Consider the following 60948-nt stretch of genomic DNA (forward strand, 5'->3'; position numbering starts at 1 on the left):
CCGTGCCTCAGTGACCAAATAGCTTCCATTATTTTAATTTTAATTTCTAGTCCATCTTTTACAGTTATGTCTTTGGTAGGTTGAGCCCTAGTTTCTTTCTGTGTGAAGACTGATGCAAAGAATGAGTTAAGCAGCTCTGCTTTCTCTTTACTATCTGTTACTTCCTTGCCATCTTCTCTCTAGTGGACCAACTGTTTCCTTGACTTTTTTCTTGTTATTTATATGTTGAAAGAACTTTTTTATTATCTTTCACTTTTGTTGCAAGTCTGTTCATTCTGAGCCTTCGTTTTCCTAACCTCATCTTTGCAGATTCAAGCTATCTGCTGATATTCTGCCTTAGTTATGTGTTCCTTTTTTCATTTTTATACTTATCCTTTCTGTCTTTCAGTTTATCTTTATGAGATCTTTGTGCAGCCATGCTGGTTTCTTCTTGGATTTCTTGTTTTTCTTTTTCAGTGGTATTGTGTTGTACTGAGCTTTTATATTTTTCAATGCTTCTTGAGTTGTTTTCCCCTTTAGGATTTTTATCCATGAAATTTTGCTTAGGGCCTCTCTGAGTTTGTTAACATGAGATCTTTTAATATTTAAGACACTGGTTGGGTTGGGTTGGGTTGGGTTGGGTTGGGTTGGATTATATTCTATTGCTTGTGTTTGCATTATATTGAATTCGAGTATGATGTGGTCACTTTCCCCCAAGGTTCCAGCAACTTCAATTCCCTCTATTACTTCTTCTCTACTAGTAAGAATTAGTTCCAATATAGTTTCCTCTAGTTACCACCTCTACCTTTTGGATGACAAAGTTGTCAACTAAATTGGTTAGGAATCTGTTTGATTTCCCACTTGCTGCAGAATTTGTGTCCCAGTTGACATCAGAGAAGCTGAAATATCCCATTAATGGCAGAATTCCTACATACATTTGTTAATTGATTAGCCAAGAGTTCATCTATTTCTTCTGCTTGGTTGGGTGGCTTGTTGTATACATCTATAGCAATGTCATATTCCTCCCTTTTGTATTGATCCATATCGATTCTAGGAGGTTTTCATCCTTGATTTTGTATATTTCTGTAGAGATGTAGTGATCTTTTACATATAATGCAACTCCTCCTCCTCCTTTGTTAGATCTGTGCCTCCACCCACCCCCCATTGCCATCCAAACACTGCTGGCCAAGCTATGCCTCTCCCCCTTCACCATCCAAATGCTGCTGGAAAAAATGACACCACGATTTTCCCCCTCCCATACTGCTACAGCTTTCTAGCACTGCTGCTACTAATGCCCCGTCTGCTCTTGCCATTGGGCATGCACCAAAAGCTCACCAGAAACCAGAAGCACCAAAAGTGCATTGAATTATCCCACAGGAGGAATTGGCTGTGAAGACTTTGGTTGTGATGCATCATCTATAACTAGGGAGTTTCAGAGAAACAACGGAATATCAGTAGTGCTGGGGGATCACTGGTGGAAGACCAGCCATAGACAAAGGCCTGTAGTTGATCAGTTGGTCTAGGAAAGTTGGAGTAAAATGGGCAAGGTCACGTGGCCATAATGTTTTGTCCCATTCTGGATTGCTGGAAAACTGAACCACCACCAGATTCTGTGCTGATTATTCTTAGTTTTAGCCCACAGATGTTTGCTAACAGTCAGGTTCCCATTGAATAACAAAAGAGCAAAATATAGAAATAGATTTTTTAGTTTGTATTATTAATATTTTCTCTTTATTAACTGTTCCCTGGTGTTTAGCTCTGGCCTAATAATGATTATATAGCATTTGGGGAAATAAATGCAGGCCAGCAATCCAGCACTAGAGGCCAAAATGGAGAAAACCTCCACAGCCACCATGTATTTGCCTTTGGTGCTCAGGTAGGATGGAAGAAAAGAGATCCACACACTGCAGAAGATAAGCATGCTGAAAGTGAGACATTTGGCCTCATTGAAACTGCTGGGGAGGTTTCTGGAGAAAAACGCTACTGTGAAACTAGCAGCTGCCAGAAAGCCCATGTAGCCCAGGACGCAGTAGAACATGGTAGATGAGCCTTCATTGCACTGCAGTATGATTTCCTCTATTTCTGAATGGGTGTCAATGTCAGGAAAAGGAGGAAATGTGAACAGCCACACCATGCAAATGCCTGTTTGAATCAAGGAACCAGAAAGAACGATGAAGGTGGCCAGTCCACTTCCCACCCAGTTCTTCATCCTTGACCCAGGCTTGGTAGCCATGAAAGCCAGAACCACAATGATGGTTTTTGCCAGCACAGAAGACACAGCCACTGAGAAGATGATGCCAAAGCTAATTTGTCGCAGGAAACATATCACATTACCTGGTGCAACAAGGAACTGCAGTGAGCAAAGGAAGCAGAGGAGGAGGGATATGAGTAGAAGATAGGTAAGATTTCTATTATTGGCCTTGACAATGGGAGTATTGTGGTACTTCAAAAATGTTCTAAGCACCACAATTGTGCAGAGAGAAAAGAAAAGTACCAAAATAATCATGCTTATTCCCATTGGTTCTTCATAGGACAAGAATGTTATTTTCTTAAGAATACATGAAGTTTGGTTCTTATTTGGATATTGATCTTCTGGGCATTTCAAACAGTCATCCATGTCTAGAATTAAAATATATAAATTTATGTATGTTATATGCTTATACAGTACTTAGTATCATTTACTATGTTTTTTATGGAAGCAGTAGTCTCTTTGATTGCCTAGATTTGACTTTCTATTCTTATATTTGGTACCTAAGGGAGCACAGGAGAACATGAGATTTCTCTGCTAATGGAAGGAATATTAATTACTTATGAATTCATGACATTACTTGGGCCATCTCTATATATTTCTCTGGTTTTATTTCTACATTGATCTTCAGTAAGGTTTTCTAAAAAGCATTATTCAAAATAATATCAATAAAAATAAATGTTTTAGGATTCTCTTTGTATCAGATAATTTAGATTTAATATTTTTCATATTTCTGAAGGAAAGATGTTTCCTATTCTCCTTTCAAGCAAAAATCCTGATGCTTTCTGAATCAAGTGGAATAGATTTTGTGCAAGTTAGGATGATAATTTTTAAAATCGAATATACAGTATAATCCTAAACTAAGAGAAATGGAATGCTTTACAAGTAATTCTCATTTAGCAACTGCTTCAAATAGTAATGATTCATAATTATGGTGAGAACAATAAGTAACGTTGTGATAAAGGCCCTATTTACAACCTTTACTGCGTTTTTCTCTCAGTCATATGTTTACATGCCATTACAGCATTTGGTATGTATTACCCTGTACTTGATCCATTGTTTATCCTTTCCTCCATTGGAAAGTAGAGTGATTGTCTGAATTAGTTTATTGAAACCCCATTCTTGCATATTTTGCTGTCAGACATTGACAAGACTACCCAATTTCATATTAAAGGCTATTGCTTTCTTTGTGACTCATTGCTCACAATTATCAGTGCACTAGTCAAACAGACAGCACTAGTGTCCTCTTCTCAAAATGTTCTCCTTTTTGTGCCTGCAATTCTCCTTCAATCACTTCATCTCTAATAAATATAAATACAAATATCAATTTTCTTCTTGCTAATTGGCCAAGCTTTAGGATGAGTATTCCAAAGAGTGGGGAAATGCAAGAAAAGCACTTTTTGTTTAGTGACTGCCTTATTGAACAATTATTTGCAGTTATGACAGTAATGAAAAAGTACCTTTGTGATCATTTATCACATTTAATACCTTTAAAAATCTGCAGAGAAAAGGAAAGATGAAATAACTTCATAAAGCACTTTTGTGATTTTGCTTAGGATCTGCTTCACTTAGTGACTGGCCACTAAACAAAAATGACCTGAATTGTATATAATATAATTCGGCTCCTGTACTTATATCTTCATGGATTTTCTTGGATTGTCCTGCAGAACAATCGATTAATAATGCCTCTTACCCTTCTGGCTTGCCATTTTCTCTTTGGGACATCGAAGACAATCATAGCAGCAAAACGGCTTCGCCTCTTGTTTTTTCTTAAAATAACCAGGGAGGCAGCTCTTAGTACACATGGAAGTAGGTAGGGTCTGCCCAGTAAATAAAAGAAGGAAAATGTAAGCATTTAATCATGTATATGGGAGAAAAGTAGAAAAATTATGATTGACCAATACTGTAGAAATAAATAAAGCTAGTGTAATGATTTGATTTTTTTCGTGTGTGTGTGTGTAAACTTTTTCTGTCAATGCACCTGTCTACCCCAATATGGGAGGGAGCATACTGCTTCCCTTTTGCCCAATATGGGAGGGAAGCAGCATGCTCCCTCCCATATTGGGGAGGACCAGGTGCTTCGACAGAAAAACACTTAATCTCTCCCCTGGCTCAGCTGATAAACGGAGGAAAACTTGTGGCTCAGAGGTTAGTACAACTGCCTAATATGCAGGCAGCCCAAGTTTGAATCTGAGTAAGGGTATGGCTAGCTGATCAGAACTAAATAGCTTGAAATAGATCTATACTAGTCTCCCTTTATTTCTTTATCAGCAAATATAAATTTGATACTATATATAAAGATATATATATCTTGCTGGCATTTCTTTCCAGTATTTGATTTTATTTGTATATTAAATGATATTGAGCTACTCTTTGGATATCATCCCGATAATTCAAACAAATCAACTACTTACTTGATTGAAAGTGCTGGGCCAGTTGATGGCTTTTTCATTAATGGTGAACATTTGGTCTTCAGCAGCCCAAGGATCCAGCTTCCCAACTTTCACTCGATGCAAAGACTGGTTGGAGAATATGACCCAGTTCTCCATATCCAGTTGTGTAATCAGTTCTCTATTTTCATCAAAGGAAATTTTATCTCCAACACTGTTGTTAAATGAGCCTTTTTTCAAAAAGAAATGAAGCTGAATATGAAAAAAAGCAAGAAAAAAGCATACTTAATATATAAAAGTATATGACACCATAGTAATCTTTTTAGTTGAAACATTTAAATATGTGGCAGATTGTCTCTACTTAAAGGTGCTAGCATTCCTCTTAAGGGTGATTGCCTGTGATCCTTGATCTAAAATCTTTCGCTTATAGTCTAACTTTCAAAAATTAACAATAATCCAGGCCCTAAAATGATAGAAAAGTTAATACATAAAGATTTAATTTATTGAGGAAATATGTTGTTTAACAAATAAATATAACTGAGCTTGCCTTGCAATAACCTTATAAAGCTTGTCATCTGCTTTTATTAGAGACAAACTGATTAGAGAGTACCATATCCTTTTAATATATAAGAAAATTTAATATAAATTATCTACTGAAAGGAATAGTATGAGGTTGAACAGCTTGAACTGACTTTTAAAAATAAAATAATTATCTTTCTTTAATGCTATAAAGTCTGCCATTGATGCATTTGATACATTGATAAATAAAGAAATACATAAAATCGAATACATCCATTTTTATTGCTACTATAAGATGCCATGATGGAGAATGGAAGACAAAGTGTGTTATAAACATATTTCTTCTAAATTGAAAATGACCCTTAAATTTAGATTGAATCTTTGTGGAATATATGGATGATTAGAAGGAGGAATGGAGGACAAAAGTAGACTGAGAGCAGTTTAAATCAAATTGAGAGCACATGAAAGAACATAGATTCTGCAAAATCCTGCTGATGTATTATGAGCAAGTGGCTGTTCTTTTGTTATGACTGACATTGAAAAATAGAAAGATTACTAATTACTGCACTCTACCTCTGTCTCTTACACACACACATTCTATGTTCTGATTTTCTTTCTTTGAGTTCATGTACATGCTATTACGCTCTCATTTCAGCATGGTCCTTTGTTCCTACAGTAGGGAAGGGATTCAAATATACTTGGATTGATCTAAATTACATAGTTGAATCCTTTACCTCCAGGCAAATAATTCCTGCTGCTCTATCATTCGTGGTGTCCATGGTGATTGAATCCTATTCTGTATTCATGGATTTTTCTTTATCTAGAAAGGTAGTGCTTTGTGGTCTTAGAATTATTTTCAGCTTGAAAAACCAAATAGAAATTTCTACTTCTTCCACCCTCCTATACAGAATAAAATGCATGCATTGTATTCACTATTTTCAACCTATATGCCTATTGACTGAAATGCGTAACTTAAAACTTAATTTAAGAAGCCAGCTGTTGTCACTTTGAAAGGAATAAAGCTTATTATATGAAATAGTTCCTCTGTGTCTGTGTGTCTGTGTATTGGATGTGGGAAGGGGGGAGAAAATGTAAAGCATATATCCTAACTACCTAAGGAAAATAACTAGAGAGTAAGTGAGCCAGAAAACATACAAAAAATTCATAGAGATTATACAAATCCCATAAAAAGTGAGAAAAACATTTAAAAAATAAACCTGGAAGTTGTTAATAAGTTTCCATCTAATTCTGAGTGCTCTTTATGATCAGAAGGCTGTGAGATGCTGGGGAGTCAGTTCAAGTCAAATCCCATTTCCAACAAAATTGATTATTCATGAAATTACCTGCCATGGCTGGAGATCCTGTAGACTCAGATTTCTGCCATTCAGTTTTCGCCTGTGTTGTTGGCCAAATATCATAGCATGTAAAGCATGTGCCACAGCATATACTGCATTGTATATACTGTAACTATGACTGGTCATCCTCATTTCAAAATAGGCCCCAGGGAGCGTCTCCAGTTTCTCCCTCCCTGTACAGACATCCTCTGATTCCTCAGTCTCTGATGGATTTGGAAACACACAGCCAAATGCTTGCTCCCACACATTTTTGACAAAACCATCCTCTTTTGAGGCGAAATGGTTTCTTGTCTGAAGAAAGTGTTGGAAGCCTTTAATTTCACTTGAGTGAGCTGCAAAGGTCAGAGCACCATGTAGGCTTTGGATATCCCAGCTTTTTTGATAAAAGAACGATGCAAGACCCATTTGGGAAGCCACAATCCACACCTTACCTTTCAGTTTTATAGAAACTATTTCCATTTCAGGTAAGCGTAACAACCATCTTATATTTAAAAGATAATTATCTTTGATTATAATAGCTTTGGCTTTGCTGTTAACAAGAAGTTGAAACATTTCAACAAGCCATTTCAGATTATCAAAAAAATTATTGATATAAACTGGTCTGAATTTTTCCAAGAAGGCAATGCAGATACCATGGATAGGAAACGTTGAGATTAGGTGCTCAAATATTCTTCCTCCGAGTCCTTTTGTAAGTATCCCAACCCAAGTCCACCTGAAGTGCAAGAGTAGTCGAATAATGCCGCTGTAATAAAGTTCTTCACCTGGAACCATGGGGTAGTAGAAATGACTTTCATATTGTGAGGAACCAGTTGGGAACTATGGAAACAAAAAGAATTATATGGGTAAATAGAAAAAACAGCAAGGAAAAATACATGGTCCAAAAAGGAAAATGTGTGTCATCTCTTAATTAATAGTTCCAAAATATATCAGCATATGCTTTCACCTAATTTGCTTTTTTAATATATGTATATTTATTTTATTCATGACAAAATTAAAATACAAAAATACAAAACTCACCAAAAAATCCCAAAGGACAGAAAAGAAAAAACAAAAAATAACTAAAACATTAAAAAGAAAAAGGTGCATTAAAAAAAAAAAGACTAACATATGTACACATATTATTCCCCCTGGTTGAATGCTTATTAATACATTAGTACAAAATTAGTTTCCATCCCTTGTGAAACAGGTCTTCCCAATTTTTAAACAAATAAATCTAGTTGCAAATTATTGACCTGTCTTCTATATATTATATTAGTGACAAAGTAGTTAGCAGGAAGAATATTAATATTAAAACAAAGCAAAATTAAAGTTTTAAAACTCTCTGTTAATAAACTATTATCCACTCATAGGAAATTTATCATGACATCTTATCTATCTGAAGTCATCCCAAAAGTTATAGTTTTTCCTGAATCAACTACCAAGGTTTGCTTTTTAGTGCCATCTCTTATTATTAGAAATTTTGTTTATATAAAGCACCACAGAGCAAAGAGTACAGTCACCATGCACTTTACTGCTCAGTTGTATTACTGTAATAGGAAACAGGATATTCTATTTAGAACAAAAGAGCATAGAGTATATACCAGAGATCCATGCTTGTAGACACTGTCATCTACTGGCTAAATACTACTCTAGTTGTTGCCTAAAAATATATTCCAACAATGAATTCCAACACTTCACACTCAACAACTGTCCTTATATTAGTCTCATTTCGGATCTCAGTTCTATAAATCTGTTTCTTAGAAGTGGTTTTGCCAAAGTATCTGCAATCATGTTATTAGTTTCACAATATGTAAACACAATTACACTTTGTTCAACCAGATCAGTTGGACGTCAATATGCTTTGTGCTTGCATTGATCTTCTCATTGATAGAAAGCTTGATATAGCCTAGATTGTCCTCATTAAAACTGTAGGCTGGAACATTGGTTCTCCAAGATCTTCAAATAATTGATGTATCCGCATAGCATCATGACTGGCAGAAGTAGCAGTAATGTATTCTGCCTCTGTACAAGACAAAACCACTGAGGTCTGCTTCTTGCTGGACCAAGATATAGGACCGCTTCCCAATTTGAACAAATAACCACTTGTGGATTTACGAGTACTTGGGTCACCTGCCCAATCAGAGTCCACATCAGGGGTGAAATGCTCCTGGTTTGGACCAGATCGCCCGACCCGGTAGCGATGGAGGTGGGTGGTTTGGAGAACCGGTAGCAAAAATCCCAAACCTGCCCCTCCCCCCCATTGGCCAGCTGAGCCACGCAATCATCAGAGGCTTTTTTTATTTTTAAAAGCATTTTTTCTACAACCTCTTTGACTGAAAAAATAAAAAAAAAAAAGTTGGCCATGCCCACTCAGTCATATTACCCCCCCCCACCAAGCCACACCCACAGAACCAGTAGTAACAAATTTTACATTTCACCACTGGTCCACATATCCTACAAGGTTCAAATCACCAACTGCAGATAGCTTCAGATTCAAGTCCTTTGTTTGTTTGAGATATCTCATGACTCTCTTAATTGATGTCCAGTCTCTTTGACATGGTTCATTCATGTGTCTACCAAGGAGCGACATGGCAGCTGCAATGTCTGGACATGTAGTGGTTGCAATATATTGCAATGCCGCCAATGTCAAGGTTCTGACTAATGAACCTAACCAATTCAGCACTCCCAAGACTTTCAGCCTTCTCAAATGACTGATTTATTGAGTACATCATATCGGCACATTTGAAAGCAAAACCAGCTCTGGTTATTTCCCACACTTTCAGTATAATTAAAGAATAGACAGCTTCCTCCCTCCTTGTCACAGCGTCACAGGTCACACTGTCCAATTAGGTGTTTTGGCAAATCCTTGATAACCTCTTCCAGTGTCTGGCCAGTACCTGTTAGGATGATCTTGATTCCCACGAGATAGTAAAGTATTGATGTTTGGTCTGACATTCCAGAGTTCCCAAAGTGTGTCAAGCTGAGAAACAGAGAAAATCACTGCAACAGGCCCAATCCATTTCAAAGTTAACACCCACTGTTTGGGTGTCTGTATTGTTCATTAGTAGAACAAAGATCCACATCCCTTTTGGTTTTTAGATATGCTGTGTCCATGGAAATACTTCTTTGGCTTCAGTCATGACAATCTGCTGAAGCATTGCCTCAATTTTAGATTTCTGATTTAACAAGAAGCTGGCACCTTCTTTGTGCTGTACATTAATTCCTAGGTAATATGTCACATCTCCAAGATCTTTAGTGTCAAAATGCTGGTTAAGTATTGCAGTCAACTTTGCAATTTTCTCATCCCTTTTGTGAGCAACAATCACGTCATCCGCATAGAGTAAAATATACATATATTCCGAATCTACACATTTTGAGTATAGACATGGATCAGATCTGCTTCATATGAATCCTTTATCTAGCAATACTTTTTTTATTTTTCTCGTTACTCCCATGTGACACCTCTTCTACGTGAGCTGCACTGGTTGCTGGTGGTCCTTCAGGTCCGTTTCAAGGTGCTAGTGCTCACCTATAAAGCCCTACATGGCTTAGGCCCAGGGTACCTGCAGGATCATCTCCTGCCATCCTCCCATCATCCTGTGCACTCCCATAAAGCGGGCCTCCTCTGGGTGTCATCAGCCAGACAATGTCGGCTGGTGGCCCCCAGGGGGAGAGCGTTCTCTGTGGGAGCGCTGACCCTCTGGAATGGGCTGCCCACCAGGCTTAGGACAGCCCCTGACCTCCTCTCCTTCCGCCGTGAACTGAAGATGTGGCTCTTTCATCAAATGGGCTGATCCGCTGGGGTGATTTTTACATTGGATTAATTTTAATCAAATTTTAATTGGATTTTAATTTTTATGTAATTTTTCGTTCTGTTGAATGTTTTCTCTGAGTCCTGAGTCCTTCGGGAGAAGGGTGGCATATAAATAAATAAATAAATAAATAAATAAATAAATAAATAAATAAATAAATAAATAAATAAATATTTTTAAATTCCATGCTCCAGCTGATTGCTGAGTCCATAAAGAGATTTCTGCAACTTGCACAGAAGATGTTCTTCTCCATTTTTGATATATCCTTCTGGTTGTGTCATATATATTTCCCCTTCAATATTACCATTAAGAAAGGCTGTTTTGATATCGTGTTTCTGACAAACCCCCATTGTCAATAGTGTTCTGAAACTACTTTTGTTTTGCAACTGGAGCAAAATTAGCATTTTAATCCTCACCAAATTTTTGTCAATATCCTTTTGCCACTAACCGTACTTTGTACCTATAGACCTTGTCTTCAGAGTTGCATTTGGTCTTAAAAACCCATTTGTAGATAACCGGAAACTTACCATGAGGTAGCTCTGAAAGGGTCCATGTCTGCAGTTTACTAAGAGATGTCATCTCTTCATCAGCAGCTCTGATCCACTTTTGTTTCTCATTGGTTGGAAGTCTTTGCATCTCATCCCCTGAATCTGGCTCTGGTTTTAATGCTAATGAGCAACATAGCACAGAAGTTTGGTTGGGATGTCTTTATTGCTTCTGGTAGTTCTCCTGATTGAAACCTCTTGTGGCTTGGCTTCTTCTTTTACAGGATCTGGCTAGTCTGCATTGATTTCTATTTTATTTCTGTTTCATTTTATTGCTTTTCTTCATGTGACACCAATGTGGAATTTTCCTCAGTCAGTTTCTGAAACTTTGAACACACTGAAGTTTCATCAACAATTACACTTATCCCACTTTCCTTTTCACAAGCATTCCATGTTGTACACTTTTCTTTTGGGATGTGCACATAGACCTTGCTTCCAAAAATTTCTAGTTGACTTAAATTTGGGGCTTTTCCATCCCACAGTTCATATGGGATTTTCTCAGTTAATTTTTCTGGTAGTTGATTTTGGGGATAGCATGCAGTCATAAATGCTCCCCCCCTTCCCCAGGCTATCTGCATCAAAAAGCGTGGTTTTTCCACTCTCATTCACATGGAGTATAATTCCCTCTTTCTGTAACCCCATGTTGTTCCGGCTTGAATGGTACAGTACTTTGAAATATTATGCCATGTTTTCTGAGAATCACCTATATATTTAATTCCATTGTCTGTCCTGGAGTCAATGTTTTCATTTGACCACTAAGATCTGAATGAACTGAGTCCAGAGATTTTTCAGCTCTGCTGTTGCTCTGCTCTGGAAACACTTTTCTTGTCATCTTTTTTTTTATACAACTGTTGTATTTCATTATTTGAGCACTAATTTTTATTCCACTTTCATAATCATTCTCAGTTAATTTCTTTATTATGTTAGGACTTCTGTGCCCAAGTCGTCTGTGCCATGTGCGAATGCAATTAGAGTGTTTTTCCTCCTTGGCAGTATTAATCACTTTATTGCTGATACAGTTCATCTGTAATTTTAGCCTTTGCTAGTAAGATATTCCCTTTTGTGATGACACTACCGTCCTTTGGAAGAGTACTACATTGCCTTGTTTGTGAGCTTCTATACTGACAAAATATTAATTATCTTTCTGGTGACACTCTGGTAAAGAGGACAATAAAGAAAACCATATTTTATTCCTTCTGATTCCATTATTTGCCATTAACTGTGGTGATGTTTTTTTCTGGTCAAAGTGAGTAAAGAAATTTCTGTCATTTGTCATGTGACTTGTAGCTCCTGAATCAACACACCATGCTTGCAAGGATAAGGTGCAATTTTTGGATTGAAAAGCATGCTTGTTATCTGATGCCAAATCACTTTTTTCTTTCACACTTTCGGCCTTCTGTAATTTAGTCTGGTTTTTCCATTCTAGCTTTCCAGATCCTGCAAGCATTCACACATTTCTTACTTCATGTAACTGTTTTTATTCCTATGTTCCATCTTTAAAGCGGACTCTGCTACAGAAGCACTGTCACTTTCTGTTTTACGTTTATATTCATCTGCAAGCTTATTCTTAACATTCTTGACTCAGAACTCCTGCTCAAAGAGCAGGTGGCAATCATGGTTATGAGACCATTTGTGCAATTTCATATTGTGTACCAGTTGTGCCTATTTCTGGATCATGAGGCTCTGTGGTCAATCACTTATGCACCAGTCATGTCCCATTTGGATTATTGCAACATGCTCTACATGGGGCTTCCCCTTGAAAATAGTTGGAAGCTACAATTGATTCAGAATGCAATTGCATGGACAATTTTGTCCATGCACATATAATAATGTCACATGTAACACCACTATTACACGGTTTAAATTGGCTACTGATTTGCTTCTTGATCCACTTTAAGGTGTTGGTTATCATCTTTAATGCCTATATGGATCCAGGATAGCTGAAAAACATATTTGGACTGCCAATTGGACTGCCGCCCCCACTAGTACTGGCAGAAGAGGCTTGCTGTGGACCCCATTAACAAGGAATTTCAGCTGGTGGGGCAAGGATAAGAGCATTTTATGCCATGACCCTCACCCTTTGAAACATCTGTCTGAGATGAGATCCATCCCCAACCTTCTGGCCTTCAGTTAGGGCCTTAAAACTGGTTCTGTTGGTAGCTCTGTTGGTAGCTGTGGTGCCAGATAGAGAAGCTGTAGGCCATAGGATTAGTGACAAAGAACACACCATCCTGTTCCATGAGCCCATGGCTTTTTAATCTGTATTTAATCTTTTGCAAAATTAATCTGTTTTTATATTTATGACTGGTTTTATATCTCTATTTTTACTATATTGTAAGCTAGAATTGGTTTAGACAGCAAGATAAGTGGCATATAAAATTAATAAATATATAAATATATATATAAATAAACAAAGTATATACATACATACCATGCTTAATTACTTCATTGTACAGTTTAAATATTCTCCCCCATCTTCCAAAAAAACCTCTTAAATTTAAATATTGATTTACCCTATTTTAGACTTCAATGATGCTATTGCTTATGTGCTACTTGGTTTAGAATACTAAATTAACTAGCTGTGGCACTGCATCTCCAATGATAGTTCTGCTAATTTCTCTTCAAGCATCTGTTCTGCTCATGTTAAGATGCGATATTGGAAGAAAGGGACAAAACTTCCTGGAGGACTTATTGGGAACAGGGAGGAATTTCTGCTTTATTGTAACTAGTAATGCAGCTTCTGATTCTGCTCACATTGCATCTGCTACAATGATTTAGCATGGCTCCGAATTCAAGAATATATTTTCCTTTTACTAAAATATATGATTCACCAAGATTTATTGTTTTAATATCTTTCAATCACTAAGTGAAAGTAATTGTGTCAGTCTCACTTTCTTATCCCAACCTATCTGGTAGTCTTAGAGAAATATTGAGGAAGTTCTTGTTTATCAACTTCTCATTTAGTGACTCTTTGAGGTCATAATTGCTGAAAATAAAACAACTTTGCAGCCAATGCTTACACTTCTGAATATTACAGCAGCACAATTGTCATATGATAGCCATTGGGTGCTTCACAATTTGTGTACTTTTAGTGTACCATTGCTGTATCCCAAGGTCATGAACCACTATTTCATGGGCTTCACAACCTGCTTCAAACAAGCAGAATTAATGAAGCACAGAAGTGAAATCATACATCATGGTAACATGATGTCTCACTTAAAAATCATGATAATTTGCTTAGCAACAGAAGCAAGGTGAGGTTCTAAGAAAAGTATAGTCATGCGAGGTTAGCAATCACAGTGCTTAGTTATAGATTTCCATTTCCATTTGTGGTTGGTAAGTCAGGGCTATATAAGAGGAAAAACCCTTACTTATACCTCCTTAAGCACCTGAAAGGCAGAATATATTAATAAAATAAAATATAAATAAATAAAAAATAGAAAGATTATATAATTCTCCCCATCACATTAATAATTAAATGAGAAGACTACAGGGATCCAAAGTTCCAATGATCATTAAAATTAATCTTTCAAACTTAATAATAGTAATAAAAAAATTTGCAAATTGATTTTTTTACTTTATGCTATACTAAATGTTCTTCTTTAATATAATTTTTGGAGAAATAAAAGGGAATTAAATTATATTTTGAAGTTCTGCAATTCCATACATCTGGAAAGACAAAGCCATCCATCTTACCTGTGGAACTTTGTAAGTCTCTAATATATCTGCCATATCACTAACGATTCCTGGATCAACAGTCCCAACAACTGATATGAGTTTGTTCAGGATGCCACACTTGTAATTTGGAACAAATCTGTTCTGGTTAGAAAAAAGTTCCATTTTGGCATGATAGTCAGCATACCTATCATAGATTCTGAAGCCCAAGGTAATATTAGGTAGGAGCTGAAGATCTTCATTGATCTTCTGTACAGAAAATATCATTGTCAGGATATGCTGATAATATTTAGTCAGGACTCTGCAACAGAAATTAGATGCTGTATCAAATGGAATTCTGCATCTATAAAGGACAATGGAACTAACTCCATGAAAAGTACTCATTTCAAAAGAACTAAGTCCCAGAACTCACTGTAACATCATTGCAAAAAAGGCATTAAGAGTTGTCAATCTTATTTTGCAAAGTTTTCTCTCTGGTAACGCTATACTTAAAACTAGGGCATATAAAACCTTTGCCAGACCTATACTAGAATACTGCTCACCTGCCTGGAACCCTCACTGTATTTCAGACATCAATACATTAGAGAGGGTCCAGAGATATTTTACTAGAAGAGTACTCAAATCTTCTGCTCGAAATAAAATTCCCTATCCCACCAGGCTTGAAATTTTAGATCTGGATAGTCTCGAACTACACAGTCTATGTTCTGACCTATGCTTAGTTCATAAGATTATTTACCAAAAAGTCCTACCTGTAAATGAGTACTTTAATTTCAACCGTAATAATATAAGAGCTATCAATAGATTCAAACTCAATGTAAATCGCTCTAATCTTGATTGTAGGAAATATGACTTCTGCAATAGAGTAGAAAACACTCTACCTGATCCTATTGTTAGTCTCTCTAATCCCCATACCTTTTACCTTAAACTGTCTACCATGGACCTTTCATGTTTCTTAAGAGGTCCCTAAGGGGGTGTGCATAAGCACACCAGTGTCACCACATCCCTGTCCTACTGTCCTCTTTTGTATGTAATCATTCTACATGTTTATGGCTATATTTTGCCTATTTATATCCTTTTATTTGTGCCATTCTTTTATGTGTCCATGTCTATGTCTATAATGTTACTTGTTTCCTTAGACTTGTTGACAAACAAACAAATAAATAAATAAAATAAATAAATTTAACAAACTAATAATTACTATTTCAAGTTAACTGATTAAATATTAAGCTCCATCTAAATAATCATTTAGAAGATACTCACTGTTTCATGTTAATTGATTTAAATTTGAGTAAGGGTATTGCTAGCTGCTGAGAGCTAAATAGCTTAAAATAGATCTATACTAGTCTCCCTTTATTTCTTTATCAGCAAAATATAAATTTGGTATAAAAATGGTTTGTCATGAACGCGACTGCTTGAGGACTCCTGGATTGGAGCTGAAAGGCGAAAGAGAAGCAGAATGCTCTCTCCCAAATGTTGGGTAGACCAGGTGCCTATATCGAAAAACACTTATCTCTCCCCTGGCTCAGGTTGATGAAGGAAGGAGAACTTGTGGCTCAGAGGTTAATACAACTGCCTAATATGCAGGCATTCCAAGTTCGAATCCAAGTAAGGGTATGGCTAGCTGATGAGAGCTAAACAGCTTGAAATAGATCTATACTAGTCTCCCTTTATTTCTTTATCAGCGAAATTTGGTATAAAAACGATTTGTCATGAACCCAACTGCTTGACGGTTCCTGGATTGGAGCTGAAATATATATATATATATATATATATATATATATATATATATATATATAAAATACACACACACACACACACACACACACACACACCTGTCTTTGCTATTTTTAAGTAATTCTTATTATTTGAAGCTCACCAGCATTATTACCAAGTATGTAACATAGCTTCCTGAACCTGGGAAGCAAAATTGAATTAATTGATTTTTCTTACATAGAGGTTTCATTTTAATTCAAGTCACTGCAAAAAATGGCAAAATGATCTACATTTAGAATTTAGTCAATCTTCAACAGAATAAGTGGAGAAGCCTACAAGCAACAATGAATTTTATAGAACCATTTATAGAATCATATTGCAGTTTTATCTATTATTTTGTTACATAATTCAAGACTTTTTGAATATTAGAATCTCTATTACAATTAAACCAAAAATCAAATACTTTTTCTTTCCAAACAACATCTATAAAAATAGGTGTAATGATGTCAATTTTTTGGAGAAATTGGGAAGAAAATTGTGAAATGGCCAAAGAAAAGCAAAATGAAGATTTTACCAATAAAAGAACATTGGGATCAATAATTCATGTGTCTGTAGTCCCCTACTCCTCAGAAAAGCCTTACATCTCATGAGATTATTATTCCTAGAATAAACTGAATGTCTCCTTTACTGAGATAAAAATGCTGTATTCTAAGCAAACATTATTATTCCCATATTTCAATGCAATTTCACATTTTCTGCAGAATCAGTTTTATAATTTGGTGGTATAATTTCCAACCCAAACAAAAGGATTGATGGCTGGAATTCCTGTCTTTTCTGAATTTGGTAGCCATGAAATTTGGAAGATTAGTTAAATTTTTAAAAGTTTAAAAAATATAGGCTGAAAAATATCATCCAATTAAACATTAACACTAAAGGATTATTTTTTTAATCACTGTAGCAAAAATATATATTATGTATAATGTACTAAATGATGTAATATAGATTAATAGCTATAAAAAGAAAATATTGTCTTACAGGGATTCACCCACAAGAGAATGATGTGGATCTTCTTCAAAACTTCCAACATTTCTAGTTATGAAAAAAAAAGAAGTCATACCACCAATGAGTAGGTCACCTTGTTGGAAATATTTGTGATCAATTGGGATAGGAACCTGGATGCTGCATTTCATTGGTTGAGTCTTGCAAGCCATATGTGGCAAAAGCAGTAGAAGATTCAATATCATCATAATAAATAGTAATCTGTTGAAAAGTTTATGTGATTGCCATAAAATTCTTAAAAATCCCTAAAAGTAGACAAGCTTGAACTGAATTTCTCTGCTCTTCACATAACCTCCGCTCTGTAATGAATCTTAGAATGCACATGGCTCTGAAAAAATATACTGGCTATTTTACCTATCCCTACATTTTTTAATCATTTGTTTATCCATCAGCACTTTGTCCTAATACTTTCAAGTACGGTAATTTATCAATCAGGACTCTGAGGAATAGCAAACTTAATAATAGTATTTTTGATACTGATAAGAGGAAAATAAAATTGCAACCTTCAAATTATTAATGAAATAGTAAGGAATGAGTCAATAAGACCTCATACAATGTCAGAAAACTTTTTGAAATGAAGATAAACATGGCAAAGATAGAGATATTCATGCCTTATTCAGAAGCCAGTCAGAATATTTACCACTACTACCTAAAAGAAATTTAGAGTACGAGAGCATGACCATAACTTTTTACCTCTTTGCAACAAAATTCATTTTTTTCTTTTGCAGTTGTCTTGACAACTGCAGTGAGATCTTAGAAAAAAAAAATCTTTTGCTCAATGAGGCACTTGTCTATTACTATCATGGAAAATGCAAAATAATATCAATGTTCATACAAAGAGGATCTTAAAACAGGAACTGTAAATTGAGATGACCATAGTTGTGCTTCTCCCCTTTTAAATTGAAAAGGTATTCTTGTGTTTTAATTCTTGTCTCCATCAGATTAGTATTTAATTAAGATGCAGTTTCTAACAGTACCAAGTGATGGCATCTAAAAATTTGAACTGTATTTTTATGTTTCTGAGCAGAAAGTATACTATAGGTATACTGGATAGGTAAAAATCAGGTGAAACATGGCTCAATGCCAGTAACTGTGAAAGGGATCTTAGAGTCCAAGCAGTGATGGGATTCAGTTGGTTCGGGCTGGTTCGGGAGAACTGGTATTAAATTTCTGGCTGGCCCCACCCTGTCCCACCCCTTCCAGGAGTTCCTATTTAATTTAATTTAATTTAATTAATTAAATTTATATGCTGCCCCTCTCTGAAGACTCAGGGCGGCTGAGTCTATGCACCTCATTTTTGTTCCCAGGTAAGTGTAGGGTGGCTCCAAGGCCCAAAACAGGGCATGAGGGTGCTGTTTGCCCCCACATGTCCCATTTTCACTCCCAGGAGGCTTCAGGGAGGCCTGCTAGGCCCAAAATGGGGCACGGGGATGTAATCCCCCCCCCCTGCAGCCCATTTTCATTCCCAGGAGGATTCAGGGAGGCCTCTTAGGCCCAAAATGGGTCACAGGGAGAGCGGTGCATCCCCCCATGGCCCATTTTCATTCCCAGGAGGTGGTATGCCATCCCACGGCCCATTTTCACACCCAAGAGACTTCATGGAGGCCTCCTAGGCCTAAAACAGGGCTCCCAGGGAGGGGGCGGTGTGTCCCCTTCAACTCATTTTAATTCCCAGAAGGTGGTGCGCCCCCACCCCTCATGGCCCATTTTCGCACCCAGGAGGCTTCATGGAGGCCTACTAGGCTCAAAACAGAGCATGGGGGCAGCACCCCCCCATGGCCCATTTTTGTTCCCAGGTGGCTGCAGGGAGACCTACTAGGCCCGAAATGTTTCAGCCCTCCTGCGCCCATGCCCCCCCCACCCACCATAGCCCTTTGGCCTAGTGTGGCAGGCTGTAGGCTGAATAAATTGCTTTGGCCCAGGGGGGCATAGTTTGAGGCCAGAGGGGGGAGGCACGCAGGCAGAGGCCTGGGGCAAGGCCGGAGTGGGAGAATGGCATGTTTCCCAACCTGACTTAGGTGAACAGCAAGTTGGCAGAGGCTCCGGGGCAAGGCTGGAGCCAGGGAATGGTGTATTCCCCAACCATTTGAGACAAATGGTGAAACAAGCCAGGCAAGCTCTGGATATGGTTGGGGGGCAGCTAGCTAGGCTGCAGCACCATGTGGGATGGAGCCACAATGGCGAAGCAAGTCAGGCAACCTGGAGGCCGGAGATGGGCACGGTGGGGGGGGCACTAGCTAGGCTGCAGCACTGCTTGGGATGGAGCCATGGCAGTGAAGCAAACCAGGCAAACTGGAGGCCAGGGATGGTGGTAGAGGCAGCTAGCAACTCGCAGGCTTACTTACCCAGGCAGATCAGGCCACTCAGTTGGGCTGCAGGCACCACGGGGAAGCTGCAGAGACTGTGTGGTCAATGCAAGCGAGGAGCCACACAGTGTGCTATGCCGGGAAAGTGAGATGAACAGTGACTTACTGGGGTGGGTGGGGCAGGGTGAGTGGCAAGCAGGCGGGTGGGGGTGTTGTGGCCCGAAAGCGGCCTGTGCAGCTAGTAGCTGATTCCGACAGCAAGGAGGCTGGTGTGATGATGTGCCAGCAGCCTGTGTAGCTGGCACTCGAGTCAGACAATGAGGAGGCTGGAGAAGATGTGGTGCCAGAGGCGGGGATTCAGCCAAGGCCTTCAGAACCTCCAGAAGCTCCCATAAGTGAAGAGGAAGAAGAGGAAGAGCTTCTTCTCGATGAGCGAGTGCACAGAGCTGTTAAAAGGCAGGAGTCATTCCTCAGGCCTTACTCTCCTTCTTGAGAGTAAGGCTTGGGGCTAATTGGCCACTCCCCTAGCCTATTTAAGGAAGGACAATGACTGATGCAATTTGCAGGAAACAACTTTGTTCATATTCCTTCACGTCTTGATTCCAGAAACATTTGATTGTCTTGTTTCTCTCTTGTCAATTTTTCTGCAAATTGCTTCTGGGCCTTCTTTCAACCACAGTAAGATTATGGTTATCTGAAATACTGTGCCTCAAAATTGAGTTATTATTCTTTGGATTCTTGTTGGCTGTTAATGAAGTTAAATTAATAGCCCTTGTTTAGAAAAGACTGATTTAAACTGTTCTTGTGTTTGAACAACTACTAAGAAAGCTCATTAGTAGTCCTTAATTAGTAAACTAAGGTTTGTATGGACTTTGTGTGTGCTGCGTTCTTTGGGGTCCATAGCTGGGGCAGAACAGGGGGTGAGAGGGAGAGCAGGCAGGCAGGGGTGAGGCCATCCAGAGGTGGTATTTGCCAGTTCTCCAAATTACTCAAAATTTCCGCTACCAGTTCACCCGTAAAAGTCTGAACTAGCTGAATACCACCTGTGATATAGCCCAATCCATAGAAATTCCATTTTCAGGAGCTTGACAAATTCCAACAAGTATCTTTTTGAGACTCATTTCTTGACATGAATTTGCAATTTACAAATGTTGTGGAAACTGATTATTAAGAAAATATGATAATGTATAAATCTATTTTAGGAACACATGAGGTTTTAAGAAGCAGATGGACTATGTACTGAGAGTTTATCAGCTGGTGCTTCTGATGGAGTAAATCCTCGTGGAAAGCACCCAGCTCTCTTAGCCCATTTTCTTCCTTATCTACTAACTTAACTCCAGACCCAGTAAAAACTTTCACTGTTTTCTTCCACCCACACCATGCCCCATTGCTTTTCTGAAGGAAAAAAAAAACTGCATTTGCATGTGACATTCAGATCTCATGCAACTATTTGTAGTAGAGATGGACGCATCCAACATAGCAAGCAAGGCAGTGTTCCTGGCCAACACTATCTATCTTATTCCCACCAGCCTTCTACTTTCAGGTTATCATATTGGTGCAACAGCACTAGATCTTCTGGTGTAAGGAGCTTGCAATCAACATGCCCTTTGAATGTAGTAATACTCCTCAAAGGTACATTGAATTTTGTCAGAGTCCACAGAGACCAACAGAATTTAGAACATCTGCAGCCTACTTGAAAACTTAACTATCAGCAGATCCTGTGGTCATTATTCTTAGCTTTAATCCTGAGATTTTAAAATTAATGATTGGCCATAATTGTCTCCAAAATGTACAAACATCACACCTCCAGAGAGGTTTGTTCCATGAATGCCCTGCAGAATCTAGTAGCAACAGAATCCAGACCTAATTATACCTATGATTGCTATCAACCCCTTCCAAAGGCAACTGCTAGTAACCAAATGTTTGGACCCGATAACAAATGTTCTTGTTCTTCAAGGATTGGTATTACTGTATGTCCCTACAGAACTATTATGCAATACAGTGCTTTACTTCAATAAATCAGTGTAATTCAAGTTCTTTCTGGTCAGTCTGGAATGTTGTGTCATCCCTGCTATCTGTGTTTAAAATGGGTACATGAACAATCTTTCAAAAATGATCTCAATAAATTTATCTGAATGAAGGCCCAATTATAATTGACAATATTTTGTTATTTCAGGAAGCAAAATATAAAGAATGTCAGGCGTATTAATGCTCCCATACTACAGGTTATGATGTATTTCTTTATTATGCATTGATATATTTATTTATACATCGAATCTTTAAAATCAAATCACAATCATCTTCAAAACAACCTGAAGAGTAACTGATTAATGAAGACTTACTACAATTAATTTAAACTGCAATCCTTCCAAGAATTTTCTGTTCAACACAGAAAAGAATCCCTAGAGTATAAATATCAAGGATGGGGATAGTGGAAATTTAAAATAAGGGATACTAATGAGAGAAATAATAGACTGTGCTGTCTGTTTAACTCTGGCTGAAAAAACATTCTCAAATATAACTCAACTCCAAGCATCATCATACCTCCCCACTGTGAATAGGAATAAACTTTTCCCCTTGAAATTGAATCCTGATTCTTTAAGCAACTTTATTGCAATTCATTTTTAATCAAATCATGAACTACATTCTTTAAAAAGACTAATCCCTTTTCATTTCTGAGATTTTGAATTTTAATAAAAAGCACTAATTTGGCAAAGCTTTTTTCATATGCCAAAAACAACTCCTAATAATTTCAACCCCCCACAAGTCAATAATACAAAGTATAGAAAGAATTAAAAGAATAGATACTAAAAGGAAGAAATAATGATAATAGGATTATTTGGGTTTGTATATTATTACTATTTTCTTTTTATTAATTGTTCTCTGCTATTTAGGTCAGGCCTAAAAATAATTATATAACATTTAGGGAAATATACACAGACTAACAATCCAGTGCTAGATGCCAAAATGGAGAAAACCTCCACAGCCACCATGTATTTGCCCTTTGTACTCAGATAGGATGGAATAAAAGAGATCCAAACACTGCAGAAGATCTGCATGCTGAATGTGAGACATTTGGCCTCATTGAAACTGCTGAGGAGATTCCTGGAGAAAAATGCTACTGTGAAACTGGCAGCTGCCAGAAAGCCCATGTAGCCCAGGACACAGTAGAACATGATAGATGAGCCTTCATTGCACTGGAGTATGGTTTCCTCTATTTCTGAATGTGTATCAACATCAGGGAAAGGGGGAAATGTGAACAACCACACCATACAGATTCCTGTTTGAATCATAGAACCAAAAAGAACAATGAAGAGTGCCAGTCTTCTTCCCACCCATTTCCTCATCCTGGATCCTGGCTTGGTGGCCATGAAAGCCAGAACTACAGTGATGGTTTTTGCAAGCACAGAAGACACGGCCACTGAGAAGATAATGCCAAAGCTAATTTGTCGGAGAAGACATATTATGCTGCCTGGTGAAACAAGGAACTTCAGAGAACAAAGGAAGCAGAGGAGGAGGGAGATAAGTAGAACATAAGTGAGATTTCTATTATTGGCCTTTACAAAGGTGTACTGTGGTATTTCAAAAATATTGCTAGCACCACAATTGTGCAGAGAGAAAAGAAATGTACCAGAGTGACTAAACAAAGTCCCATTGGTTCTTTATATGACAAGAAAGATGTTTTCTTGGGAATACATGAATCTTGATCCTTGTTTGGATATTCATCTTCTGGGCATTTCAGACAGTCATCCATATCTAGAATTTAAATATATATATATGTGATGTTATCCAGCTGACCTTTTATTTGGCACATAAGAGAACACAAAAGAACATGAAAACTCTATACTAACTGGGAGAATATTATGTACTCATGACTTTAAGTTGCTTATTTATTACTTGTGCTTCACACTGTTTGTCAATGATGTCTTTTAGCAGATATAATTGAAAATAATACAAATAAAAATAAATATAATAAAATTGTCTCTGTATCAGATAATGTCTTCTGGACTTCTGTTTGATAAAATAAACGTTAATTATGATCTATAAATACATAAATATAAATATTGAAAATTGTGCTCACATCATAAGCACAGTTGCAGTTTCACTTAGCAACTGCTTCAGTTAATGGCTAAGTGTCCGCTACCCATATTCTTTTTTTAAAAAAAAATCACCTTTGTTAATTTTGTTTAAGATTTTGTAAACTGGTTTTTAAAAATTTTAATGGGAAATAATGTATAAAACTTTTAGATAAGTTGAAAAATAAGTCATTGTATACTAGAATGATACAGGGAGTCCATGGCTTATGACTATTCAATTAACAAAGTTTGAATTAATTACAGACTCTAAAAATATGAGCTATGATCTAAATTCAAACTTATGACTATTTCCTGTACCCTAAGGTCCCATGATTACAATTTAGGTTCTTGGCAATAAACTCACATTTATGACTTGTTGCAGCATCCTGTGGTCATATAGCAATAGCAATAGCACTTAGACTTATATAGCGCTTCATAGTGCTTTTACAGCCCTCTCTAAGTGGTTTACAGAGTCACCATGTTGCCCCCAATAATCTGGGTCCTCATTATACCCACCTTGGAAGGATGGAAGGCTGAGTCAACCTTGAGCCGGTGAGATTTGAACTGCTGAACTGCAGCTAGCAGTCAGCTGAAGTAGCCTGCAGTACTGTACTCTAACCATTGCACCACCTCAGCTCTTTTACATAATCTTACATAATCTTGATTTGCAAATTTTGTTGGTAAACATCTTTGATTAAAGTTGAGTCACACTTACGATCACATGATTTGAATTACAATTATCATGAAAATGATAAATCAGATCCAATCATACGATGAATTAACTTATGATTGCAATGACTTGCAATGGAAATTCTGATCTATTTGTCATTGTATGTTGAGACCTATCTCTTTGTGCAGGGATATCTAGACCTCAAGTTTAAAATTTGACTAAATTAACTTGTTAACTTAATTCACAATGTCTTTTACCCTTCTGGCTTGACATTTTCTCTTTGGGACATGGCAGGCAATCATAGCAGCAAAATGGTTTTGTCTCTTGCTTTTTCTTGAAATAACCAGGGATGCAGCTCTCAGTACAGACTGAAACAGGTAAGGTCTACCCGATAAATGTAAAAACGAAAAAGGTTAACATAGTAAACATAAAAGGAACGTAAAAGGTTAACATAAAGAACATGTTTTGGAAAAAAAATGTAAAATATTAGTTGACCAATATTATGCAAACAAAGAATGCTTATGGTAAGCATTTTGTTTTTTTCATCAACCTCATCATGAAAACTAGTCAAGATTGAATTCCTTTTTCAGTTCTACCAATTATATCGATAATTAACTAGTACTGAAATGATTTATAATATATATTATATTAATTATAATATAAACTTAATTATATATGACTGCATCTCAAACGATCCATCTGTTAAACTACTGAAGTTTGCAGATGACATAACAGTGATTGGTCTCATTCGAGACAATGAGTCTTCATACATACAGGAGATTGAACAACTAGCCTCATGGTGTGACCAGAACAATCTGGGACTGAACACACTCAAAACCGTATAAATGGTGGTGGACTTTAAGAGAAACCCTCCCATACTACTACCTCTTACAATACTAGACAACACAGTATCAACAGTAGAGACCTTCAAATTTCTAGGTTCTACCATATCTCACAACCTAAAATGGACACTCAACATCAAAAAGATCATCAAAAAAGCACAACAAAGAATGTTCTTTCTGTGCCAACTCAGAAAGCTCAAACTGCCCAAGGATTGCTGATCCAATTCTACAGAGGAATTATTGAGTCTGTCATCTGCACCTCTATAACTGTCTGGTTTGGTTCTGCAACCCAACAAGACAGCCACAGACTTCAAAAGATAATTAGAAGTGCAGAAAAAACAATTACTACCAACAATTGGTAATTACTACCAACTACCAATTACTAACTACTCAAGACTGAAAAAGAGGGCTGTGAAAATATTTACAGACCCCTCACATCCTGGACATAAACTGTTTCAACTTTTACCCACAAAACGATGTTATTGAGCACTGCACACAGAACAACTAGAGTCAAAAACAGCTTTTCCCCAAATGCCATCATTCCGCTAAACATATAATTCCCTCAACACTATTAATCTTCTCATTGTTCCTATCACCCATTTACTCCCATTTGTGACTGTATGACTGTAACCTTGTTGCTGGTATCCTTAAGATTTATATTGACTGTTTCCCTCTGATTATCATTAAGTGTTGTACCTTATGATTCTTGACGAATGTATCTTCTTTTATGTACACTGAGAGACCAAGACAAATTCCTTATGTGTCCAATCACACTTGGCCAATAAAGAATTCTATTCTATTCTATATTTCATGAATTTAAAGGATGGCAAAATCTCTAGATATCATTAAAGTCCCAAACAATTTTTAAAATGTTTAATGATTAATAGTGCAATATTTTTTGCACTTCTTAATATCTTAAGTGATGGATAAATCATTAAAAAAATATAAATAACATTTTTAGTCAGGTGATAAATTTACATAGACCCATGTCTCTAATTAAGCAGATTACCCTTTTAAAGTCTTTTAAAAATAGATATTAATTGGCTCCTGAATATATCAATGAAAAACAAACAGTTTACACTAGCAGTATGAAATTTTTAAGAGAACTCATTAATTCCAGTCTTCCTAAATTGGATTTTATAGGTTATAAAATAGAAAAATAATTGCACAAATATTTATTTAACTTACCAAAGAAATCTGCAAATATGGGCAGTCCTCAATTTACAACCACAATCAGGGCTAGGATTTTCATTGCTCAGCCTCTGTCCTGCCTGTGAGAGGCAGCAGCAGATTGGCCTTGTCTGATATTTCTAAACAAAGTACTTGAAATCACCTGACAATCTCAAGATTGCAGCCATGGCATGTATTTATGACAACTGCAATGTCCCGGGATTGTGTGATCCCCTTTTGTGATTTATGACAAGCAATGGTGAAGCAGATTCACTTAACAACTATGTTACCAATTTAACAGATCCAATGATTCACTTACCAACTGTGGCAAGAAGTTGTAAAATGGAGCAAATTTCACTTACAATCATTTGTTTAGGGACTATTCCAATTCACAACAGCACTGAAAACTGTGACTTACAACCAGTCCTTGCATTTATGATTGGTCCTCACACATCCCTATGGTGATAGGATCAAAATTCAAGTACATGGCAACCAGCACGTGTTTGTGATGGTTGCAATATCCAAGGATCATGCAATCATGATCCACATGATCTTCCCAGCCAGCTTCTGACAAGCACAACCAATGAGGAAGCCAGATTTGCTTAAGGATCACATTGCTCACTTAACAACTGCAGTGATTCACCTTATAGCTGTGGCAAAAAAGGGGATGAAGTCAGGAGTGACATTGAAAAACCATTTTGGTTCCAATTGTGGTTGTAAATCAAGGATTACCTGGTATTCACTGTATCAATTTTCATTCATTCATTCATTCAAGGATGGAAGGAAGGAGGGAAGAAAGAAAAAGAGGAAAAATGAAAAGGAAAAAGGAGGAAGGGAGGAAGAAAAAGAGTGGAAGGAAGAAAAGAAAAAGAAATGAAAAGAGGCAGGAGGGAGAAGAGAAGGAAACAGAAAGGAAAAAGGAAAAGAAATAGAAGGAAATAAGAAGGAAAGAAAAAGAAGGAAAGAAAAAAAGAGGGAAAGAAGGGAGTCTAGGATTTTGTTCTCCAAGTCATCTTCAAACAACAGTCAAGGCATTTCTTGACCCTCCCTTCCTTTCCCCCCTCCTTTTCTCCTAAGTGGGAAGATCTTTTTCCTGTTTTGCACATGGTGATCAATGTATCAGAGCCTAAAACTCTGGTCTCTGGATCACAGCCGTTCTTCAATTGAGAAAACAGAGAGTTTGGACAAGTTGGATGAGGAGAGAAACACCATCAAAATAAAAAAAAATAAAAGTGCACCACTCCCATCCTCATGCAGCTTTCTCCAGTGCTTCCACAATCACCCAGCTGCACATCACACACCAGTGCCTCCACTTCACTGCTACATGCAGCCATCCACCCTCTGGTTGGCTGCCAGTAGAGGTAGCTATTTGTCTTGTGCAGTGACTTGCCCATTTAAAAATATGCCTTGAGGGAATGGGACAAGACAAGGGGATAGAAATGGAGGGCTGTAGAGCAATTGGCAGTGGAGAGGTCCAGTGGAGGAGGAAAACCCGCTGTGGGATGGCTGCAATGGGGGACTGGGAGAGTAGTGGGTGCAGCTAAGAGTCAGCATCTAATAGTCTAGACCCTTAGACTATTGGGTCTAAGGGTCTAGACTAATACTTAAGCCACAAAGGACTTAAGTATTGTATGAAATTGTCCTCCATCCATTAAAATAATATTTGTAAATAATTTATCTAGTATTTTTAAACTTGACAGCAACATATGCTTGGAAAATCTATATTAATTTAGGTAATTGGTTAGATATCCCTGCTTTTCAGAGATTTTGAATTCTTACCCCCACCCCCCGACAATTTCTGCCACAACCCTATTAGCCTTTCATAAGCCCTAAAAACCTATTTATGTTCCTGAGCCTGGGGTGCTGAATATTTCAAGGGCCTCATTTCCTGGCTATATTGCTAACTTCCTATGCACATTTAATTTGTAGAATTTTAGTGTTCTTGGTATTATTGTTTTTATTTAAAAATGTTTTTAGTATTTTTAACTGTTTATATTTTTTTGAATTGTAATCCACCCAGAGTAATTCACTGAAATGAGTGGCCATAGAGATTGATTGATTGATTGATTGATTGATTGAATGAATGAATGAATGAATGAATTCCTTGTAGTATTTGTTATTATTTCTTTGTTAAATGATCTTGAGCTATTCATCCTAACTATTTAGACAAAAGCATCTACTTTCAGAACCTACTTGGTTGAAAGTGCTGGGCCAGCTGATAGCTTCCTCATGAATGGTGAACATTTTATCTTCAGCAGCCCAGGGATCCAGCTTCCCAACTTTCACTCGATGGAAGGACTGGTTGGGGAATGTGACCCAGTTTTCCATATCCAGTCCTGTAATCAGTTCTCTATTCTTGTCAAAGGAAATTTCATCTCCAACACTGTTGTTAAATGACACTCTTTTCAAAAAGAAATGTAGCTGAATATGAAAAAAAAAATGTAAAAATCAGGCATGCTTAATATATAGAACTATGTGATACTTTTATTATTCTTTTTACTTGAACCATTTGAATAGGTGGCACACTGTCCTGACTTTGATGTCCTGTTGTTTATTTCAGGAATGATTATCTATTGTTCCTGATCAAAAATGACTCATATTCTGCAACTTTGAACAGTAAAAAGAAAAATCCACCCAAGAAAACCATGTCTATTTTAATATGCAAAAATATAATTTATTGGGGAAATGTGTTATTTAATATATAAATATAATTATGCTTTCATTAGTTTTGTAAGAATTTTAAGAAGCATAGGTTCTGCTCTTATTAGAGACATTGATCAGGGAAGATCTGATTAGTTTACTACCTAAAGTAACATTTAAACAGCTGTAAAAAGTAGTAGACAGGAGCTGAACTTATGTTTCAAAATGATGCATTTTAACCCAGTAGATAATGAACTCAATAAAAAATAAAGTGCCTACTTTTATTTTAATTGCTACTATAAGATGCCATGATGGGAAAGGGAAGATAAACCTTGTGCTACAGATTTCTGTTTATTTTTATTTATATAATTTATTTTTTCCTCTCTGTTATTTTTATAAATATCTCAAGTTTATTTTTATAAATATCTCAAGTTCCTCTCAGACATGTCTAATACTCCTTCCTCATCCTATTTTCACCACCACAATAACTCTATGAGGTGAGTTGGGCTGAGAGAGACATACTGACCCAAAATCACGCAGCCAGTTTTTCTTAGAACTCACTTTCTCCCAGTTTCTAGCCTGGTGCTTTAACCACTAGACCGATCCATTGCAAAAAAAAAAAAAATCCCTTATTTTGACCTTCTTATAATTCTCTCTAGACAAGTGACTCTGACTAAGCAAATTACTGGTTGCTGTTGATATGTAATAAACATCAGGGATGAATGCATCGAGCTCTTCAACATAAACAGTTCCTTTTCCCTTGACCTGACAAGGATGGTTTGAAAAAAAATAAAGTTCACGTAGTTCAGGTTCAGGTTCGTGCATCTCTGTGAAAAGTTCCTTTCTGTAGGTAACATGCAATGCTGCACCACTGTCCAAAGTCCACAGGAGTCTTCTGTCATACTGAGGTTGTGGATCATTGGTTAAAGCCAATGTGGTGAGTGGAGCTTGCAAATCACGTCGGGGACCACGACAACCTTGTCTACCGCATCTGCCTCTGCCTCTGGAGTCTGTTCCTCTGGGCTGGTACGAGACAGGAGCTGGAACTCATTGGGGACAATCCCGGGTGACATGTCCCACACGATTACAGATGTTGCATCTTGGCATCCTTGGAGTATAGGTCCTTCCTCGGAAGGGGTGCCTAGCTGGAGCTCTTGATGCGGGTGGTCCTCTCAAATATAGCGTGGCTAACATGAATGCTTGTTCTTCAATTAAAAGTCTGCATACATTGTCTACTGTGCGTTGAGCAATAGGCACTAAATTAATCTTTGTAATGGCATCTTTCCATTCATAATTCAATGAGTTAATAATAATGCTGATCATTTGAATATCATCAATATTATAGCCTCTTTCTCTCAATTCTCTTCTGATTTCTTTCAGTTTGGTCAAATGTCCTCCAAGTTTCAATCACCAAGTTTCAATCTCGAACCATGGAACTTAGACATGAGCAAACCTGAAAATTCAATTGAAACAGGCCTGTAGCAATTTTCCAATTGGGCCCAAATTTGTTGGGCTGTTGCATCAGGCGGAAAGGTAACCTGCAGTTCAGTATCCATGGACATCAATAATGTTGTGCAAGCTTTAGTCTCTAAGTCTCTTATTGCAGGAGTCCATGGCTGAGCAGGAGGATTAAAAACCATACAGTGAGTACTTTCTCTGTGAAGTAATAATCCAATCTCACTGATCCAGGCCTTATAATTCTGTCCTGACATCTTTAATTTTGACTCACCAGTTAATGGAGCAACAGAAAATGCCTGGTGAGGAATATGCATTTGGTATGCTGGCTGTGCCGGTAAAAATACCTGTGGTATTTGCTGTGCTTGTTGTGCTGGAGGCACAATTGGCCCTGGTTGTACAGCTGGAGGCAAGTGTGCATGCATTTGTGGTTGAGGCTGTTGCATTTGAGCTGCAATATTAACATGACCTGCTGGAGATGCAGTCATTTGCCTTTGCTGCATTAAGCTTTGTTGTGTTCCATCTAAAAGGACACCAGCACCATCAGGGGGTGCTGAAGATTGAGCCTGTGGAGACACTTGTGGCATTGCAGCCTGAATATCTGAGTGAGTTAAAGACATCTCTGATAGAGTCTTCTGCAATAATTGTAATTGCTCTCTCAAGATGCGGTGCATTTCAGCTTTCTCTAGTAAATTACTTTCGCCAGCAGATGGTGCTGCAACTTCAGTTTTAGGCAGCTCAGGTAATCTTTCTGCATAGGTGGCATTTGTAATTTGAGAATAGAGATGATCATGTGACACATGTGATGTGTGCACAGCTCTCTGTTCTGATTGGCCTGACACAAAATCCACCAGGGGGGGTGTCTTTGGCTCTGAAGGAGAAGACAAAATGCCATTTTCAGAGATTTTAAAAGCACTAGACTTTCTCTTATCTTGCTCAAACATAGATAAAGCCATTTTTGCCTGGGATAGCTCATGTTCAAAAAAAATTATTTGATTACTGTAGATTTTTACAGCTAGTTCACGAAGGGAGAGATCGGAGCTGTGAGGAGAATAATGAATTGTTTCTCCCTCTGCGTGGGGGTGAAAATGCTCGGCCGTTTGTAGAAAATCTGGCCCTGCACCAAGCGTTGCAAATTCAGAACATTCTGGGAGGACAGTTTGAGAGCATGCATAATTGGAAGGAGGCGTTACTGGCCTCAGTCGTAGTGCTTCACCTTCAAAAGCAGCTCTGCCTCTATGTTCCTCCTGAAGCCTTCGTTAAGAGCATTTCATCCATTTCTTCTTTAGAGAGAGCAGAGATATCTATATCTTCGGCAAAATGCATTCTGTATTTGTTTTACTTCTTTTTTGGCATCTTAGCAGACAATTAATCAGCGTTCCGCAGTCGCAAAAATAATCATCTGGCTAAACTAGCCTAGAGGTCTAATCATTAAAGTAACAAGCAAGGAAAAAGCCATAAATCTCGAACCGTCCGTCTGCTACCAGGTGTCAGGGCACTGATTAATCCCATTCTGCTTTTGGGTAATCGCACCTTGATTTAGAGACATGGATCGTGGCATTCTCCTTGTGTATACTTTTGTAAGAAATAAACCCCGAAGATATTTTTTTCTAAGGAAAAACTCATTTATTTGTTATAAAGAAAATAAAACATCTGACTATCTAAAATAATTACAATTTGGCAACGTTCCTGCCGGCTACCTCTCAGCAGCCGGAATTCTTGGCAAGAGAACAAAGAAAGTCTGAAGTAGAATGCGGACATGCGTAGTGTCAATTACTGATAAGAAGTTTGGCAAGCTACGGAAAGTCTGAAAATCGAAAAAATATTAGCTCAGCTGGTAAATACAAAAAAACGCAGTGACACTCTGGATTATTATGCTCATGTGATCATAGACTGCTTTGGATTCTCCTGGTGGGGGATAGAGTTTGTAGTTATCTATTGGGTATTCCTTCTGAACTTATAATTCTTGTGTATGTCAAGTTTGTTTATTTATTAAATTGATATGCAGCCCATACACTCTGAAAAGTAACACTTTTCTGGGTGGCTTCCAATTAAAACCACAAATATAAAATATATTAAAATGTTAAAAAAAAGACAAGCGACAAAAGAGGCAAGATCAGGGGCAGCCTCTTCCATCAACCATCTCCAATATTCAGTTTCCATGCAAGGCCTCAGGTAACTGTCAGAGACAGGTATTTATGCACTATGATGCTTTGATTCATGGGATCACTATAATTTAAATTCTTTCTGATCAATTTGGATAATTTTGTATATCCTTTGTTGCTACTATATGTATTTAAAAGATGTACAAAGGAATCGTTTTCTTTGAAAAAAGTGATAACAAAGTATGTCATCACTTTTTCTACCTAATGTAAAATGTTTTCCACATAATTTAATGTTGTTGCTCTTTTACTATCTTAATCATACCAGATGAGAGAAATGGAATTATTCCTGTAAAGAATATAGCCTGAGTGACTCCATATTTACCCTTTATATAACCTAAACTAACCCTAAGCTATTTAGCTGTGTAAGATACTTAGAAAGGGGAAGTATGTAGGATGCCTTTTCTGAGGAAATAACGCCATAAACTTAAGTTAATACATTCTGAGCTGGGTCAGGCTGACCCAAGCTAAATTAGAAGAAGGAAGGAAGATACCCTGTTCCAATTAATTGTCTTAGTTAAGGACATATTGAAAGGGTATTTTTGGAGGGAAAATGCCCCTCCAAGGGGAAATTCTAAGTCGGGAAATATGTTACTGAGAAAGCCAAAATGTTATGTAACATCAGGGGTGAAATGCTCCCTCTCTGAACCACCTGCAGAGAACCAGTAGCAAAAATCCCTGCCCCCCCCCCATGCCCAGCTGAGCTGCGCAATCATCAGAGGCTTTTTTTTAATTTTTAAAAGCATTTTTTCTACAACCTTTCCAGCCAAAAAATTGCTTTTAAAAATAAAAAAGTAACAAGTAACAAGTAAAAAAAAAAACACCCTCAGCCGAAGAGGTTGTAGAAAAAAATGCTTTTAAAAGCCTCTAACAATCCCAGCTGAGTTGCCTGATCGGCAGAGACTTTTTTTCTTTTAAAAGCCTCTGACGATCCCAGCTGAGTTGCCTGATCAGCAGAGGCTGTTTTTTCTTTTAAAAGCCTCTGACGATCCCAGCTGAATTGCCTGATCAGCAGAGGCTTTTTTTCTTTTAAAAGCTTCTGACGATCAGGCAACTCAGCTGGGATCATCAGAGGCTTTTAAAAGCATTTTTTTTTACAACCACTTTGGCCGAAGAGGTTGTAGAAAAAATGTTTTTAAAAGAAAAAAAGCTTCTGACGATCAGGCAACTCAGATGGGATCATCATAGGCTTTTAAAAGAAAAAAACCCTCTGCCGATCAGGCAACTCAGCTGGGATTGTCAGAAGCTTTTAAAAGAAAAAGAAGCCTCTGCCAGTCAGGCAACTCAGCTGGGATCGTCAGAGGCTTTAAAAGCATTTTTTTTACAACCTCTTTGGCGTGGCTAGGTAGGTGGCCATGGGCATGAGTGACATCAAGTTGCCCCCCACCTAGCCATGCCCACTGAACCAGTAGTAAAACTTTCTGAAACCCACCATTGATCTGTACCCAGGCAAGGTTATGTATCCCAGTGGTGGGTTGCTATCAGTTTGTTGCAGTTTGGGTGAACCAATAGTGGTGGCAGCAGGAGGCTCTGCCCACCCACTCAGATACTTCTGCGCATGTGCGAGCATGCGCATACCCACAAATAAACCGGTAGTGACAGGATTTGCAACCCACTACTGCAGTATACATATACATCCCCATATAAATTAGAAACAAACTTTTCTTATTTGAACCTTTAAATTCTTTAACACGAATCCAATCAAGCTTTCCTCAAATTCTTAGATGTATTCTTAAATAGATTCATACTCTCTTCATTTCTCATATTTTCAGTTATAATTGAATTATAGTCAATTTGAAAAACTTTGCTCATATATAAATCACATGCCTGAGTATTTTGACCATCCTCCCCAAATCAGCGGTTTAAAGTATAGAGACTTAAAAAAAGTGATACTAAAGAGAAAAATAATGAAAAGGGGCTATTTTTTTATATTATTAAGATTTTCTTTTTATTAATTGTTCTCTACTATTTAGGTCAGGCCTAAAAATAATTATATAACATTTAGGGAAATATACACAGACCAACAATCCAGTGCTAGATGCCAAAATAGAGAAAACCTCCACAGCCACCAAGTATTTGCCTTTGGTGCTCAGGTAGGTTGGAACAAAGGACAGCCACACACTACAGAAGATCAGCATGCTGAATGTGAGACATTTGGCCTCATTGAAACTGCTGGGGAGAGACCTGGAGAAAAATGCTACTGTGAAACTGGCAGCTGCCAGAAAACCCATGTATCCCAGGACACAATAGAACATGATAGATGAGCCTTCATTGCACTGGAGTATGATTTCTTCAATTTCTGAATGGGTGTCAACATCAGGGAAAGGTGGAAATGTGAGCAACCATACTGTGCATATTCCTGTTTGAATTAAGGAACAAGAAAGAACAATGGAGGTGGCCAGTCCTCTTCCCACCCATTTCCTCAGACGGGATCCAGGTTTTGTGGCCATGAAAGCCAAAATCACTGTGATGGTTTTTGCCAGAACAGAAGACACAGCCACTGAGAAGATGATGCCAAAACTAATTTGTCGGAGGAGACATATTATACTGCTTGGTATAACAAGGAACTGTAGTGAGCAAAGAAAGCAGAGGAGGAGGGAGATGAGTAGAATGTAGGTGAGATTTCGATCATTGGCCTTGACAATGGGAGTATTGTGGTACTTCAAAAATGTTGCCAGCACCACAATTGTACAGAGAGAAAGGAAAAACACCAGAGTAACTAAACTTATTCCCATTGGTTCCTTATAAGACAAGAAAGATATTTTCTTGGGAATACATGAATCTTGGTCTTTATTTGGATATTGACCTTCTGGACATTTTGAACAGTCATCCATGTCTAGAATTGAAATATATAAATGCATATACATTAATCTATAGTCATAACAGTCTTAGTATCCTTATATAGTTGTTTTCTGCATGTAAGATTAGCTCTTATCTTTCTGACTTTCTGCTCTTGTATTTGAGAAATAGCAAACATAGAAAAACATGGGAGTCCTGTAATAAGGAGAGGGTTGAATGATACTTTGTCTGGGAGCTGAAATCCCAGATTGTGATCTGGGCGAAGTGAAAGCACCACATATCATAGTAATAGCAATAGCACTTTGACTTATATACTGTTTCACAGTGCTTTACACCCTCTCTAAGTAGTTTACAGAGTCAGCATATTTCCCCCAACAATCTGAGTCCTCATTTTACCAACTTTGGAAGGATGGAAGGCTGCGTTAACCTTGAGCCAGTGAGATTGGAAATGCTGGCAATCAGTAGTCAGCAGAATAATAATAATGATGATGATGATGATGATGATGATTATTATTATTATTATTATTATTATTATTATTATTATTATTATTTAGTCATGTTTCTATGCCACCCACTCTCCGAGGACTCTGGGTGGCTTACACCAAAGACAGTATATTAAATAGCATATTGCCCCCAACAATCTAGGTCCTCATTTTACTCACCTCGGAAGGATGGAAGGTTGAGTCAACCTTGAGCCGGTGAGATTTGACCCGCTGATCTGCTGAACTAGCAGTCAGCTGAAGTAGCTGCAGTACTGCACTCTAACCACTGTGCCACTTCAGCTCATATTAGCAGGCAATTAGCCTTCAATACTGCATTCTAACCACTGTGCCACTAGTGCACTTGTCAATTTCTATTTTTATTTTATATTTTTTATTTATTTTATATTGCCAGTATTTCAGGGACATTTTCCATCAGTTGTTTGTGTGTCTTTTATTTAAATTTCCAGGGCACCTCTTATTTATACTATTTGTTAAACAATCAAGATACATTTATTTCTCTGAAAGTTGTACAATTTTGCTACATTTTATATAAGCTTTCACCCACAAATGGTTGCTAATGGTGTTGTTGTTGTTGTTGTTGTTGTTGTTGTTGTTGTTGTTGTTTGCTTTTTGTTCCAGGATAGTTTGGTGTTCTTCATTTTATGGAATAAACATTTATTGATCAATTATGAAAATAAAGTTTTTGTCTGCCTTCTTAATAATGACTTCCTTTCATGTTGCTTATTTATTATATTTGCTTTATATTGCGTACCTCCATGTATTTCTTATTTTTACTTTTACATCGTTCTTCACAAGGCTTCCTAGAGGCTATTATTGAAAATAATATAAATGTAAAAAAATATAATAGGATTTTCTTTCTATCAAATACTTTATAATATACTTCCATTTTATATTCCTGTATAATAAAATAAAACTAATGTTTACAAGCATAAATACAAGCTTTGCTAAAGGAAAATATATATATATATATTCTCCTTACATTAAAAATTTCAGAAGCTTTCTTAATCAAGTGGAATAGATTGTGTAGACATTAGAATGGATTTTTTTATAAAAAGAAAAAGAATACCACAATCCCAATGTAAGAGAAACTGAATGCTTTAATGTTATTTTAATCTATTCTGCTATTTCTTTTTGGGTAGATTGAACGCGACCACATGTCGCGTGGGTATATTGAACGCGACCACATTCTGGGTAGATTGAACGCGACCACATGTTTGTTGGACCCGTGTCCCTCCTGGTTAGTGCTGGCTTCCCGGGAGGTGACGCGAGGCTGGCTCCAGGGGATTATAAATGCTTCGTTGGGTGAGGGTGTCTTCCCCGCCGCCATGAAAGAGGCGGTGGTAAGGCCCCTCCTCAAGAAGCCTTCCCTGGACCTGGCAGTATTGGCTAATTATCGTCCAGTCTCCAACCTTTGCTTCGTTGCGAAGGTTGTTGAAAGTGTGGTTGCGCGACAGCTTCCCCAGTACCTGGATGAAGCGTCGTATCTAGATCCATTCCAGTTGGGCTTCAGGCCTGGGTACAGCACGGAAATGGCATTGGTCGCATTGGTTGATGATCTCTGGAGGGCTCGGGACAGGGGTTGTTCCTCTGTCCTGGTCCTGTTAGACCTCTCAGCGGCTTTTGATACCATCGACCATGGTATCATGCTGCACCGGCTGGAAGGGTTGGGGGTGGGAGGCACCGTTTTACAGTGGTTCTCCTCCTTTCTCTCTGACCGGTCGCAGTCTGTGTTGACAGGGGGGCAGAGATCGACCCCAAGGCCCCTTATATGCGGGGTGCCACAGGGATCGGTTCTCTCGCCCCTTTTGTTCAACATTTATGTAAAGCCGCTGGGCGAGATCATCCGTGGTTTCGGGGTGAAGTACCATCTGTACACTGACGACACTCAGCTGTACATCTCCACCCCGGACCACCCCAACGATGCCCTTGAAGTGATGTCCCAGTGCCTGGAGGCCGTACGGATCTGGATGGGGAGAAACGGGCTCAGGCTCAACCCATCCAAGACCGAATGGCTGTGGTTTCCGACGTCCCGATATAGTCAGCTGGCGCCATCACTGGCTATTGGGGGCGAATCATTGGCCCCTACGGATAGGGCTCGTAACTTGGGCATCCTCCTGGATTCACGGCTGTCTTTAGAAGAGCACTTGACGGCCGTGACCGGGAGGATTTTTCATCAGGTTTGCCTGATTCGCCAGCTACGTCCCTTTCTAGATCGGGACTCGTTACGCACAGTCACTCATGCCCTCGTCACCTCTCGTCTGGACTATTGTAACGCTCTCTACATGGGGCTCCCCTTGAGGTGCACCCGGAGGCTCCAACTGGCACAGAGTGCGGCCGTGCGGGTGGTTATGGGAGCAACATGGAGCTCCCATGTAACACCTCTCCTGTGCGAGCTGCACTGGCTCCCGGTGGTCTTCCGGGTGCACTTCAAGGTTCTGGTTACCACCTTTAAAGCGCTCCATGGCTTAGGACCTGGTTACTTATGGGACCGCCTACTACCATCAATAGCCTCCCACTGACCAGTACGCTCCCACAGAGAGGGGCTCCTCCAGGTGCCATCGGCCAAACAATGTCGGCTGTCGACCCCTAGGGGGAGAGCCTTCTCTGTGGGGGCACCGACAATCTGGAATGAGCTCCCCCCAGAGATACAGAGGATTCCGGACCTGCGCACCTTCCGCCGCGAGCTGAAGATGCTGATATTTCATCAAGCTGGCCTCGCCTAAATCTTCTCCCTTTTAAGTGTAAATTTTAAATTTTTACTGTATTTTAAAATATGGGATTTTTAAATTATGGGTATTAATTCAGCCAAATTTATTTAATTCATTTTATTCGATTTTAAATTTTGTATATCTATGTGTTTTATTTCATGGCTGTGCACCGCCCTGAGTCCTTCGGGAGTAGGGCGGTATAGAAATTCAATAAAATCTAAATCTAAATCTAAATCTAAATCTAAAAGTTTGTTAGTTTTGATGTTTTTTGTATAAATCACATCTAAAAGTTTTAAATTAATTCAGAAATAAATAAATGTGCCCTAGAATGATATATCCTGAATAGACAAAGCATATAAATTAGCTCCTATATGTCTGTGTTCATGGATCTGGGCTAACCTGCAGAACTATAAGTCAGCTTGGTTCATAGAGTCTCTTACCCTTCAGGGTTGACATTTTCTCTTTGGGACATGGAGGGCAATCATAGCAGCAAAATGGTTTTCCTTCCTGCTTTCTTTTGAAATAACCAGGGAAGCAGCTGTCTGTACAAACTGAAATGGGGGAGGTCTGTACAATAAAGAAAAGAAAGAAAGTGTTAGCATTTAATCCTATTTTTGGAAAATAAAATGGGAAAAGCATGGTCAACCAATATTGTATAAATTTAAATAATGCAAATTTTAAAGTGTTTACATCAACTTCAATATGAAACTATTAAAGACCGAATTATTTTTTCAGTTCTACCAATTGTAGAACTATTGACTGATTTCACTGGGACTCATCAAAGATGAAAAATAATATAATATAATATAATATAATATAATATAATATAATATAATATAATATAATATAATTTATATGATATAATTTATATGATATAATAAATACAATACATACAATAAAATAAAATTTTATTTACAATAAAACACAACACAATACAATACAATAAATATAATACAATACAATAACCTCAGAGGGCATACTTGATGGACCACTAGGTCTTTTTCTGCCATCAGTTTTTTATGTTTCTAAATTTCAATACACTTACACTTATTGTTGAATATTACATAAATTTAAAATTTAAAGAAAAATAAACATTTTTTCAGAGTTATGTAATTAATCTAATGCAGTGATTGAATTTCCAAACTGGTTCTGTAAAAGGGGAGAAAATTTCACTTGGAACCTTCTGCATGTAAAAACATATTGTTTAATAATTTTCTGTTTTTGTTTAATTGCTTATGATTTTAATTATTTCAAATTCCAACAAGTCCATATCAAAAATAACAAATCTTGCTGAGAAATCTTGCAGTTTCTTGGGCACTTTAACAAGCCTTCTCTCCAACTTAGGACATAATGAGTCATATTATGAAAAAGAATTGTTGAAAAAGAATTAAAGAATTTATCAGTCATAAAAATTAACACAAAATACTTAATGTCTGATATGCAGTGCGGGTTCCAGATAGATGAGCTAAATTCAAGAATTGGTCTAGCAAAAGCTTTGTATGTCCTGGTTTGCAGTTTAATATTATCAGAAAAGAAGCTACACAAGATTAGGTTAACAACTTTTAATGCTTTTTTGGCAATGTTGTTACAATGAGCTCTGGCACTTAGACCATTTGAGATGAGTACTCCAAAGTCCTTAACAGAGTGAGGTCATCTACAAGGTCATGTCCGCTGAGCTTGTATTTAGTGTTTTTTATTTATTTATTTATTTTTGCCAATATGTAGGACATAACATTTGTTGGTTGAGATTTGGAGTTGCCAATTGTTTGACCATTCCAATAGATAGTCAAGGTCTTTTTGTAGGGCAGCAGCATTGTTGGTGGAGTTGAATAGTTTTACATCATCAGTGAAGAGAACGCAGTTGGTTATAATATAATTGCAAAGTTCATTTATGTAAAGTATACATTTAAAGTATATATTTAAGGGTTCATCCAAAGTCTCTCTCACAGTTACTGTTTTTGAGCCAGGTTTCACCTTTTATTATTTGTTTATTTCAATATATACTCTATTTAAATGCCATTCCTCTCACTCACAGAGCAATTCTAATTAAGTTAACAGAGTTGGAAGGTATGTTGTAGATTATCTAATCTGCACACACCCAAATAGGAGACTCTACACCATTTCGGATAGATGGCAGTCCAGTCTCTTCTTGAAAGCCTTCAGTGATGAAGCTTCCACAACTTCTGAAGGCAAGCTGTTCCATTCGTTGATTGTTCTCACTGTCAGAAAATTTATCCTTATTTTTAGATTGAATCTCTCCTTGATCAGTTTCCATCCATTACTCCTTGTCTGGCCTTCAGATGCTTTGGAAAACAGATTGACCTCTTTCCTTTCTGTGACAGTCCCTCAAATATTGGAACACTGCTATCACATCTCCCCGGTCCTTCTTTTCACTAGACTAGCCATGCCTAATTTCTATAACCATTCTTCATTGTTATATATTGTTATAGCTGCTTATCTCAGACAAATTCTAAATGGTGTACAAAACCATTTTTAAAAAAACAATTAAATACTTTGTAGGGTATGCTTTAAAAAGGATATAGATCAATTCATTTGGGGGGATGATAGAAATTGATTGGCTCAACTCCACTTAGTTGTGTTTGTGTCAAATGTAGGACTCTAGCCTTGTGGTTTAATAACTGCACCAAACTGGCCCTTATCCTCTACTATAATGTTGGTATAAATACTTTATGTATCTTTGTCTTTTAACTACTTCTTTGTCTTGACAGCAATACTTTGAAAGCCAATACTAATTTATATAATCATTTAGATATCCCTGCTTTTCAGAAATTTGAATTCTTATCCTGCTTACAATTATTCCCAGGTTTTTCATAATCTTTTTATGTTAAATGATATTGATATCACCTGAACATTTAAACAAAATCAGTTACATTCAGAACTTACTTGGTTGAAAGTGCTGGGCCAACTGATGGCTTCCTCATGAACGGTGAACATTTTATCTTCAGCAGTCCAGGGATCCAGCTTCCCAACTTTCACTCGATGAAAGGATTGATTGGGGAATGTGACCCAGTTCTCAAACTCTAGTCCTGTAATCAGTTCTCTGTTCTTGTCAAAGAAAATTTCATTTCCAATATTGTTATTAAATGAAACTCTTTGCAAAAAGAAGTGAAGCTGAATATGAAATAAATATGCAAAAATAAATCATGATTAATATATAGAGCTGTGTGATACCATGTTAATCTTTTTTAAAAAATCATTTTATGAAACAGGAGAAATTCTACTCTGATGTTCTTGTGTTCCCCTCAAAGATGGTTATCTGTGGTCCTATATAAAAAAAAATCACACTTACAGTCTATTAACTTTCAATAATTCAACATAATACAGGCCCTGAAAGCATATGTTAATATGTAAAGGGATAACTGATTGACAAACTTGTTATTTAACAAATATATATAATCAAACTTGTATTATTTTTGCAAGACTTTAAGAAACTTCTCCTGCTGTTATTAGAGACAGAATGGTCAATGTAGATCAGATCACTTTAATAAGTTTTAAAATAAAACAACTATGCAAAGAGGTAGGGAAGGGCTGGTCTTATTTTTCAAAATGTCAACATTATCTTTCTCTAATGTTAAAAAGGATGGCACTGCTGCATTTTGATTCTGTAAATAATGAAATTCAACCTCTCTCTTCTCATATCCTCTTTTTCAATGAATGTATTCTCAGTCATTTTGTCTTTAAATAGCAAGTATCATTGGTTGGACTGCACATTTTATTGTTGATTGCTTATTAAATTTATATCCCAACCATTTCATTCTGAATGTGGCTCACATAATTGCCTTCTGAGCCTCTTTGCTAAATTGCCCTCTTTGTGCCCACTTCTAGGTTTTATGCACAATTTGTCTGAACTCTTTGCTTAAACAATTCTTGTGACTGTATACATTTTGCTTCTTGGATGTTATTCTTGTACAATTCGCTACAAACAATCCATTAAGTTTAAGGCTACTTTTCACTACATTTATTGGCTTTCAATTTACTTTTTGACAGTCTTTTCTTGTTTATAGAGAAGAAACCAAATTTAAAAGGAGTCTAGCATAAACTTCTGAGGACAATGAGCAAGATAGCAATAGCACTTAGACTTATATACCGCTTCACAGTGCTTTTACAGCTGTCTCTAAGTAATTTACAGAGTCAGCATATTGTCCCCCAACAATCTGGGTCCCCAGATTGTTCAGTTTCATACCTCATTTCTAATGTATGCACTAGAATATCAGAACTTTCTGGTAGTGAATTTAGAATCAAAATAAGAAATATTTCTATTTATATATTTGCACCTTGTCTCTAAAATGCATTCTCGGTTCTTGAATTTCATTCACATACTAATTCAATTCTCTTTTCTTATGCTTTCATTTAATGGCCTCTATTAAAATATCTTTAACAAGGCATTTTCTTTTTTTCATACATAATGAAAGGGATTTAAGATATGCTCGGACTGATCTAAATCTTATAGATGAATTAAAGTAGAGTTGTGCACCATGCACTCATTCATGCATTTGTAGTCATTTGAATCTCACTCTTCATTCATAGATATTTTTTTTTGTCTGCTTTGTGGCCCCAGAAGTATATTCATTTTGAAAAACCAAATAGAAACTTTTAATTACCCCAGTTCCTACATGATTAAAAGTTTTTCATCGTATTCCTTGTTTTGGGCACATACCCATATTGACTGAAATACTTCTGAGTATGTTTCTCACTCAAAAGAGAGACTTAACTTGAGTGAGAAAGCCATTGTAAGGCTTGTTAGGAAATAATTCCCATATATGTAGGAGGCATATGCAATGTATAAACCTGAACTAGTTACAACCTATCACAAAGAGAGATAAGAGTTTAAGTGGCCTGAGAAGTTCAAAGCATGAAGAAAGTACATTAAATTTACCAATTCCACAAAAGGAGAGAAATAAGGAAGAAACCTGGAAGTCATTACAAAGTTTCTATCTACATCTTACTGCTCTTTGTGATCAGGTATGAGATGTTGGAGAATCAATGGCATTCAATTCCCATTTCCAAAATACCTGCCATGGCTGGGCATCCTGAAGATTGAGTTTTCTACCACTCAACTTTCTTCTATGTTGTTGGCTCAGGTTCATGATATGTAAAGCATGTGCCACAGCATACACTGCGTTGTATATACTGTAACTATGACTGGTCATCCTCATTTCAAAAAAAGCCCCAGGAAGGCTCTCCAGTTTCTCCTTCCCTGTACACAAACCATCCATTTCCTCATTCCCAGATGGATTTGGAAACACACAACCAAATGCTTGCTCCCACACATTTTTGATAAAACCATCTTCTTTTGAAGAGAAATGGTTTCTTGTCTGAAGAAAATGTTGGAATCCTGCAACTTCATTTGAGTTAGCTGCAAAGGTCAGAGCACCATGGAGAACTTGGATATCCCAGCTTTTCTGATAAAAGAATGATGCAAGACCCACTTGGGAAGCCACAATCCATACCTTGCCTTTTGGCTTTACAGAAACTATTTCCATTTCAGGTAGACGTAACAGCCATCTTAAATTTAAAAGATAATTATCACTGATTATGATAGCTTTGGCTTTAGTGTTAACAAGAAGATGAAATGTTTCAACAAGCCATTTCAAATTATCAAAAAAAGTATTGAAATAAATTGGTTTGAATTGTTCCAGGAAAGCAATGCAGATGCCATTACGAGAAAACATTGAAAAGATTAGATGCTCAAATTTTCTTCTAAGGTATTTTACAAGAACTCCAACCCAAGTCCACTTGAAGTGCAAAAGTATTTGAATGATCCCCTTATAATGAACTTCTTCACTTGGAACTAAGTGATAGTAGAAAGGGCTTTCATTTGGAGCAGAACCAGTTGGGAACTATAGAAATAAAAACTGATTGTGTAAATAGAAAAACAGAGGAGAAAACATGATTGCAAAAGAAAATGTGTATCTTCTCTAAATTAATAGTTCTGAAATATCTCAATATATGTTTTCAAATGATTTCTATACTCAAGATACTTATAAGACAATGGTTGGATTAGATGAAGGTTGTATTTCCTTCCAAATCTTCAATTCTATAATTATCTTTTTTGCAATTCCCTGAATTTGCTTCTGTAAAAAGCCTGTGTGTGAACTCATGCTTTGGTTTAATATTTATATTTGTACTTACTTAGTGACTAACTTACATACTTAGAGTACTTTTACCTTGCCCCAGGACTCTGGGCAGCATATTACCTGGAAAAATGAAGTAAAGTATAATAACATGAAATAATAAATAAATGATACAATCTCAAATAATAAAGAACAACAAAGTTTCATGACAAGTTTATATTCATATAGTATATTGATATATGGAAATATTGAAGAAAGGTGACAAAACATCAAGACTGTTTCACTGTAACTGGTAATGAAGTTTCTGATTCTGCTCACATGGCATCTCCTGTATTGATTTGATCTGGTTTTAAGTTCAATTAATACGTTCCCTTCATTAAAATATATTGTTTGCCAATATTTAATGTTAGATTACTTTCGAATAGGGATTTTTTCATCATTCATCTGTCACCAAAATTGTCTTCCTGACTGACAGACATACTGACAGCCATACCCTTTATTAACTTCCATTATGATGGCCCTTGCTTTAAAACAAGTATGATAAATAAGATCAGAATGATGAGCAAGAAGAACCTGGTGCATGTTCTCAATCATGATTAACTTTGGGTCAGTCTCACCTTCTTATTACAACCTACCTTATCTGATAATTGTACAGAAATATGCAGGTTGTCCTCCCTAACTGACTTCTTTGTTTAGTGACCATTTGATGTTATAATGATTTAAAAACAGCTTTTGACCAATCCTTCCATTTTCCATATTTACAGTATCCTATGGTTATATGATCATTTTGGGGGAACTTACAGCTGGTGCACATTTATAACCATCACATAATTTCATTTCACAGACTTCACAACTGGCTTCCAACAAGCAGAATTGATGGAGCACACAGAAGTGAAATCACAAGTCATAGTAAAATAACGTCTTGCTATACAGTCATGGTGATTTGGTTAATGACAGAAGCAGAGGTGAACTTATAGGTCTAGCATGATCATATGATGTGTCAGTTAATAGCTGTGATGCTTAGTGACAAAATTGTAGGTCCCAATTTTAACCAGTAAGTAAGGACTTGCTATACAGTCATGGTGATTTGGTTAATGACAGAAGCAGAGGTGAACTTATAGGTCTAGCATGATCATATGATGTGTCAGTTAACAGTTGTGATGCTTAGTGACAAAATTGTAGGTCCCAATTTTAACCAGTAAGTAAGGACTACCTGCAAAGGCAAAAACACTACCTATGTCTCCTTGACCATCTGAATGAAAGGCAGGATATAAATATAATAATGAAAAGTTTTTAAAAATGCAGAAACCTTAGTATTTTTGTCATAGCATTAGCAAGTAATAGGAGAAGGTTACAAAAATTTAAAGTTTCTATATAATAGTAATTAACATTAATGAATAATGTTTGAAACTCAATAATAGTCACATCAAATTCTGAGGTTGAATTTGTTTTTATTTTATGATATAATAAATATATTTTCTTTAATATGGTCCATAGAGACCATATTATATACACATGTATATGAATATGTATATGAGGTCTTGCAATCTCCTATATCTGAAAAGACAAAGCAATCCATCTTACCTGTGGAACTTTGAAAGAGTCTAAAATATCTACCATATCAAAAGTGATTCCAGGATCAATATTTCCGATAACGGATATAAGTTTGTTCAGGATGCCACACTTGTAATTGGGAATGAATTGGTTCTGAGCAGAGAAAAGTTCCAACGTGGCATGATATGTCTGTGCCCCAGCATAGCTATCATAGATTTTGAAGCCCAAAGTGATATTAGGTAAGAGCTGGAGGTCTTCATTGATCTTCTTCACAGTAAATATCATTGTCAATATATGTTGATAATGCTTAGTCAGGACTCTGCCAAAAAAATTAGAATCAAAGTTGTATCAAATGAAATTGTCTTTCTAAAGACCAGTAGAATTGTCCTTCTAAGACCAGTAAAATAAACTCTTACAAAAATCTTACAAACTAATAATCAATCTTTCATGATAAGATAATAATGGTTAAACTCCATAAAAATAATGATTTAGGAGGTAACAGTTATTATTTCATGTTAATTGATTTATTTTATATTATTTGATATAAATATTGTGGAATTATTTTTGAAAGGAATAATGGCAGTTTTTTCTATCCCTTTGATAATTGTAATCAATTCTAATTATGTGAAACTGACTAGAATCATTACTAAGCATGTAACATAGCATTGTATAAATGGGAAGTAAAATTGCATTAATCACTTTTTCTTACATGTGAGGTGATTTCATTTTAATGTGATAATTTTTTTAAAAAATAACGTAGAATTAGAATTTAGTCTTATTTCAACAAGAAGAGGACTTCATATATCTTTTTGAAGGACAAGAAACATTGACTTTTAAAGCACCACAAATATTTTGCATAATTCAGTAATGTATAAATTGTACCTAAATCCAAGGGCCCCTAGTCAGCTGGTGTTAAAGCTAGTTTGCCCCGGACAATGAACTAGCAATGGAGGCTGTCAGAACTGCAGTGTGTCTAGCATTTGTAGATTACCCGACATCATATGCTGTATACTAAATAAATAAATGTAGCTTTTTCTATCATTTTAAGAAACAATTTAAAAGTGTCTGAGTATTAGAAATTCTATTACAATTTATCAAAAAACAGAGAATATTTCTTCCCTTAAAAAATTATTGGTGGTAGTGATGTGACATTTATAACCTTAATAAGCTTGATTTTAAGAACCTGTTGCAATGAAGAAATTGTGGGGGAAAAATAAGATCTAGGAAAGGCAGAATGAATTTCATCAATAAAAGAATACTAACAGCATAGTTCTCCTGGCTGCTCCTCCCCAAACAACAAAACCATTTCAGTTCATAACAATATTATTCCTGGAAGAAAACTTTGTCTCATTTTCTGAGATAAAATATTGATTTATTATTTGTTTATTTCTACCCATCTCACCAAGAGACAATGCTTACAAACAAGTAAAACAACAAAATAAAACGTTAAATATTAAAATAATAAATATTAACTTTAAAATTTACTAATGCTGCAATTCTCATCCCAAGGAGACTGGGGAGAGGAGAGAAATGTAATAGCCCTGAGGTTGATTAAAAAAATAATTAAGGAACATAAGTTCTAACTGTGAGTTTCCTTTAGAAAATATAAGAAAATAATATATAAACTAAAAATATCATTCAGTTCTGGAAGAGTATTTAAATCACTCTAGATAATTATGATTCATAGAATAGAAGTACTAAATTATTTTATCTAGACCTATATAGACAAAATAAATAAAATAATATCTTACAGGGATTCACCAAGCAGAGAATGATGGGGATCATCCTCAAAGCTTCCTACATCTCTAGTTATGAAGACAAAAGAAGTAATTTCACCAATGATTAGGTCACCTGGTTGGAAATATTTATGATCAATTGGGATAGGATCTCGTATTCTGCATTTTCTTATCTCTGTTTTGCAAGCTATATGTGGCAATTGCTGCAGGAAAAGAATCAATACTATCATAAAAAATAATAACCCCAGTTTGATAAAGTCTCTCATTTCCATGTAATACTTAAGCATCTCTAAAATTTGACTAGGTTGAACTGAATCTCTCTCTGTTCTTATAATGACTTCTGTTCTATTCTGAATCTTAGAATACAAATGGTTCTAAAAATTAATTATAATAATGATCTTAGCTGCCCTAAACTCTAGATTGTTGTCAGCAGTTTGTTTTCATTCTTTTAAGAATAATAGTTTGCCAATCAGGAATTTTCTGAGTAGCAAATTTAATAATAGCTTTTTTAATATAATTATAAGGGAAATTGCAACCTTCAAATTATCACTGAAGTAGTAAGGTAGAATGAGTCAATAAATTATCATATAATGAAGGAAATTGTTTGGAGATAACCAGAAGTTAGATGGGGTCAAGATGGAGAAATTCATGCTGCATTTTACATTTTAAATTTTTAGCAAAAAAAGTTTAAGACAATGTAAGGAAAAATTATAACATCCTTTTACACCTTTATAATAAGGTGCTTTTCTCCTTTTCAGTTGCCTTCACAGCTGCAGTAGTATCCTAGGTCAGAGATAGCTAACCTTTTTGCCATCGCGGGCCAGGAGAGGGGGGGCGGGAGAGATTCACACACATACGTGCCCACACCCATAATTCTATGCGCCCTGCCCTGCGCATGCATGCAAACCACCCCTCCCCCCTGCTCCTGGCACGTGATGGCCCAGTAGGCCCCTTTTTCTTTCTCACCTGGCTCCAGATCCTCACTATGCATCTGGGAAAGGCAAAAACAGCCTTTCCCACCTCGGAGGCCCTCTGGAGGCCTGAAAGGGCCCATTTTCCAACTTCCGGTGGGACAGGAAGTGGCTTTTTTGCTGTTCCCAGCCTCCAGAGACTCCTAGAGAAGCTCTGGAGGCTGAGGACAGCAAAAAAAGTCACTTCTTGTCCCACTGGAAGTTGGGAAATGGGCCCTTTCAGGCATCCAGAGGGCCTCTGAAGGAGTGGGAAAGGTTGTTTTAGCCCTTCCCAAATGCATAGAGAGGATCTGGAGCCAGGTGAGAAAGAAAAAACGGGCCTTCCCCCCCCCCCCCATCCCCAGGCCCTCGGAGTCAGGAAACAGCCTGTTTCCCTACTTCTGGTGGGCCCAGAAGGTCTGAATATCAGCTGGCCAGCATGGGCATGCGTGCCAGAGTTGAGTTGGCATGCCCACTGATATGGCTACATGTGCCACCTGTGGCACGCGTGCCATAGATTCACCATCATGGTCTTAGGAAATGCTTTCTTTGGGGTGCTTGCCTATTACCATAAGTGAAAATGCAAAATATCATCAATGTTTCCACAAACAGGATCTTAAAGAGAAACTATAAACTGAGATTTCCATAGTCTTCAATTTGAGTTTCAATTTGTCTTCATCTTTCTTCCATGAGATTATGATCTAATTAAAAACAATTCTGAATAGGATCTAGAAGTAACACCTAAAAAACCTTTAACATTTATTTTTAGGCTTCTGAACAGAATGATTCCTAAATATCTCAGGCAACTCACATTTAAATTTCCACCACTTAATCACATTTAAACAAGGCAAACATATGTAATTAACATTAACTATAAATAATATTAACATTATCAGAATGATTAAATATTATTTAAAAGGGTGAAAATAAGGTTCTTTGAAAATCCAGAAGGCCACTTTTAAAAGCCCTACTCTTTTTATTTATTTTTATCCCTGTAGTGAACAATTCTAATGAAATAATTTGAAAAGAAAAGAAACAAATGTGGATAAGCTTCTCTTTCACCACAACACACAGCATTATTTTATTTCATTGCAGTGTGGAAAAATGTTCAATTTCTCTTGTTTAGAATCATAAAATATTGCCAAAATTTTAAATCTAAATATATTTTTCTAGAAAATTGATTGATTAATTCATTTTTACTCCTGGCAACAATATAGATTTTCTCCATATTGATCTATCCCTAACTGTTCTTTCAAGTCTCGAAATGGTACAATCATCACCATTATAATTGAATGGTACACCATTCACCTTGCTGCTGGTTGTTCTCTTTTTTCCCTTCCATCTTTCCCAGCATTAGAGCCTATTCCAACAAGCCCCTTTTAAGGGGTTTTGGGGGTGGATGGGTTGTTTGGCGAAGGAGAGAGAGGGTGATTTGTTAGGGGGGAGGCCAGGCACGGCACAGGGTCACATTCTGGGAGGTGCAGAGTGGGGAGTGGAGGGGGTTAGCGTTGGTAGGGAGGAGGGCGATTCCATCAGGACTGTGGGTGGGAGGGACAGATATGGTGGGAGCAGGGGGCCATATCGTGTTGTGGGGGCATGCATCCGCTGTCTCCAAGTGCTGACGTGCTCCGGCCCCCAATGCTCCTCTCATTCTCTGGGTTGTTCAGAGTCTCAGAGCCCGGGTCTTAGGCTGATGCTGTGCAATGCCAGGTCCGTGGTCAACAAAGCCCCCCTCATTTGTGAGCTGATTCAGGAGGGGGGAGCGGACCTGGCGGGTATTACAGAGACCTGGTTGGGCCAGGAGGGGGGATCCCCCTCATAGAGATGTGCCCACCGGGTTTCTGCGCATTTCATCAGCCGAGGGCCCAGGGTAGGAGTGTGGGGGGGTGGCGGTTATTGTAAAGAAAGTTCTCGCTCCTAGGGAGGCCACTGTATCTCAGATAGTTGGATGTGAGTCTCTCCTTGTGAAGTGGGGCCATGGGATGCAGGTGGGCTTGCTGATTGCATACCTGGCTTCCTGCTGCATGGCAGCGGCCCTGCCCAAGCTCCTCAACGTTATAGCCGGGTGGCGGTTGATACCCCCAGACTTTTGGTCAAGATGGATTTCAACCTGCCATCCATCGATGAAACGTCTGAGGCGGCTCGGGAGTTCATGGCTTCCATGACAGCCATGGACCTGACCCAGTTAATTCATGGCCCTACTCACATATGAGGACACACTCTGGACTTGGTTTTTGTCTCTGGTCAGTGGTTGAATGGTCTAGATACAGGGGACATAGCCATTGAACCCTTATCATGGTCAGACCATTCTCTCCTTAGGCTTGACTTTCTGACCACTACACCCCACCACAGGGAGGTGGTTCCACCTCAGGTGCCTGATGGATCCTGATAGATTCCAAATGGAGCTTGGGCCATTTCCTGAGACTCTGGCTCATGACTCGACGGAAGACCTGGTAGCCGCCTGAGATAGGGTGGCCGCTGATGCTTTAGATCGGGTCATGCCTTTGCGGCCTCTGACCCGGCGCCGAACCTGCCCAGCTCCTTGGTTCTCTGAGGAACTGAGGGAGATGAAGTGCCAGAAAAGATGCCTAGAGAGTAGATGGAGGGCTCATCGTTCCGAATTTGACCGAACACTAGTGAGGTCTTATATCAAGACCTACTTAGTGGCGATAAAAGCAGTGAAGTATAACTACTTTTCCACTCTTATCGCATCAGCAGATAACCGCCCACCTGCCCTGTTTAGGGTGACCCACTCCCTTCTCCACCTGGGAGCATGGGAAGACCCCTTGCAAGGGTGAGCTGAGGATTTTGTGTGTTATTTGCACAATAAAATTGCTCAAATTCGGGAAGGCATGGACTCTGACTGGATGGGTTCAGGCGGGATGTCTGAGGCAGGTCTTGAAAATGTTATCTGGGATGAGTTTGATCCTGTGACTCCCGAGGACGTGGACAGGTTGCTGGGGAGGTTGAATGCAACCACATGCTTATTGGACCTGTGTCCCTCCTGGCTGGTGCTGGCTACCCGGGAGGTTACATGAGGCTGGCTCCAGAGGATTATTAACGTTTCTTTGAGTGAGGGTTTCCTGCCCCCTGCCTTGAAAGAGGTGGTGGTGAGGCCCCTCCTCAAGAAACCCTCTCTGGACCCAGCTGTTTTGGCAAACTACCGTCCAGTCTCCAACCTTCGCTTTGTGGCGAAGGTTGTCAAGAGTGTGGTTGCGCGACAGCTCCCACAGTACCTGGATGAAACTGTCTATCTAGATCCATTCCAGTCCGGCTTCAGGCCTGGGTACAGCATGGAAATGGCATTGGTCGCATTGGTCGATGATCTCTGGAGGGCTCGGGACAGGGGGTGCTCCTCTGTCCTGGTCCTATTAGATCTCTCAGCGGCTTTTGATACCATTGGCCATGGTATCATGCTGCACCGGCTGGAGTCTCTGACCGGTCACAGACTGTGTTGGCAGGGGGGCAGAGGTCGACCTCAAGGTACCTTATTTGTGGGGTGCTGCAAGGGTCAGTCCTCTCGCCTCTCCTGTTCAACATTTATGTGAAGCCACTGGGTGAGATCATCCGTGGTTTTGGAATGCAGTGTCATCTGTACGCTGATGACACTCAGCTGTACATCTCCACCCCAGACCACCCCAATGATGCCCTTGAAGTGATGTCCCGGTGCCTGGAGGTCGTGCAGGTCTGGATGGGGAGGAACAGGCTCTGACTCAACCCCTCCAAGAACAAGTGGCTGTGGTTGCCGGTGTCCTGATATAGCCAGCTGGTGCCATCACTGGCTATTGGGGGTGAGTTATTGGCCCCCATGGAGAGGGCCCGTAACTTGGGTGTCCTCCTGGGTCCACGGCTGTCTTTAGAAGAGTATATGACGGCCATGGCCATGGGGGCTTTTTATCAGGTTCGCCTGATATGCCAGTTGCGCCTCTTTCTGGATCGAGACTCCTTATACACAGTCACTCATGCCCTCGTTACTTCCTGCCTGGACTACTGTAATGCTCTCTACATGGAGCTCCCCTTGAGGAGCACCTGGAGGCTCCAACTGGTCCAGAATGCAGTCGCGCGGGTGATTATGGGGGCGACATGGCACTCCCATGTAACACCTCTCCTGCGCAAGCTGCACTGGCTTCTGGTGGTCTTCTGGGTGCACTTCAAGGTTTTGATTCTCACCTTTAAAGCACTCCATGGCTTAGGGCCTGAATATCTACGAGACCACCTTCTGCCACCAATAACCTCCCACTGTCCAATATGCTCCCACAGAGAGGGTCTCCTCAGGTGCCGTCGGTCAAGCAATGTTGACTGGTGACCCCCAGGGGGAGAGCCTTCTCTGTGGGGGCACCGGCCCTCTGGAACGAACTATCCCCAGGGATACAACTTTATTTATTTATTTATTTATTTATTTATTTATTTATTTATTTATTTATTTATTTATTTATTTATTAGATTAGATCCTGGACCTCCGTACTTTCCGCCGGGCTCTGAAGACTTTCTTGTTTCAGCGAGCCGGGCTGGCTTAAGATTTTAATTGATTAATTTTATAGATAAGGGGTTTTAAAAATTGGGTAGCTAAATTGATTTAATTATTTTTTAAATTATTTTAATTTTCATACTGTATGTATTTTAACCTTGGTTGTTCACCGCCCTGAGTCCTTCGGGAGAAAGGCGGTATAAAAGAAAAAATAATAAATAAATAATAAACTGGATCATTACACATTACATAATGTGTTTGAAGTAGGATAATTTCAACTTAGAAACTAAAAAAAGCTTGCTCCTGGGGAAAAAAGCTATGGCAAATCTAAACAGCATTCTAAAAAGCAGAGACATCACCCTGCTAGCAAAAGTACATATAGTCAAGGCTATAGTTTTCACAGTTGCAATGTATGGCTGTGAAAGTTGGATCATAAGGAAGGCTTAGTGCCAAAAAATGGAGGCCTTTGAACTATGGTGCTGGAAAAGACTCCTGTGAGTCCCTTGGACTGCAAGGCGATCAAACTGGTCAGTCCTAGAGAAGATCAACCCTGACTACTTTTTAGAAGGCCAGTTCCTGAAGATAAAACTCATATACTTTGGCCACTTAATGAGAAGGAAGGATTAACTGGAAAAGAACCTAATGCTGGGAAAGATTAAGGACAAAAGAAGAAGGGGATGACAGAGAATGAATGTGGCTGATGGAGTCACTGAAGCAGTAGGCATGAGCTTAAATCGACTCCAGAGGACAGGAAGGCCTGGAGGAACATTGTCCATGTGGTCATGATGGGTCGGACATGACTTCGCAACAACAAATTTCAAATAAACTAAACTAATTTCAAATTAGTTATTTGTGCCTCAAGTGAAAATTTTGGGTGGATCATCTTTAAATGGATCATTAAACTGTATTTTTGGGTATCCATGATATTCTTAGGAATCTCCTCCAACACCAAAGTTGCAAGACATCAATACATTTCTATTCTGTTTCTTTAAATCTCAACTTTTACTTTCATAGAGTGTCACAGGTAATACCTTAGTTTGTATAATTCTGATCTTTGTAGATATAGGTACATTACAGTACTTGAATATTTTTTCTAAGTCTTTATGGCTGCTGTACCAAGAACTAGTCTGTAGAATATTTCTTGATTATTTGCTTCTTTACTGCTGATAGCTGATCAAAAAGACAGAATTTATCCATCTTTTCCCATATTTTCACTGTCAATCCTAAAGCCAGTTGTTCTATTGTTGTCATTAATATTATGCTTAATTTTAGTCCCATTATTTTACTGTGTCATCTGATTTTTAATACTTGCAGATCTTTCGCATTTTTCACAATCAGATAGTGTCATCTGTGTAACATGCAATTAAGAAGCTCAAACAGAAGTACCAAGTCAATTTAATAAATAAATAATTACCAAGTTTGAATTGACAAACTAGAAACTGGATTAGAATTAATTCATATATCCTTAATACAAATTAAAGTTGTAAAATATACAAATACATACAATTTATGTTATTCTTCTTATTAGCTGATCTTTGTTATTTAATTGAGGTTTCAATAAAATTATGAAGCATTTGGGGAAAAAAATACAACCCAACAACCCAACAGTAGAGGCTAAGATTGAGAAGATCTCCACAGCTACTGTGTATTTCCCCTTGGAACTTAAATAAGCTGGAATAAAGGATAACCATACACTACAAAAGACCAACATGCTGAAAGTGATGAATTTGGCTTCATTGAAAGTATCTGGTAAGTTTCTGGCAAAGAAAGCTATAGTGAAACTTACAATAGCCAGGAAACCCATATAGCTTAGGACACAATAGAACATAATCAAAGAGCCTTCATTGCATTCCAGTATTATATATTCAACTTCTGAATACATGTCAACAACTGAGAAGGGAGGGGAGGTTGCAAGCCATACAGCACAAATACATGTTTGAATCAAGGAGCAGGAAAGTACAATGGAACTCCCCAAACTTTTCTTCATCCATTTTCTCATGCTGTTTCCTGGCTTGGTGGCCATGAAAGCCAGAACCACTATGATGGTTTTTGCTAACATGCAAGAAATGGCCACTGAGAAGATAATTCCAAAACTCATTTGTCGTAGAGGACATGTTACTTTTGTTGGTTGTCCAATAAACAACAAACAACAAAGGAAGCAAAGAAGGAGAGAGATGAGGAGAATATAAGTGAGATCTCGGTTGTTGGCTTTGACAATAGGAGTATTGTGATGCTTCATAAAAATTCCAAGCACCAGAGCTGTGAGTACAGCAAAAGCAGTAACAGACAAAGCTAAACTCATTCCCAAAGGATCCCCATAAGATAGATAAGTACTGACTTTAGGAAGACATAAATACTGATCTTTGTTTGCATATTGGTCTTCTTTGCATTTAAAGCAGTCATCCATATCTGAAAAAGAAAGAATATCTTTGTGTGTGTGTGTGTGTGTGTGTGTGTGTGTGTGTGTGTGTGTGTGTGTGTGTAATTTCTATGACTGTTTTGTCAGGGCAAATTACTCTGGGCAGTGTACAACAATCTAAACAAACTATTCATGTTGTATAAATTAAAGAATATAATATTTTCCAACTATTTAATAAATCATTTGTCTTCAAATTTCTTTCCCCCTTGCTCTCCTCTGTTGGGTAAAGATTAAGTATCCACTAGGATTAATTTCTTGCTTTGAAAGGTTGATGTCCATTAAGATTAATATTTTTTTTAGATTTTGAAAAAGTTATGTAAAGTTCTGCTGTATGGACTGCGGAAACAAGTTTGCTTGGATTTATTTAATTTGCTACATAATACAGCCTAGAATCCTTCCATTTTCTGCTTTTTAACATTTTAAATGTATTCTCAGAAGAGACAGGCTTTTTTCATGTTCTCCTATGAGGATGGTTTTTCAAAGAAAAGCCTTCCTTCCTTCCTTCCTTCCTTCCTTCCTTCCTTCCTTCCTTCCTTCCTTCCTTCCTTCCTTCCTACCTACCTACCTACCTACCTACCTACCTACCTGAAGTTGGCCTGAAATAAATTTGGCATTTGATCTCTGGAACTACCAACTTACTGCCAATGCCTTATATGCTTCTCTGACAGTAAATTTTGTTAAATAGTTCTATTTGGTATGTAATAATGTTCTTACTGTATTTGGAAGGATAGGTTAGAAATTATTATTCATTACATTTTCTAGCATAGCAATGTGGCTATAGGGCATTAGTATTGAATAAGTTATGTGTGACAATAGTTACAGTAGAATAAAAAATACCTAAATTCACTCATATAAAATTCTGTGAAGCAGAAACAAGGATACTATAAACATTATTTTATCTGCATTCAATATATGTCATACCTTTCCTGCTGGAAATTTTCCCTTCAGGGCATCGATTGCAATGATAGCAGCAAAATGGCTTTCCTTCAATACTTTTTCGTCTATAGCCCATTTGACAATTGTCATTGCAAACTGAGAGAGGCAATGTCTATAGAAATAAAATACCAGTATATTGACTATTTTCCAGTGATAGTTTGGGTAGAGGTGTTTTTGCAGATCATCTACTAATAATCATATAAAATCATTTATATAGAATAGTGAAATAACTAGGTAGATTTATGTCTGAATTTTCCTTCAAAGTTTCAAGATGGTGATTATCTCAATTTTTCTTATAGCAAATGTTTGGGGTGTATTGGACTAAGAGATCATCACTGGCCCAAAATACCTATTAAACTTCAAAGGTGGACTTCAACATGAATTTTCCAGATCTAGGCTAATGTGTGAACCAGTCCATCACATAAAAATGGGAAATGAAAATCTAAACCAGCCCATTGGGTCTTCTAACCTGATCTTGTTTTTGAAACTATCTTAAACAATTGGTCCTGGGTACAGCCAGAACTATATGCAGATGAACATGCTTAAAACTGTAGAGATGACTGTAGATTGTAGGAGGATCCCTTTTATTCTACCACCTCTTACTATATTTGACAGCATAGTATCAGAGTAGAGTTCTTCAGGTTTTGGGTTCTGTAATCTCCCAGGACTTGAAATGAACACCTAACATTAGAACCATTATTTAAAAGGTACAACAAAGTATGTTCTTCCTGCATCAATTCAGGAAGATCAGACTGCCCCAGGAACTGTTGATACAGTTTTTCAGAGGAATTATTGAATCTGTCATATGTACTTCTATAACTGTCTGGTTTGGTACACCAAACCAAACAGGATAGATATAGATAACAGATAGTTAGGACTGCAGAAAGAACAAACACCAACTGAGTCTTGGTGGTGCAGTGGTTAGAATGCCATATTGCAGGCTAACTAACTGCTCACTGCCAGGTTTTGATTCTGATCTGCTCAAGGTTGACTCAGCCTTCCAAGTTTGAAAAATGAGAACCCAGATTGTTGAGGGCAATATGCTGACTCTGTAAACCTCTTAGAGAAGTATGTAAAGCACTATAAGTTTAAGTTGCTATTGCTAATTGCAACCAGCCTGCTTTCCATAGAAAACCTGTATATTGCGCCAGTCAGAAGGAAGGCTATAAAGTATCTACAGACCCTGACCTCTTGGACATAAACTGTTTCAACTCCTTCTCTTTGGAAGAGCTGTAGAGCAATGCATGACAAAACAACTTGACACAGAGATATCTAATTCTCACAGTACTGTCTATGTACAGTATATTTACCCATAGAATATGTCTGTAGTATTATTTTTATCCTTATTATCTACTTTATTACCCACTCTTATTGGGATAATGATGATGATACTGTCTGGTTCTGCAACCCAACAAGACAGACACAGACTTCAGAGGATAATTAGAACTGCAGAAAAAACAATTGCTACCAACCTGCCTTCCATTGAAAACCTGTATACTGCATAAGTCAAAAAGAGGGCTGTGAAAATATTTACAGATCCCTCGCATCCTGGACATAAATTGTTTCAACTCCTACCCTTAAAATGATGCTATAGAGCACTGCACACCAAGACAACTAGATGTAAGAACAGTTTTTTCACTCTGCTAAACAAATAATTCCCTCAACACTGTCAAACTGTTCACATTAGGCTGCATTACTATTGCGATTGGTCTTTTCATCGTTCCTGTCATGCATCTCCTCCCAATTGTGACTGCATGTCTGTAACTTTGTTGCTTGTATTCTTGTGATTTATATTAATATTGATTGTTTCCTATTATGATTTGATTGCTTATTGTACCGTATGACTGTCACTGGATATTGTGCCTTGTGATTCTTGATGAGTGTATCTTGTCTTTTTATGTACACTGAGAACATATGCACCAAAGACAAATTCCTTGTGTGTTCTATTCTATTCTATTCTATTCTATTCTATTCTATTCTATTCTGTTCTGTTCTGTTCTGTTCTGTTCTGTTCTGTTCTGTTCTGTTCTATTCTATTCTATGATTCTGTTGCTTTGCATGTGCACTGAGAGCTTCTGCATCAGTAACAAATTCCTTGTCTGCCTATCACATTTGGCCAAATAAAGTGTTCTATTCTAATCTCTAAAATGCATCTTTCAGATTCCCCTTTTCCATGGGTAGTTGGAATTCCTACTTCATCCTTATTTCTAGATCATTAACCATTATAGGATGAATTCTGGAAGAGGAGGTTGTTTCAGAACAGATTTCTATCCCTAACTTCATACAAATTACAAGAAGTATTTAGAATAAGATTATGAAATATATTTAGTCATAAGGATGCTTGAGATAACTATAGAGTGGGAGAGGAAAAAATGAGGAATAGGGATGTTATATCATTATTTTCTAATCGTGATAATACCAGATGGTACAGCAATTCTGTTTCTTCATCCTAAATGCATAATATACGTTTTCCTTTGTTTGTTCTTTTTATTCCAGAACTGTATTCTGAGATATCACATAATATCAACCTGAATAACAGTAGGGCTTATTCAGATCTAACCCAAGTCAAAGGTCTAATATAGTAGAAAAGAAAGACAAATGCTTTAGGATATTAGGTAGAAAGAGTGAAAAACATAATGGACTGTCCATGACCACGTATATGTTGCCAAATTACAATTTCAATATCATTCTCATTAATTTATGCTGGCTTTTTCTACTAGGTGGATATAGTTCTGCAATATCAGGAGGGTTACAGATTTCCTATGTTTGGTTTGGAGAATTATAAGATGAGTTGTTCATGGCTTGAACAGGAGTCAAACCAATTCAGGGAAAATTATATAACTTATTTTGGAATTAACCTACTGTTAGATTATTACCAGAACCCTACTAATAAAAATCTGCTTTTTGTCTTTGAGATATACTGTACTTTTTAAATTCAGTTATTAACATGTAGCCAAGGACAAGAAATTGTCCAAAGTTTAAATGCTATTTTTCTAAAATGAGGTGATGACATTCTTTTTTAAAGCATTTTAAAATTTGATAGTTGTGAAATTTTAAGTGCCTACATAATATTAGAATATTAGATTATGTATTTTAGATTATGTATTTTCAAGTTTATATTCTAATATTATAACTACTATAATTACAGTATACAAAGCAGCTCATTTCAATGTTAAATTGGATATTATCATTACTTACTTGGTTGAAAATGTCATGCCAAGTGATTGCATGGTTATTAATGCTGAACTCTTGTTCTGATGTGGACATAGAATTCATTTTTCCAACCTTCACTTTAAGAAACGTTTGATTTGAAAATGTGACCCAATTTATAATGTCAAACCCAACTATTAATTCTCCGTTGTGATCAAATGAAATTTTGTTTCCACCGCTGTTGTTGAATGAAAAACCCCTGAGCAATCGATGAAACTTAAAGAAAAGGAAGATCAGCTGTGTTATTTATTGAATCATAGAATAAAATACCGTTTTTGATTATCAAGATCAATCTCCAGTGTACTGCATGCACAGGTGCACACAATTGTAATACTCTGTTTTAGTCACTAAGATGAATGTCATATTGTCTGTGCATTTACAACTAAAAATTATTTTATAGAATATGAGCTTTTCAGAATCCTGAAATATGGGAATGACATTATTTGAATATGCATTTATTTATATACATAAAAATAAAAGCTGGCAAACTTAAATGGTAGATACTTCAGTAGAAAAATGAATGACATTAAAAATAGTATATCTGGTCATGTAATTTTTCTAATGGGTCTAAAAGTTTCAGGTAAATGTGTGCAGGCCTACAATCTAACATAGAGACCACATGTGTCTTCTGCATTGCTAGAATTCTACTATTGCATTCATAGGTATATCACATTTAATTTCATTTATCAGCAGTCACCTGCCATGGCTGATTTTGAAGCTTCCATCTTTGTCCAACTGCCATTGATTCATATCTGGATTTGGACTTCTGCAGCAAATGAAGTGCATGAGCTGTAGCATAAACAGCATTGTAGATGCTGTAACTAGGTCCCATCATGAACATTTCAGAAACTGTACCAGGAAGATCCTCAAGCTTCTCTTCTCCCGTGCAAATGCCCCCAGTTGCACAGGAATTTGAAAATTTACAGGAAAATGCTTGTTCCCAAAATGCTAGGAGAAAATTGTCTCCCTTTGAGT

At 37.5% G+C, this 60948-nt stretch overlaps 3 protein-coding genes across 3 annotated transcripts; all 3 read right to left on the reverse strand.

Moving 5' to 3' along the window:
* Nucleotides 1-1686: 1686 nt before the first annotated feature.
* Nucleotides 1687-14769, reverse strand: LOC148113990 (vomeronasal type-2 receptor 26-like). Its single transcript, XM_087893598.1, has 8 exons — nt 14524-14769; nt 12682-12748; nt 10810-10950; nt 9593-9834; nt 6480-7307; nt 4642-4746; nt 3921-4047; nt 1687-2598 (listed from the first exon to the last, which is right to left on the reverse strand). The coding sequence occupies exons 1-8, from the start codon at nt 14767-14769 to the stop codon at nt 1697-1699; spliced, it is 2658 nt and encodes an 885-aa protein (XP_087749724.1). The 3' UTR covers nt 1687-1696.
* Nucleotides 14770-34526: 19757 nt separating this feature from the next.
* On the reverse strand, nt 34527-35552 carry LOC148113991 (vomeronasal type-2 receptor 26-like). The gene has a single exon (XM_087894504.1). The coding sequence runs from the start codon at nt 35460-35462 to the stop codon at nt 34530-34532; it is 933 nt and encodes a 310-aa protein (XP_087750630.1). The 5' UTR covers nt 35463-35552; the 3' UTR covers nt 34527-34529.
* A 4166-nt stretch (nt 35553-39718) lies between these two features.
* Nucleotides 39719-56853, reverse strand: LOC117668691 (vomeronasal type-2 receptor 26-like). Its single transcript, XM_087893599.1, has 6 exons — nt 56749-56853; nt 48006-48193; nt 46285-46573; nt 43639-44466; nt 41510-41737; nt 39719-39754 (listed from the first exon to the last, which is right to left on the reverse strand). The coding sequence occupies exons 1-6, from the start codon at nt 56851-56853 to the stop codon at nt 39719-39721; spliced, it is 1674 nt and encodes a 557-aa protein (XP_087749725.1).
* Between the last annotated feature and the right edge of the window lie 4095 nt (nt 56854-60948).

This window comes from Pantherophis guttatus, chromosome 4 (assembly GCF_059756535.1).
Source record: "Pantherophis guttatus breed Tessera chromosome 4, ASM5975653v1, whole genome shotgun sequence".
Taxonomy (NCBI): domain Eukaryota; kingdom Metazoa; phylum Chordata; class Lepidosauria; order Squamata; family Colubridae; genus Pantherophis; species Pantherophis guttatus.

What these genes read in the sequence shown, in the direction of transcription:
- LOC148113990 (XM_087893598.1), bottom strand. Translation starts at nt 14,769, where the DNA reads ATGATATTTTCTGTACAGAAGATCAATGAAGATCTTCAGCTCCTACCT. An exon ending in AGGATCTCCAGCCATGGCAG is followed by an intron (nt 4,747 to 6,479) that starts GTAATTTCATGA and finishes TTCTCCAACCAG; the next exon opens with TCTTTGCATCGAGTGAAAGT. An exon ending in GAAAATGGCAAGCCAGAAGG is followed by an intron (nt 2,599 to 3,920) that starts GTAAGAGGCATT and finishes TTTTAATTCTAG; the next exon opens with ACATGGATGACTGTTTGAAA.
- LOC117668691 (XM_087893599.1), bottom strand. Translation starts at nt 56,853, where the DNA reads ATGACAATTGTCAAATGGGCTATAGACGAAAAAGTATTGAAGGAAAGC. An exon ending in GAAAATTTCCAGCAGGAAAG is followed by an intron (nt 48,194 to 56,748) that starts GTATGACATATA and finishes CTTTTCCTGCAG; the next exon opens with CAATTGCCACATATAGCTTG. An exon ending in TCTCTGCTTGGTGAATCCCT is followed by an intron (nt 46,574 to 48,005) that starts GTAAGATATTAT and finishes TTTTTTTGGCAG; the next exon opens with AGTCCTGACTAAGCATTATC.
- LOC148113991 (XM_087894504.1), bottom strand. Translation starts at nt 35,462, where the DNA reads ATGTATATGCATTTATATATTTCAATTCTAGACATGGATGACTGTTCA.